This window comes from Polyodon spathula, chromosome 21, assembly GCF_017654505.1.
Source record: "Polyodon spathula isolate WHYD16114869_AA chromosome 21, ASM1765450v1, whole genome shotgun sequence".
NCBI lineage: Eukaryota > Metazoa > Chordata > Actinopteri > Acipenseriformes > Polyodontidae > Polyodon > Polyodon spathula.
The window spans coordinates 9191338-9263426 of NC_054554.1; the positions used below are offsets into that span (position 1 = coordinate 9191338).

General features: G+C 36.0%; 6 protein-coding genes across 17 annotated transcripts in view; 4 read left to right on the plus strand and 2 right to left on the minus strand.

The window, feature by feature from the left end:
• gse1 (Gse1 coiled-coil protein) overlaps positions 1-2240 on the plus strand; it is a 243310-nt gene extending 241070 nt beyond the window's left edge. For all 9 annotated transcript variants that reach the window (XM_041222058.1, XM_041222060.1, XM_041222056.1 and 6 more), the window contains 3 exons: positions 96-371; positions 1053-1156; positions 1471-2240. In XM_041222058.1, coding sequence (XP_041077992.1) covers positions 96-371; positions 1053-1156; positions 1471-1608 — 518 coding nt within the window. In that variant the 3' untranslated portion in view covers positions 1609-2240. The remainder of the gene's footprint in view (positions 1-95; positions 372-1052; positions 1157-1470) is intronic.
• A 9265-nt stretch (positions 2241-11505) lies between these two features.
• Positions 11506-14063, minus strand: gins2 (GINS complex subunit 2). The gene is made up of 5 exons (XM_041222271.1): positions 13894-14063; positions 13478-13592; positions 13049-13148; positions 12326-12452; positions 11506-12124 (listed from the first exon to the last, which is right to left on the minus strand). Exons 1-5 carry the CDS (start codon positions 13981-13983, stop codon positions 11996-11998), a joined length of 561 nt encoding a protein of 186 aa, XP_041078205.1. The 5' UTR covers positions 13984-14063; the 3' UTR covers positions 11506-11995.
• Positions 14064-18248: 4185 nt separating this feature from the next.
• On the minus strand, positions 18249-23000 carry emc8 (ER membrane protein complex subunit 8). The gene is made up of 5 exons (XM_041221913.1): positions 22218-23000; positions 21204-21280; positions 21021-21090; positions 20558-20652; positions 18249-19546 (listed from the first exon to the last, which is right to left on the minus strand). Exons 1-5 carry the CDS (start codon positions 22419-22421, stop codon positions 19387-19389), a joined length of 606 nt encoding a protein of 201 aa, XP_041077847.1. The 5' UTR covers positions 22422-23000; the 3' UTR covers positions 18249-19386.
• A 319-nt stretch (positions 23001-23319) lies between these two features.
• LOC121296400 lies at positions 23320-27537 on the plus strand. The gene is made up of 5 exons (XM_041221915.1): positions 23320-23414; positions 24334-24407; positions 24972-25136; positions 26220-26351; positions 27236-27537. Exons 2-5 carry the CDS (start codon positions 24335-24337, stop codon positions 27370-27372), a joined length of 507 nt encoding a protein of 168 aa, XP_041077849.1. The 5' UTR covers positions 23320-23414; position 24334; the 3' UTR covers positions 27373-27537.
• Positions 27538-29241: 1704 nt separating this feature from the next.
• On the plus strand, positions 29242-54940 carry dusp22a (dual specificity phosphatase 22a). 2 transcript variants are annotated; one of them, XM_041221487.1, is made up of 7 exons: positions 29242-29584; positions 30835-30868; positions 33508-33590; positions 34780-34829; positions 43903-43977; positions 45011-45182; positions 52518-54940. In XM_041221487.1, the coding sequence occupies exons 1-7, from the start codon at positions 29564-29566 to the stop codon at positions 52722-52724; spliced, it is 642 nt and encodes a 213-aa protein (XP_041077421.1). In that variant the 5' UTR covers positions 29242-29563; the 3' UTR covers positions 52725-54940. The 2 variants fall into 2 exon arrangements, with proteins under 2 accessions (XP_041077421.1, XP_041077422.1); XM_041221488.1 differs by lacking the exon at positions 43903-43977 and having other exon boundaries at positions 29243-29584.
• A 5557-nt stretch (positions 54941-60497) lies between these two features.
• irf8 (interferon regulatory factor 8) overlaps positions 60498-72089 on the plus strand; it is an 18210-nt gene continuing 6618 nt past the window's right edge. Inside the window, exons 1-10 of one of the 3 annotated variants that reach the window (XR_005947038.1) lie at positions 60498-60620; positions 61069-61246; positions 62321-62504; positions 63005-63093; positions 63776-63884; positions 64420-64467; positions 65052-65438; positions 65804-65922; positions 67083-67190; positions 67724-67916. Coding sequence is in view for 2 of the 3 variants with exons in the window: in XM_041221485.1 (XP_041077419.1) it covers positions 61070-61246; positions 62321-62504; positions 63005-63093; positions 63776-63884; positions 64420-64467; positions 65052-65438; positions 65804-65922; positions 67083-67271 (1302 nt within the window). In the remaining variant the exon portion in view is untranslated. Of the gene's footprint in view, positions 60621-61068; positions 61247-62320; positions 62505-63004; positions 63094-63775; positions 63885-64419; positions 64468-65051; positions 65439-65803; positions 65923-67082; positions 67683-67723; positions 68478-72089 lie in introns of those variants that run through there. The other 2 variants (XM_041221486.1, XM_041221485.1) reach the window with 2 other exon arrangements.

The window sequence follows — 72089 nt, forward strand, 5'->3', positions numbered from 1 at the left end:
TAAGTGGCCTGTACAGAACCACAGCACACATTCAGCTGAACCAGAACCCAACACCTTTTTCTTATCAAGTTTTTTCTTATTTTGTTTTTATGTAGGATCCGCAGCAGGGCAGGTAGCCGAGCCAAATCACAAGCTGGACTCTTTGGTCCATTACAACATTCCTGAGCTGCAGTCTTCTGTCAGGGCACCCCATCCGCAGCACAACGGACAGCACAATACCACTGCGGCACGGAATGTGGTGCGGGAGGAAGAGTCCGAGGAGGAAGAGGAGACGGAAGAGGAGGAGGAGGAGGAGGAAGAGGACGAAGCTCCTCGACCAAAATGGCAGGGAATCGAAGCCATCTTCGAGGCTTACCAGGAATACATTGATGGTAAGCTGTAATAAATTGGAGTTCAGATATATTGTGATAAGGAATTAAAATACTGTACTATCCTCAAAAATGAATGTTTTACATCGGGTTGATTTATTATTATTGTTTTAATACTTTTTGCAGTTGAAAGCCTAGTTGCCAATTACTGAGCTTGAAGACTTTCTCTGCATGTTGCAAAACAAAAAAATTCCACAGCAAGCCTCAAGTGGCGGTCACACACAACCACTCAATAACTGAAATTGTATAAATGATGTAGCCAACGGCATCTTTGGTTTGGATGCACCTCTGCGCTTCATTGCTACCAGACAATACATACACATTTATTGCTACAAGCTGTTGTCTGTAGATTTTTGGGGACTCTGAGTGTAAACCAATTTCATACAAACAGGACTAGCTGATGTGGGTTGGACAAAAAAAAAAAAAGACGACTGCAATATATAGCACATACTTCTGGTAAAATGGGTTTCTAGAAATGCAGACATTAAGTAACAGCTTCACTTTCTGTTTAAAACTGAAGAAAAACAGTTCTTGGATGGCTAATCTGCCCTGCTGCTGAAATCCATGTCTGGACTCAGGACTGCCTGTGGTGCTGCAGACATCTCTGCTGATGATGTTAATGAGCGAGGGTGGTTTCCACAGGCTCACAGGCTGTCATTGTCTTGTGTTTCTTCACTTTCACAGAGCACAGTATCGAGCGGCAGGTGCTGCAGACCCAGTGCAGGAGGCTGGAGGCTCATCACTACAATCTCAGTCTAACTGCAGAGCAGCTCTCACACAGCATGGGGGTGAGTTCACTGGCCGCCTCAACAGCACTCCTGCAAACGAAGCAGCCCCAACACTGATTCCATCGCAGGGCAAGACGATAATTAGGATCTCACCTAAATCCAACATGAGAGCACAGCTGTCTCCTACACACGCTCAGTATTGAGGATAGTGAAGTGGTATTTACTTCAGTATCATGTGTTCTGCTCACATTTTGTGAAAGATTATACAGTGATAATGCTTGTGTGTTTGACATTACAATTGGTAAATGTATGTCTTAATGAGTGTGTTTTCTAACCTCTTTTATTTTAAATATTTTTGCCTCATTGATTACCAGGAGCTCATGTCCCAGAAACAAAAGCTGGCCTCTGAAAGGGAGAAGCTTCAGGCTGAACTGGACCACTTACGAAAGTGCCTTGCACAACCACAGATGCACTGGTCAAGGGGATACTTCAAGGGATACCCCCCCAGGTGACATCCCTCCTACCCTGGGACCCCAGAGTAGCAAAAGAGAATCTATTTTATTACCTGGATTATTTAAAGAACATTTCCACAGCGAAGGACTGAAGCTACAAGAACTCGTGAATGTGCCATGCATGAGAAAGACACTCCACAACTGAGTATTAACCAGCAGATCTGAACACACCTTTAGTAACAGGAAATACTACAGTTAAGAAAAATCTAATCTCTATGTGAAACTACCTTCTCAAAATGCTTGCATCCAAATGTGTCAACATTCGCCCTGTGTCACATGACATTGAGCCTATTGGATACAAGTATGTCCTGCTTTTTTTTGTTGCCATAGTAGCCCAGTAGAAAGAGGCCTAGATGGATTTGGTTCTAGAGGATTAAAACTTGGTACAATGCAACAAAGTAAAAGAAATGGATATATTTGAAAACACTTGAAGACAACCACCCCTAGCTTCTCTCTGGTAAATTAATATAATACTATAATACTTGAGACTTTCATATTCTCCAAATGGGCTTTCCACTGGAAATGCACTAAAGAAACAACTGAAGAATACAATTGAGTTACTGTGTTACAAGCAACATCTTTTGAAGGAATACGTGTGCATTTTGGAAAGATTAAAAAAAACAAAAAAAACAGGCAATGTTTTATTACAAATCGGCATTTTGGAAGTAAAAGAAGAAAAAAAGAGGTGCTTCAGCCTTGTAATGTACATAAAATTAAAATAATTTTGTATGTTTTTATTACTTTAATTATTGATATTTAAAAAAAAAAAAAAAAAAAAGCCTGCCATTTAATATGTTAATGCTTTTTGGCAAAAAAAAAAAAATGCTTTTAGTGTTTGTACTGCTGCTGGTCAGGATAAAAAAAAAATTGTGAAGTGTTTTAAACAGAAAACAAAATCCTTTTTTTTTTTTTTGTGGTGCATGAGCTGTCTCACCTCTGTCTGTATTGCACAGGTCAAAGGTTATTGTTAAAGACATGTATTACGACCTTCCTTCCTTCCTCTTGCCATTTAATACATTTGAAGAAGTAAACCAAACAAGCCCTTTGTTCGATTCAACAAATCCAGAAGAGCTGACATCTCTACAAATACCTTGCTTCCACAAAACCATGCAAAGTAAGAGAATGTTAGGATAGCATGAGTCTGTTCCCATCTAAACCAAAGCGCTAAAGCATGTGAACTGTACCAGTACTGGGAAACGGCTTTGCTGTCTTGTGCTGCGTTGTCACACCAGCACTGCAGAGGCGCAAATACAGTTAACTCTTTCAACACCCCAGACCTTTATACATATCTCAAAACAGCAACTATTTAATTAGTTAACCTAATAGTTATCTTTCTCTCCAGTTAATGCTGAAAGAGTTAATTAATATACTGATGAAACAATCACTTCCATTGAAAACCAACAACAGTAGCACAACATCTTAAACCTGTCATTACCAGTACAGTTCTTACATAGTCAAGATGTGGAAACCAGACTTCACTAAACCCCAGCATCCGAACTAAAAAGGGCAAGGTTTTTTTTTTTTTGTTGTTGTTTTTTTTTTTTTAATTGTTACAAACTGCTGCTTGCCTGTATACCAAAATGTTTCAAATGCATGTTCTGGTTAAATACAGTGACAATTTCAAAAGAGCTGATGAGGTAACCAGGTTAGTTCAGGGGTCGCCTGCTTTTGAAAGCTGATATTTATTAGGCATGCTGCCTGCTGCATGGACTGCTCAGTGACCTTACAGGCACTTAATATTCCATTGGTGAGAAGGGCCCAGACTACACACTGTGCTTAGGACAGATGTGTAGGAACTGGGTGCCTATTAAGGTTTGCTTACATATTTCAAAAAGTGTACAACGTTTCTATGAAACCACAGTAAACAAATCCTCAGCTACCACCTGATTTTCACATTTTCTAACAAAAAGCTGATCAGTTCCAAAAACTGTAATCAATTTCTAACATTTTTTTTTTAAATCGGTGTTGAATAGGTGAGCAAACAATTCTACAGCACTTGAAACAGTGGATTATTTTTACACACTTTGTTGCAGTTCTGTTAAGAAGCCACCAGGAGCCATAGTAAACATTTGCACTCTTAAAACAGCACTCCTTCTTTTGAGTGGTACCATTATTGGTTATTTTTTTAAATCATTCCAGGCAGTTCAACAATGTTGTAAGACTGCCCGTAAGTTGTCAGTGTAGGTCATGTCTAAACAAAGGATTAGATCCCCCCCACATACTGGAAGCAAAAAAAAAACAAACAAGCAATCAATATCCAACCAACACTTTATTAATATTTAATTCGTGGCCTTTCAAACATGTGAATCATGCCCCATGACCTCTCATCTCCAATTGGGGGCCCAAAACCACCAACATATTGTGTTATGTGATGGATATAAATGATCTGTGCTGTAACAAGATAGAGCGACCATCAGATTCAGAGTGTTGTGGTTAAAATTAGCCTTTAATAAACAGATTGGCCATATGTTCAAACCTATGGGGTGCTAATGCATTTTGATAATGCTGTGTCTTTTTGGTCCAGTTCAATAAGCAGCTCAGTAACCCCCAGTGGTAAATGTCTGGCTAAACTCATGCCCATGCACTTTTCAAAATCGACAGACTAAAAAAAAAAAAAAAAAAAAAAAAAAAAAAGAGACGACTTAAGTCTTAATTTACAGCTTGGGGGGGGGGGGGGGGGGGGGGGGGGGGGGGGGGGGGTTTTTTTTTATTTTTTTTTTTTTTTTTTTTTTTTTTTAATTTTTTTTTTTTTTTTTTTTTTTTTTTTTTTATTTTTTTTTTTTTTTTATGGGGGGTGGGGGGGGGTGTGTGCCAAATAACCACTGGGCACATTCAGCAGGTTCCTGTGCTTACTCCAGGCAAGGCCTAGGATTTTCTCCTTTTAGTATCATTTTTTAACAAGGCAGCTCCACACTCGCTGACTGCAGGCTTTCAATGTTAAAAACCTGTACAGAATGATAATGTGTGGTCAGAGCACGTGCAGCTGACACCTACTCAGAAACCACCTTCGGAGTGCTTGTGTGTTTTAACACAGGATCTCTCTCCGGGCACATACTTCAACACCATAAGCCCAATACTGTTTGCGCTATTTGTTATTTAAATAGAAAATTGCCCTTTTGTGTGCAAATGCTGTTTCTAATTGGAGAAAGTGCAGAAGATATTTATTATTCATAGCTTAGCAGGGTTTATACAATTCCAAATGAAAGTTAAGGGATATTTCAGTTTTGGGGTATGTGGATATTTAATGTTTCTTTGCTGCTGTTCTTGGCATTTCACATTCATTTGTTGTAAATAGTTTTTTTTTTTTTTTAAAGTGGTTCTAAATGGTTAGTTTTAAGGATGCAATGCCTGTACTACAAGAACATGAAAGATTACTATTTCTAGGGTGTGTCCACTGGTGAGCTCCTTAACCAACTGTCAATCCTGTACAAGAAATATGTTTTGGATGACAACCAATACATGCAAAAAGATGAGTTTATTCATTTTTACTACTAATTGAACCTTTTAGGACCGAACTAGCCTACAGTCACCATCAGTTGGACAGTGTGGGAGAGGAAAGCTAATGCACACTCAGATGAAGGCTTTGCCTTTAAAAGGAATTCCGAAGCATTGTAGAGAATCTGTATGGCAAGTTGTAGTTAAAAAAAAAAAAAAACAATTGTAAAAATGGCGACCCTACTGACTAACTGCAAAATAGCTCCCCCTCTCCACACCTTCCCCAGTTGACTGTAGACTGAAGTATAGGAACATCTCATTCATTTCAAAAATGTATTATTCCCATGGGTTTTAATTTATGGAATGCTCCTGATTGGCAACCATGCTGGGTTAATGTTGAGTGCATTCTAAAAACATGCCTCCGAAACAATTTTGCACCCCATGCTTCCATTATGTGACAGTAAATGCAGTGCTTGACAGCAGCCCCATTGCATTTTCTTTTGTATTCCAAGCCTAATTGACAGAACAATTTAAAGTGTAATCACGGCTTTCTGTAAAGACTTGAGAGTCTGTCATCGCAGTCAATCACATGGTATGTTAAAAGCAATTTCTCTTAATATATAGAAATGCACAACGAAATATGTTTGAAAATCAAAGTTTGATTTGTCTATATTAGAGGTAGTTTTTCTTGTTATGCCAATTACTCTCCCACCCCCTTATGTGAGGAAGAAGGAAGGTCCCCCCCCCCACCCCCCCCCCCCCCCCCCCCCCCCCCCCCCCCCCCGCAAAAAAAAAAAAAAAAAAAAAAAACACACACACATACATTTAAAGGGCCAGTTTAGACGCTGTGAAAAAAAAAACAAAAAAACATGTTTTTAAGTGTACTGGTTTGAATTAAATTGTAATGTAATATATTCTTTGTTGAATGTAGTGTTTAGGTATTTATGAATATATTGCTGTAATTTCAGACAAAAAAATACAACAATAAAAATCTTGCAAAATGTCAAACCAATGTCTGAGTGTGTTTGATTTTATAGACGTTTGAGGCATGTATCTTCCACCAATGGAACATAAAGCACTGGACACATTCATGCAAATAGTTTCTGAACATGTAACATTATTGATAGACCAGGTACCTAGATATGCATTTTGTATTTTATAATCTACTTTACGAAGGAATTATATTTGTGTCGAACTGACTGGGTTTGGAGGACACTGCAGCTATATTCGATATGCCAGACAGAATTTTTTTTTATTTTTTTTTTAATTACTAGTGGAACCAAAATGATTTAATCAGCTACCCTAAATTTCAATATCCATAGTTTTTATATTATACTCATTTCAATTATGTAAAAAAAAAAAAAAACTCCTTGAGTATTATAACCTATTGCCTTCTTGTCTCACTATTTTCACCAGTGTAGAATTTTGTGTCTACAGGATTAAGTTTCTTTAGTTGTATTACAATTGTAATGCAATGATGTTAGTGCAGATAACACTGGATAGGTTCTGGATGTTTGAAATCTATTAAATAGCCACTGAAGTGGAGCCTAGGCATGTTTAAAAGACTGTGATGAAGATGTGAAAATGCCAATTGCTTAAACTGAGGATAAAAACATAAACACTTCAAGCGTCTTGCAAGTCCCTGCTCTATATACAGATGAAAAGTAAATACAGAGCCACAATGCACAGCAACAGCTTTCATTTCAAGTTGGACCGAATTTCATCTCAGTAGTGCTTGGCCAGACTGTGAACTATCCACTCTGAGCTTACAAGATTCCTTAATGGACTAAGGCACTCACTAAATCATTCATGTGAAATAAAAATGTAATATTAAATAACATGTACATATAAATGCTGTAAAAAATATAAAAGTGTAAAAAAATAATCAAATACACTTGCAAAAGTCTGTTTTTTCTGCAGATTTAATAAAGATTTTTTTCTGCTGCTATGTATTCTTCTATTACTGTTGTATGGCTGTTTCAATTGCAGTACGTGTTATTTGTTACATTGCTTTACCCACCAATCAGAATTAGGCAGGGCCAGGTCAGGCCTTAAGCCAGTTCACATAAACTTGTCAAGCCAGTGGTAACAGGCCTTTCAAAGAGCCAAAACAATAGAAGTGCAGAAAACTCCCTGCGGCGCTAGGTCTTGCAGAGCAGTGAGCAGGTAAGCTGTTAGACCTCACCTGACCTCTACACTCTCCTGTGAGTGTTGTGCTAAGCTAGACAGGAAGTGACCAAAGACAGGAAAAAGTGTTACCCACAGTATAAATGGCTTACTGGCTTGTTTGAGAAGAGTGGTATGATAAAGAAAAGCAAATCCCTGGCACCTTTTAAGCCCATAGGTGCCTAGCCAGCATTATCAGTGTTTTGGAGCCCTGTTTCAGGTTATAGGCTGTCGGATAAATCCTCCTCTAGCCCATTTGTTTGAGAGGGATGGAAAGCAGGCCCTCCATGACAGAACACTCCACCACAGCTACGGGGCAGTCCCAACTCAAGACATCTCTTTAAGCTGTGAACCATTACCCGATTTTTTTTAAATTTTTTATCACCAGTCATTTCTCACAGTGACAGTTCTAACACAGACATGTTTCAGCTGTGAACTGTAAACTTCACAAGTCCCAAAGGAAGGCTGTTTTTTAAGATACAGAACAGTGTGGCTTCTAATGCTTTTCAATTGTGGCTCATCTCAGAGAAATATAGCGAGGGCATGAACTTCATGACTGCTGCCCTTCAATTTATCCCACTTACTACCTAGCGAATATATACAGTGGCTTGCGAAAGTATTGAAAGTATTTCCTATTTTGTTGCCTTACAACCTGGAATTAAAATGGATTTTTTGGGGGTTTGTATCATTTGATTTACACAACATGCCTACCGCTTTGAAGATGCAAAATATTTTTTATTGTGAAACAAACAAGAAATAAGACAAAAAAACAGAAAACTTGAGCGTGCATAAGTATTCACCCCCCCCAAAGTCAATACTTTGTAGAGCCACCTTTTGCAACAATTACAGCTGCAAGTCTCTTGGGGTATGTATCTATAAGCTTGGCACATCTAGCCACTGGGATTTTTGTCCATTCTTCAAGGCAAAACTGCTCCAGCTCCTTCAAGTTGGATGGGTTCCGCTGGTGTACAGCAATCTTTAAGTCATACCACAGATTCTCAATTGGATTGAGGTCTGGGCTTTGACTAGGCCATTCCAAGACATTTAAATGTTTCCCCTTAACCACTCGAGTGTTGCTTTAGCAGTACGCTTAGGGTCATTGTCCTGCTGGAAGGTGAACCTCCGTCCCAGTCTCATATCTCTGGAAGACTGAAACAGGTTTCCCTCAAGAATTTCCCTGTATTTAGCACCATCCATCATTCCTTCAATTCTGACCAGTTTCCCAGTCCCTGCTGATGAAAAACATCCCCACAGCATGATGCTGCCACCACCATGCTTCACTGTGGGGATGGTGTTCTCGGGGTGATGAGAGGTGTTGGGTTTGTGCCAGACATAGCGTTTTCCTTGATGGCCAAAAAGCTCAATTTTAGTCTCATCTGACCAGAGTACCTTCTTCCATATGTTTGGGGAGTCTCCCACATGCCTTTTGGCGAACACCAAATGTGTTTGCTTATTTTTTTCTTTAAGCAATGGCTTTTTTCTGGCCACTCTTCCGTAAAGCCCAGCTCTGTGGAGTGTACGGCTTAAAGTGGTCCTATGGACAGATACTCCAATCTCCGCTGTGGAGCTTTGCAGCTCCTTTAGGGTTATCTTTGGTCTCTTTGTTGCCTCTCTGATTAATGCCCTCCTTGCCTGGTCCGTGAGTTTTGGTGGGCGGCCCTCTCTTGCCAGGTTTGTTGTGGTGCCATATTCTTTCTATTTTTTAATAATGGCTTTAATGGTGCTCCGTGGGATGTTCAAAGTTTCAGATATTTTTTTTATAACCCAACCCTGATCTGTACTTCTCCATAACTTTGTCCCTGACCTGTTTGGAGAGCTCCTTGGTCTTCATGGTGCCGCTTGCTTGGTGGTGCCCCTTGCTTAGTGGTGTTGCAGACTCTGGGGCCTTTCAGAACAGGTGTATATATACTGAGATCATGTGACACTTAGATTGCACACAGGTGGACTTTATTTAACTAATTATGTGACTTCTGAAGGTAATTGGTTGCACCAGATCTTATTTAGAGGCTTAATAGCAAAGGGGGTGAATACATATGCACGCACCACTTTTCCGTTATTTATTTTTTAGAATTTTTTTAAACAAGTTATTTTTTTCATTTCACTTCACCAATTTGGACTATTTTGTGTATGTCCATTACATGAAATCCAAATAAAAATCAATTTTAATTCCAGGTTGTAAGGCAACAAAATAGGAAAAATGCCAAGGGGGGGGGGGGGGGGGGTCAATACTTTCGCAAGCCACTGTATATATATATATATAAAAAAAAAAGTTCCTGCAAAAAAAAAATTATTATTAATGTAATGGTAAAAAAATACATAATTAAAGGTTCTCTGTTGTTTGTACTTAATATTGGTTTCAATTACTTCTTCAAGTTAAATCTTGGTTTTTCAAAAGGAGTTTATGATTTTGACCCTTGATGTCTTGTCCTGTTTTAAGCCATACTTTATGTTCACTCAACTGCCCTGAGAATGCTTTAATGACCAGTCTCCACATTGAGACCTGGATGAACCAGCTTTTTTTATTTGAAGTGGTGTGAGCTGATTAGGGACTTGAAGTTGTCATCTAGCTTTTGCTTGTGGATGATTATTTGCTCAATAGGGACATATTCTTCCCCACCCATGGAGTAAAGTGCATAAAAAATATATACAGAGTATATACTGATGCACAATGAAAACGCAACAGACTTAAATTTTACATCAATAGCTCATTGGGCACATAGATAATGTTGTTTACATTTTAAATAGTGAGCAGGTTTATTGATTGTTTGAGTAGTATTGATCCTTGGGATAACAAAATACTGAGCTCAAGGCATGTGATTTCATAAAAACACAAGGTGCTCATTGTTTGGTATTTGAGTTGAGTTAAAATTGCCAAAATGAGTTAAGAATCTGTAGAAATAGCCCTTCGAGAAAATATGATTTTAATTAATGCCCCGCTTGAGTAATGAAGATGGCATGGTTTTTATAGGCACGATTGAAGGCAGCCTGTCTGTGAGTGAAGTTGTCCAGAAAATGAAATGTTCTTCTTCAACAACAACAATCAGCAGACTAGTCCAGAGAAACCAGGAAACTGGCTCTGTGAGAGACAGGCCACGTCCTGGAAGGCAGAGGGTCACCACAATGACCCAGGACCATCACATCCAACTGATCCATCTGCATAATAAAATAGCTAAAGATTGATCAAACTGCGTATCAGCAGAATGACTGTAGCTCAACATCAGGAGGAATCTCCTTTAACACAAGAAAAACTTTGGTGCAGATTGAGGGCAACCTTATTGCTTAGCGGTACATTCACAAAGTCCTGGAGGCAACAGCTTTTCCACCCCTGCAGGCCAATCCAGAAGTGTCAATTTTCCAGTAGGAGAATGCAAGACCTCACAGTGCTAGGATTACAATTGCACAACTTCAAAGAAACAATGTCAAGGTCTTGCCAGTGGCCAGCTTTTTCTCCTGACCTGAGTCCAATATAACATCTGTGGGGCCAAATAGCCAGTGCCATCCAGAGGAGACAACCTTCACCAGCTGGCTGCAGCTGCTCAGGAAGAGCGGTCTATCCAGACGCTGCCAGGATTGTGTTAATGCTCAGGGAGGTCATACCCGATACTAACTTTGTAACATTTTCATTTTGACAATGCATCACGTTTCACATGGAACACTTAGGATTACCAAGGGCAGCCAAAATGCCACTCAGGTTCTGAAAAAGCATACAAATTGTTTTATGAGCACAGCAATACTGAAATCTTCATGTAATTTTTTTTTGTTCACTCCACTCAACTTATTTTGTGACTCTTTAAATCCCTGGTCATCACCAGTATGGCTCTTTTTAGTCAAAGTCAATGTGCATTTTTTTTTTTTTTTTAAAGAAAACCCTATTTTGCACCTTCTGTCCTTAGGAAATAGTGACAAACACTGATTTTATTGTATTCTATAACTGCTATTATCTTTAATGTGATACTTTGCAATGACTGTAAGGATAAGGGCGTCTAAGAAATTAATAATTCTTATAATATGACAATATCTGAGCGCCCTCTGCTGGCGAAATAAGGCACAGAATACTTTTAAGTCAAACCAATCTCAACTTCTGGTGTGATTTCATTTACTTCAATTAAACCAATTAATATCCTGTAGTTCTGTTGCTTTTTATTAGTGATGGCACTGACAATAATAAGGCTATATGATTTGCACTTAAATAATGTTTACTTACCAACCTTATTGAGGAAATTATCAATCAAAAACAAACTCCAATGAATGAGTTTTTATTTTTATATAGAAAATCCTTTAAGACTAAAACATAGCATACATTATATACAACTCTATTTAATCTACTTTACCAATTTTACATTTAAATTTCTATCAAATCATGCTTTAAAAGGGGTGTAGAGTAATATTCTTAAATCAGACAGTACTGCATAATTGTATTATTCATTTTACATTATCTTGGATTTAGGTTTTTACTAAATCCTGAGGCATGCTTAGACAGGTTCAAATTTCAAAAAGGAAGTCAAATGTTTGCACAGGTAAAGGGCACCTTATATACAAAAATATATAGTTTACGATGAAGTGGACAGCCTTGTACAAAAAACTGCTGTTTTCACAGCAGATGTCATTGCTTTTATAACAATGATTTAATACATTTCTGTGCCTGCTTAAGGTCAGTCACTGCCTTAAACAGAATCAATGTTTGGCTTCTGAAATGATCTTCAGGTTGCTATGTTCTTAAAGTCCAATGCTGTTCTGTCAAGTCTTGATGATCCCGTTCCTCTAATCACCAGTAGGGGGCGGTGTTCTAGAAGTCCTGGGACTTGCCAGCCTCCTTGCCAGGCTGCAGGTTGGTGCGCAGTTTGTACATGTGGTTCAAGGAGTCTGTGAGGAAGGTCCCGATTGTGTTAATTTCCATCAGGGTGAGATTATCCAGCTAGAAATAAAACACATTATTTAAATGTGTAATAATAACCCACAATAATGCCCGAGTGGTTCTTATTGCATGTGCTCGTATATTTCATTTTGTTTTTTGAGAAGTGTATGTTACAGTGCTGTGACAAGGCACTCGGAATCTTCTCTTCAGTCACAGCTGCCTGTCACAGCCATGTGTAACACAGGAGGGCAGTTTCCTTACCCTGGCATGTGCTTCCTGCTGACTGACGAAGCTGTCTGCAGACAGGCGCAGCTTGGCGATGCGAGTGTCCCACGTATCCTTCACCAGGGTTCTGATCTCATCAGCTTTTGGAATATTATCGGAGGCGCTGGGAAGGGAGGGCCACATTTACGTTAACATTTAGTAATCTTGTGTGAACAAAAACAAAACCTAACCAGCAGTGGCCAGTCACAGGAGGGAATGGCGCCTCCGACAGAATGGTTTTGTAAAAAGATAACATATATGTTTTATGTATTTATGAGACATAACACAATACTAGTTTTATTCAGCCCGTTTCTAAAATAAGAGCAGTAGTAATTGTTAGATGAGGTCCCTATACTTGCTGCATGATAAATTAACATTTTACATGATGGTTTAGCCATTTTCAGTTGATTACTGCATTTGCTTCTGACCAACTGAGTAACTGAGTGACTGAGTGGGGTGGGTATTCAAGAAAACGCACATGGGTTGGATGAAAAACACATCTAAGCTGATCAGATGCAACACATTGAAAAGTTATACCACAGCCACTTCAATAGGTTGCACAATTATATATATATTATAACAGAATCGGTTTCTCAGAAAATGTGAGCACTCCATTTTTCGTGTGCACGACTTAAAACCCTGCAATCTTGTCAAATCCCAATTGCAACGGAAAAAGAAAAAGTTCTCCCAGTCACACCACTGGAAAGCTGCTTCACTTACTGGTTTAGCAATAACTTGGTCAGCTCCATGTAGTACGGATTGGGGATGGGAGTAAACGCTTCTTCCTTCCTCTCCTGCTCTCTGATCTCTTCAAGTTTTTCTAGAGATTATTACAGTAAACATGAAGACAAGTCCTGTTGAAAATGCTGTATTTGATCGTGGCTGATTTTTAAGTGATGCATGCTGTGAAAATGTGGCAGAAATGTTGGCTGTAAATCCAGAAATACAAGTCCAACATACACTTCCACACATTCGCCATTATGATAAGCTCTGTAACTTGTGTGAAGAATGTCCTTAACAAACGTAATCGCAAATGGATGAGTCTCCAGATCTGTAAAAACATCCCCGTCTATCCGCATTAGGGTTCTCTTGATATTTTCACTTTGAAATCAACTGAAATGACAATGGACAACAGAGGTCTGTTCTTACCAACATCCATCCATTCGGGGGGGATGATTCTGCACTTCTGCCTCTGCTTTAGATTGATCGCCAGCCAGACCGGCACAGCCACAGGCAGCCCTGGGTTGAAGGGGCCAAGGTCTCCCTGTCAAGTAACACAGAACTGATATCATGATATCGTTAGACTGAAAAAAACTAGCAACTTGAACATTTACTGGTTTCTTACTTTTTGCTACAGTCCCACAGCACATGCTTATAAATCAATGACAATAGTTACTTTCCTCTAGAACCAGTATTTACTGTCTGTTGCACACCATTCTGTCTTGTAGAAAATCAGCAAAAGCCAACAAAATATGTGAGTGCAAGTAAATAATTGATATTCAGTAAACTGCTAAATGCGTGCGTACGAGAAATTGATTACGTGCAGATTCAAGCACTCCACTCACCCCAATTAAATATATTTTATCGAGACTGAAATTCGGAACGATGGTCACCATCTCCTTTTCCGCCAGGAACTCTACCTCTGAGGGATCCATCTCACGATTATATTTATAAAACAGCAGTCCGGACAGTGCATAAATATCTGATCATCAGGAACTACTGCTGTAAAGTTCCCGCGTCGCCGTTCATAGTAACCTGGAAGTGAATGACGAATGGCATGTGATGATGCAGTTCAGCTCCTCCTATCATCTCGTTTTTTTTAAAGCAGCTCTAATGATAGTGCTTTATTATTAATGCATTTTCTGCCTTACCCTCTTTTGGAGTTAAAACACTAGATGCTTTAGTGCATTTTACCTCTAGAGTCAGGTCATGTTACATGTTTGAATGTACATTTGCAGTACTCTACAATATTATTTGTGCGAAGCTGGGGTTCTGTTGTTAGCAGACTGCACCTCCTTGTGGCGTAAACCTGAACTGTAGTCTGAGATGCCATTATAATCATATACCACAGTACTGCATTATACTGTCACTGTATTACAAGTGCCCAACATGCTCTATTATACACCAATATTAATTATACTGCAGCATATATTATAAATCCAAGTACTGATATCATATCATCTATCTGAACTGAGTATTGCACTAGATTCATATTATTCAATACAAGAAAAAAAGTGTCAGTACTCTCTACTGGACTTTATGTTTAGTTTCCCCAACTCTCTATTACTATTTTTCTGAATCGTCTTTGTCGAAGAGTTATTAGGTTGTGCAGATGACATATGTGGGTCCTGGTGCCCATATTAGTGATGTCGCAAATAACGTTGAATCAGCTAGGCTGGTCAGTAAAACATTGAATCCTTTTGTATGGCTCATGGTTCATCAGCTGATTCAGATTCAGTTGTATTGAGTTTGCCCACTAATGATGATAAACAAACTACAAGTTAGGTGCCTGCTGATATGAAAAACAGTAAGTTTTGGCCCCCTACTGTATTCTGGATGAATGGCATCCCTTCTAAAGTGACCTTGTGTGAGCAGAAAGAAGTGTATAGCAACAATGTGTACAGATCCAGAACTATTGTACATGGTGCAGAAGTAACCCTGACACATAAATTAAAACACAATCCTCTTGTTAATTGTGCATGTAATATGTGCCAAAGCAAGTCATCAGTAACTGGGCTCAGACTTTGTCCGGCATGCAGTCATTTGGCTAAACACTGTAGAATCAGTAGAAGCTGGTATAGTTTGATACAAGTGGACAGTTTTTAGGCAGTTTCTTATCAAGGTGGGCTTGATTCCCAGAATTGAATGCAAGTTTCTGCAACACCCTTTTTAGACTAAGAAAATGTTGTTAAATGTTGAAATAAGGTTTGATATGCTTGCTTTTTACTATAAACTATTTATGAGTGTAAGACCATATGCTTAACACTGCCTGTTATAATAATATACATGAAATTGTTTCTCATCAAGATAGGTTCGCATTTAAAATAGTTAGTAATCGTGTTCTATAGGGAGTAAACTGTCTAGTTTGACTCTGAGTTAAAAGATGATGCAACATAAAGAGATGTTGTTTGGAATATAAAATAAGAAGCTTAAAAAGTAATTTTAAGAAAAAGAATAGAAGATGGGTTTTAAGAAAGTAAAAACTTTATAACTTGCTGTGAGCCTGTCTTGAAGTCGTGCCAGAAAGTGGAGGGATAGTTGGCATGAAGAGCAAAGTTCTCTTATCTAACAGCGTCAAGGTTAGAGTGTCTTCTCGCCATAGAAAAATTGGAAAAAACTTTGATTATCGCTGGAAATTGGAAAGCTAAGCGCACAACTAGAAAACTGGTTTTAGCTGGTTTTTGTGCAGCTGAAAAAAATAGGAGGTCGTCCGCAGTTCAGCTGAATTCGTGCTGTTAGGAAACTCATAGGACAGAGACATTACAATCTTACACTTAAATAAAAAACAAATAGATTATCCATGGAGAGAAACTCTATATTGGGAAAAACATAAGATGGAAGTTCCCTATAATATCTGTTAAGCACACGCCTGTAGAGAGAGAAGGAAAACTAATTTGAAGAATAGAATGGCATGAGGGAATATATTATTAGACATTAATGCATATAATCAGTATAATCATAACTAATAGTGTTGTATATATTTCAGACAACACTCATATATTCAAAATAATATTATTTTCTTTGTTTCACCTAGCTTTTTAGATAGAGGAGGGGTCGAGAAATGAGCGGGTGAGATCATGATTGGATGTGTAGACCAGGTGTTATATTTTTATTAATTGTTGGCACAAGGCTCTAAATTTTTAGGCTTTTGTGTGCCAAAGAGATAAGAGTTAGACTTGATAAAGATTCTCCATGTATTCCTATGGAGATGAATCCTATAAAAACTCACACTTTTCGCAAAAGGGTACCACATTCAAGACCTTTGCTTGACAGGGTGAAGTGGTCCATCACTTGCAGATCTCCACCAGACTGATTCCTTTGTTCACGCTACTTTTCCTTATAATAGGAGGTAAGCATATTACTAACATTATTATATCTTACATGTATTGGTTGCATTGCTATAAGGTTTTGAAACTATGTTTTGGTTTTAAGAGAGTGTTATATTGAATGAAACTGAAATATAGAAGTGGGTGCTTGTAGACTGCATGTGTTGGAATTTGGAAGTCTGATCAACCTACCTTTTTCCAAATATGAAAAGCATTTTAATAAACCGAAGGAACATTGCTCTGATTCGTAAAACTTAAAATGAATGAGTCTTGAGTGTCTTTCTTGCCGATTAAATAAAGGTTATATGGACTTACTTACAGCTCGTCCAGTGCTCGAACATAAACCACTAGGGGAGTTTATAACATCTCTGTCCTCCTAACGTCTCCCCTGAGTTAAGAGAGCGTGCAGAGTAAACAGAAAATAAATAAGACCGAATAAAAAGAGTACGTGAAAATCTGCAAAACGCAGCAGACGTGACAGTGGGTTTCAATTGATCCATGACAACTTAAATATTACTCATATTGCCTCCTGTATTGGTATGATCATATCATTCTCAGTTCAGCTGGCAGCAAGCAGAAGCATAGCCTAAACCACGTGTGTGTTGAAGTATTCATTTGTTTTACCTACAGATAACCAGTGGGTTAGTGAGTCTACACTGCTTAGAAGTCCCTAAATACTGCATGACCCCAACTTGTAACTGTAATCTGTTTTTAATAAATATGCTACACAATATTCTATTACCACATCATCAGTCAGGGTTGCTCTAGTTGGCCGTGTAGTGCAGGGTTTAGAATTAGCAGGTAAACACACCCCAAACATGAACTACTTTAGATGTGTAATGACTGCAGTATAGGATACTAACGTTAGGGTCGTTGTAGGGAGAGGATTATTTATTGTTTAATTAACAACAATATGATAACCAGTCAGAGTGCTGTGTCCTGACAGGAGAATTTGGTGGTACCTTTGTAAGGACAGCTCAGACATTAGCTCCATTCACTTTTAAAACATGGTTACATTAACACATCATAGCATACAGGACTGAAACTCCAGACAGCAGCAGTATAATCACCATAAACTTTATTGCATAACAAAGTTAGTTTTTTTTTTTCAAATCGGTCTTTCATATATAAAAGGAAAACGCAGCACATGACACACAATCATTCTGAAATGCACTCATCTCAATGATAATCATATCACAGCCTAACATCTTCATTAACCCTAACCCTAGCGTTTCATTATAAAGAAATCTGGCAATTTTTCCTATTGCGCCGTGCTATTCTAGAACTAACCACACAGTGCAACACACATGAATTGTTCAGCCGAAACCACACTTTAGGATAAGCAATAAGGTAGACATTATTTTAAAACAGCTTTTAAGTTTCAAAAAGGTATGTGCCATGGGTTTGAATTAATTAAATGAAATCCAATACCTAGATTATAGAGATAATGATGACTAGAATACATGTCATTATATTAGAACATTTTAATCAAATGCTGTGATTACTAACATCTTGATGGTTGAATCCTGGTGTATAATAATACATTATTATAATTAATGGTAATACTAAAAGACAGTAAATGGATTCAATGACACACATTTCGACTAAAAGCCTTCACCTGAGGTCCTGGATGCGATGACTGAAAAAAATAACGAATAGTACGACTGGTACTTGGGAGTAAAAGGCTTTGTTAATTCCTCAGTGATCCTCATGCAAGTGGATTAGACACAGGCTACCATGGAGGGAAAACACTTTAACCAGTTTATGGCAGATCTAGAATTAGCTTGATTACTCAAATGGGTGGATTATTTGAGTAAGAAATATGAAGGAAAAAAAAGACCTGGCAGTGCAAGCACAGAAGTTTTCTGAAATGCTAATGTCAAGAAAAAAGGATTTTATTAAACACAGGACATAAAAGAAAACTTATTTATTCCTAATGGGAACTTTTCACTCATTCATTAACACAGTCTTCACTAGAATGCATGTCATGTGTATGGACTGCAGTATGATTTAACATCTAATTACAATTCAAGAAGTAGTGCTCCAGAATTCCACTGGCATTCTCCCAGTTAAAGTGACTACACCTAATATGAATATGAATGTAATTTCATTACAAACTACAAGACAAAAAACAAAAGAAATGAATGAACCCTGCGAAAGTATAGGATTTTTCATACCATCTACATTTTCATAATATTTGATTTAAGTGACCTCCATTATAATCTATGATCTCAGCTGTGATCATTGTTTTCCACGCTTACAAACTATTCAGGCCAAAAAACTCCCTTTTCAAACATTTCTGAAAGCTGAATAAAGAAAAAACGATTTTTGGGGTGTGCGACTGTAAAGTCTGTCCCCTCTGCACTGTTAGTAAATAGAAAATCTATCCAAAAACCAGTTGCAGAAAAGGAAGAAATTCCAGCTGCATGCAATTAGTAATTCTTTAACCCTCCTTACATTAATAGGTAGTAAGCATGGTAAATAATGTTCAAAGCAGACACAAGGAGATAATGATATGTAACACACAAAGACATATTAAACAAGTAAGAAATAATACTCTGAAAATATACATGGTATAAAAAGCACCTATTTGATTTTTAGTTTGCTGGCTTTTACATCCGAAAAGAGTATGTTGGATTTAAAGATAATGGCTTAAACAAGGATTGCTTTAGAAGTACATCAGTGGTTATAACACTCTTAGCTTATAGTTTAATGTATGTAGTAAAGTGAAAATACATTACGAATCCCTGGCCAGCAACAAATCAGTGACATTACTAATTGTAGGCTGAATGCTTGAAAGCATTTCTAAAAATGCCCAATTTTTAGATACGTAATTAACTGATTATAGAAACTTTACGTAGAATCACTCACATGGTTTGCAAAGGTATCTGGTAAATTCACTGTCAACGTACAACTTCACACTGTATTCTTTTATGAAGAAAAAAGTTCACTGGAAAAATATTGAGTCCCGTTTTGGCAGAAATCACAACAGCTAGTCTACTGAAGAAGTGCTCAACACAAGTGCAGGATGGATTTGTTGATCTCAGGGTTTGTCCAGTCATTCCGCAGGTCATCCAGGTGATTATCAAAGTCGATCAGGTTGTCGTAAGACCTGCCTTCCAGAAGTGCAGACATGATATTCTGGGCTTCAGACCAGTCCTCACAGCAGTCACTAGGCATGGGGGACATTGGATGATATGTACTTAATGGCAACCAGAAAACAATGTAGTTACTTACCTGTGGTTAGTACGTTTCTTTCTATATTGTCTCTCTAACGGAAGACCTAAAGCTAGATTTCCACCAATGTTCTTTTTGAGCGTGGTGCTGCGGAGCTTAGTAATTGTTTCCACAGACAGTACAGCTAAAACTTGTTAATCACAAACCCATAATGAGAATGAGAAGTTACATAGGTGAAAAGTGAATAGATTTAATTCAAATTATTTTCATATTATAATGATTGCATTTACTTAAAAGATATTAAAAAAACAAAAAAAAAACAATTTGTCTTTTTTGGAGTGCATTGTGAGGTTTCGGTTTAGAATACAAAACACCACATATTTATTTATAGCAGGCTTGTGATATTATAGCAAGCTATTAATTCACTGGCTCAGTTATGACTTTTACAGTACCCCATTTCAAAAATCAAAATTGACCAAACATCATAGCGAAAATTGCTTGCATTACAAAAATAAACCTATATGATTCTATCATTCTAGTCACAATCCATGCAGACTAAATGGGGAAGTACAGCAAAATCTGAATACAGAAGATAATTTCATTTTATATTCAACTTTAGTTGTTATATAGATCCACATTAATTAATACGCATTTGTAATAAAAAAAGGTTGAAAACATCCATTTTCTCATTAGATATCATATTTGCATTAACACTTTTAGCATACGCTGTATTATTAACTTGAGTTTCTGGAACTCAGAAATGTTCTAATAAATGCTACTGGGACTCCTTGCAAGTCCTCTAGTTTTATTGCTTCATCAAGTTTTCATCACAGGGTTTGACTTGTATATAAACAAGCATATTCCACTTATTAAGAAGTGCATTTATTCACTTAAATGCAGATCATGAACACAGAAGCCAAGAGGAGAATGGGAAACAAAGCCCTCCAACAGAGGTTTCACACCAATGTGTTCATACACAACAGCATGGAAGGAGGTAAAGACTTACATGCTAGCGTCTCTGCATTTCCATTTGTTGTCATGATGCTCGAAGACAGAAATTGCAGGGTCATAACAATTCATGGAAATCTTACTGTTGTCCACCTGAAAACATAATATATTTTAGTATGCAAGTATGGCAGGATTTTACTGTATTTTATGGTTTTTTATTGTTTTTTTTTTTTATTTATTAAATAACTGACAGCAGATCTTTGTAAGGCTATATATTGGTAACCACTTGTCTGATGGAATTATTCTGACCTACAAAAGAACTGGAGTAAAGGATTCACTGAATGTAGCTGTGTAAAACATAAAGGCCCGCCTCATTCAATTAAAATCATGTTACAGTGTGGCCTTTCAACTGCAAGCCCCACCTACTTAACAGTAGCAGAATTGAAAAGGGCAAATTGTCCAACAATGAGGAATGCTGTGTAGTCCCACTGAAAATGACAGCAAATAACATCCAAATATACCATAATCAATGCTGCCTGACTGAAGTTTTCTGCAATCCTTGCTGCTACTTTTTCTGCAAATTGATTGGGTCTGAAAAAGGGTATAAAAAAAAAGGCAAGATATACTCAGTTTATCAGGCGCAGCAGCATAATAACTGTGAGAAACTGAATCACTTCAATACATTCAAGTTTGAAAAGGCACACCTCGTTTCCTTGATTCGTTCATTGGCCTGGTAATACCCAGCTATCACGTACTTATTTTCCTTACACCAGGTGTCAATCTGAAAAGTTGAAACTTACAATTACTGCAGTGAACAAGACAAGGGGTCAAGATACATTGAGAGCAGTTCATGTTTTAAATTACAGTAGCGAGACAATTATCTGATCTTCGATCAACGGTACTGTCTAATCAACTGAACACATCTGTAATCATGTGATGAATTCGGTAGGTGTGGTAGGTTACGCTAAAATGGCTACGAGATTTAACTGCCAAAAAAGGACCAGCAGATTAAAGCAAAGGAAGGTTACAGAATTACTCAGACCACCAAAACCTTACATGGAGCAATGTGTGCTTTAAATGCAGTTAAGCAAATGAAAATGAGTCACCTCATTCTTTATTCTTCTTCTATTTCATCATTAAGGGCTGTCTGTTATTGAGCAGCTAAGAACTTTTACTTTATTAATTTCAATTGCACTTTATTACGATGCCTTAACAGCAAGTATCAAAGAACAGAAACATTTTACAGAATTTTTGAAGTTTAATGATTCCTAAGTTCTGTAATGTGTCAAAGTTGTACTGAATTGTATTCTTTGATGAGTTTGGTATATGGTACGTTTAATTACATTACTTCATTACCTTAACTATTGGTGTTAAAGTTTTAATGAACTGCATTAATTTAATGATTTGTAAAGCTTTGTAATTTTGTACGCTTAATGTGATAGAACAGGTTACTATATCATCAGTAGGCACTTGTGTATGTTAAGTTTATTCTATGTATTATTAAAAGGTACAATGTTCGATTATCAATGCAAATCGATTATGCGACCTAGTACTGGTCCCAATTAGTTCGGATAATTAACTCTCCATTGTATATAGTTATAATACTAATACCTGCACATCTCACTTAATGTATATTTTCCATTGTGAACCTCAGACACGTGGAATTACAATCAGAATGAAGAAAACTGCATTGATTACAATCTAGTGTACTGCCTTACCAGAGTCAAAGCAATTTCCATCATTGGTGCCAGCGCTAGGGTACCATGGAACAGAGGCACACAGTCCACACACAAAACAGGCTGGCCGTCTTTTCGCTTCTGATTTTCGGCCACCAACAGACCATTCACCGCGAGGTGGGGATACTTCGCAGCGTGCAATAACATTTTACAATATGCCTGAGTGGTTAACTTAATTACAGTCATCTTGAATTCACTATTATTCGTTGAGGGACGAGCAAAAATAAATCTTAATAAGGAGAAAAAAAAAAAAAACCTTAAAATTTCAATGGCATCAGCCTTACAAATATGCGCCTCTCCAAACTTAGACAATAAGAGATGTTGTATTTAAATCGAGCACATGTTGTAGAACTCGAGCACAAAAAGCAAGTTTATTACAAAAAAGTGTATCTCTCTCTTTCCGGATAGAACTGTCGTGTTTGAGCTTTTCAGCAACTTGCAGTTATCCGAACTGAAAATTAAAATGCACGAAACGAACTAAACAACACGCAACACTGTCGAGCTGAGTGTAAAAACCCGTTATTAATACGACATAAATAAGTAATTACATCAGATCGTACTTTACATATAATCGTTTCTCAATAAAACCATTCCTGCCCTTGATCGGTGAAACTGTACATTTATACAGAAGACACGCGTTAATAAAACTAGAAATCGGTTCAACAATAGCTAATACAATATTAAATCTTCACAACAGTCAAATATTATAACCATCTATCAGCGTTCATGCCGACTGCTATCACCGGTACCGTAAAGCAGATAGGTCTTAAGTTAACTATAATAATTAATTATTTATTGGCTGTAATGAAACTGATGCCATTTTGGTGCTACTAAGGAAGCAACGTTCAATAATAACCGTAGTGCAAACTGCGCCAACATGGCAAACCAACGCTGTAGTTTAAAAACACTTTACGATATCGTCGCTAAACTATCGCAAAACCAACATCAAAAACAATCCAAACAGCTTATTTTTTCGTACAGGTAATATACTACATGTTATTTACTACCAAGATTGTTAAATACATGATTGAAAATTTAAAATATCCCATCTGAATTTAAGTAGATATAGTTCCTCCCCTTGATTTTTTTGTGTTCCTTTTTGTACTCCCCCAGTATCCCACAATTCTTCAGTGTTCCTTCTGTGGGTTTTTTTTGCGCTGTCTGGAGCTGCTGCGGCAGGTAACAAGTTACTGTTTTAATTGGGCCAGTGTACTTTTTTTTTTTTTTTTTTTTTTTTTTTTAGTAAAGCACGTTTGTTAGGAAATCTTGTAGGGACGGCTTTTTGTCTTTTAATGTAACGTTCCCTACGCAACATTTTCAGATTAGTAGGTTTCTATGGACTCTGTTCAATTTGACATTGAGTCACGGCAGAGGAGGAAGAGGTAGTTCGCCTCACAAAGCAGGCCTGATATTTTACACGGTGTTAATAAAAATACAAGTTAAATCGTATTCTGTTGAAAGTAAGATAGTTTTATATTTACGTACTAGCAAAATGGTTCGCTATTTATACATTTTACACTAAAGTGATGCGTGACTCCGGTCATGTTGACCTTGTGCTACATTGAAGGAATTGAGTGAGGTTGATGACTTCTTACCGGTAATATATTGACAGGATATTGCTTGAGCTAAATTAAGGGACTCGGCGTTGATCAGATTCGCGATCACATTTCTTTAACATATTGATTGGTAAATTACGTGTGAAATAAATTGTCCGATAGAATAACAGAAAATAATATATTGGTTATTTATTTTTATGAAATTGATTTTGAAGTAGTGTCAAAACCCAATTTAAATGTTGTTGTTGTTATTGTTGTTGTTGTTGTTATTATTATTATTAGGCAGTAGGATCGTTGATGCAGCACATAAGATCTGTCAGAATAACTACCGTTGGAGCTTCCAACTTTTTTTTTTCGTTTTCCCTACTATAAAAATCAAACGTGATTACTACTGCACTACGTGGAAATAAAAAATTACAGTATGTGCCCTCAGGTGGCAGCTCTGTGACCGTGGAAACTAATTTATAATAGTAATTTTTCTGAGTTGTATGCCGTTGTATAATTTAACTAGCAACTGTAATGTGAAATGGCATCTTTTTCAGAATGATTGCATCTAGAGCACTTAGTCTTGTGGGCAGGAGAGCCATTTCTGCCTCCGTTTGCTTGCGTGGTCATGGTAAGTACCTCTTGACGTCATCACACTTTTGTACATATTGCTAATTGTGTGTTTTTTTTTTAATGCAGTGGTATTAAGTAATATAACATAGCTACAATGTGTGTTGTACTATTTATTACTATACAACAAGAAAAGCAAAATACAGAGATCCTGAATGTACAGTACTTGTTTGCAGTAGTTGTATGTGTTAATGGTTTTTTTGACCTTGCAGTCTAATCTGTCTTGACTTGATTTTAGTGTGAAGGGCAAAATATTAGCATCCAAGATACAGGCACATTTCACTGAACTTCTAAAACACTTCTGCTAACCCATTATTTTAAATGGTCACTATGAGAAAATGGGAAGGACTTGAATGATAATTGCCTAAGTAGGAATGTAATGTAACATTACTGCACCCACCAGATCTGTCATTCAAGGGCAATTTATCCTGGGTAAAAAAAACTTTTACTACAGTTGGTGGCAGATTGTACATAATCTTTGGAATGACCCTTGTGCTAAGCTGTGAGGTGCAGGTCCCCTCTAATGATAGATTCTGTTTTTGTTTATTTTTGTTGCTATAAACAGGGGTTGCAAAAGTGGAGGACTATGCGCTTCCAGCTTACTTTGATCGCCGTGAGTCTCCACTGCCTGATGCAACTTTTGTGAAGCACCTGAGTTCTGAGCAGTTGGCTCTGAAGGAAAAGGAGAAGGGATCATGGGCCCAGATGACAGAGGAAGAGAAACTTGCTCGTATGTATATAAAGTGAAATGATCAATCTGTAGATCAGTAGACTTTAGCCTAGAACTTGATTGAATGTATGTAGACATTTTACCTCAGTTGTAAAGATGAAGACCATCAGCTCTGCAGGTGTTTTTGTAATTTTAAAGCCTTTTTAAAAATATCTGAATGTGCTTCCTGTATTTTAAAAGAACATGATTGCGGGACACTGGCGTTTAATTAAGGCCCTGTTCACACTATGCCTTTAAACCGTCTTAAAGTGCTAAATCCGGTTAACGTTTACGCTATGCAGCGTTTTAATACCACACTTGAGAACCGGACTCGAGATCACCTCGGGGGTAGTCTCAAGTCTGGTTCTAAATTAGATTGCATCAGGTAATGCGGTTTGTCAGAAGTGTGGACGCTGTAATACCCAACTGCATTTTTTGTGCATCCTCCAATTTCCCAAAATGCTTTCTGATATGTTTTGGTGTGTGGACATTACAAATACAGTGCTCAGAACAGGCGCCTGAAGGAGCTGAGAATGAGTGTCAATATTGCTGTACTGTATACAATTTCTGAGGCTTGTAAAATGGTGAATCATAGAGCAACGTGATCAGATGCCAAAATCGAGGCACATTGATAGAAAAGCTTCAAAGTTCAAAATGAAATGCACACATTATGATAAAATGCACCTTGTGTTTTTAAGAAACAAAGCCGTAACGTTCATGCTGAGAAACGCTATGTCTTCCATGGGCACAGGCTTCATATTTGCAAGGTTGTAAACAGGCAGTGTGCTGGTAGAAGCTGTAACCAAACTGTTTTAATAGTGTTTGTATGCATTCAGTCTGACTAAACATGAAACAGTACTTTAGTGTGGGTGCTTTAAACAGGATTAATTAAAACATTTTTGAGTATGGTTCTCGAGATCAGTTATGTAGTGTGGACAGGGCCTTAGAACGCATTAACCTTCATTTCAATATGTATCTGCTACCACTATCAGGATTATATATTTTTACTCAAGGGTTTTATGTAATAGATCGTAATGACCTGAATTTAGGTACGGTAAATCTTAAATCAACATACCTGTTTCCTGTGCCTTGTCTCCCCAATAGTGTACCGCATCAGCTTCAACAAAAGCTTTGCTGAAATGAACAAGGGAACACAAGAATGGAAATCAGTTGTTGCTGGAGTGTTCTTTTTCATTGGGTTGACTGGTTTTGTGGTCATGTGGCAGAGAAAATTTGGTGAGTAAAAAAAATAAATATTGAAACAATAATAAAGCCTGTGTATTGTAAAATTGTTTTCAGTAAAGAAACTGTTTAAGGACACAATACGGCTATAAAGTTAAATGCTCTGTTATATGGGATTGATCTTGGGATGTATGAATACAAAGTTATACAATGTAGAAAAAAATATAATAGTTAGATACAGCTACAACATATAAAGACTTTTAAGGAAGCATGCAGCATTTTAAAGCTATGAGTATCTTAAACAATAACATTAGTCATCTAAATGTATATACTGGTGGCAGCTTACCTTTTTGTCTTATAGATCAATCTGTACATTGCACAGGCAAACATTTAGACTCAAATACTTTTTGATATAAAAACAATAAATAACTTGCAAATTGCTCCACTGTAAAATATATATAATGTGTTGAGCTATCCAACTATCCTCAGTCCACAATAAACAAACACTACATCAATAAATATGGAATACTTCAAGTGGCAACTCCTGGTTACCAAGGAAGTATTTGCACATGGCCAGCATGAGTAGACATGGCTTGTCAAGTGTAATCATTACCAAGTGATGCTGCTGAAGTATTTTATTTATGTAACACTTTTTATATTGGTGTGCGGTTGTTTTTGTCTGTGTGGTTTGGATGTTGAGTTAAGCAGCAGCAGCAGCTGGTCCAGCGCAGGTACTGAGGGTAAAGGAGGCGGTTCCAGGTATGGAACTGTGGTTATAATTACACACTTGCAGTACTGTATAACGTAGCATCTATTTTCATGGTTTGAATTTGTGCTTTTGCTGTGTAATAAAATAATTGTTCCCTGTGTTCTGATTGGCTAAAACAACCTTGATCATTGTCTAACCCCTTTCTACTATTTATACTTTAATTTTACAGTGTATGGTGATGTGCCACCAACATTTACTGAAGAATGGATAGCTGCCCAGACCCAGAGAATGCTGGACATGAGGATGAACCCAGTGGAAGGCTTCTCAAACAAATGGGACTACGAAAATAAACAGTGGAAGAAATGAACCAACTTCCAGACCACTTAACAACATACACACAACTTGCTTGAATTTTAATTCCATACATTTTCTTGTTGCAATGTTACCTCAGTAGATACATTCTGGAAGTACACTTCCTCTTAAGGTTATTCTGTAAATGTTGAATATAATAAAACTCATGTGTTTTACTCAGATATTGTATTTTTTATTTAAATTTTTTATATGTAATAGGATTCTGAGATTTAGCTGTTCCTTTTTGAGTTTTTATTTTATACATTTTAATCTGTTTTGAATGTGTGAATTTTTTTCCCATCTGTGTCCATTTGATTCCTCAGGTTTAATTAATGTGTTGGCCCAAAAATATGCTGATATGGCCCTCTAAGGAAATTCTTTCACTGTCCACATTCTGCATCTTCCCAACCATCATTTAGCTGTAATGCATTTTAAAATAGATTTATTACGTTAACTAAAAACAATGATACGTGATCTGATTTTTGCAAGTTACAGCAAGAAAATGTACATTGTGTATGCTGAAACATGTATACATGGTTATGAAACAGTTGTTAACATGCAATATTACTTTGATATATATATATATATATATATATATATATATATATATATATATATATATATATATATAATATATCAATATCACATACACACACACACACACACATATAGTTTGGTATTAGGACAGAACGTATTACAGTTCTAAAGTGATGCACAGTTGTTGCTACGACCCGTAAAAGTTTTAAATTCAGAATAACAATTTAAGTTTTAATTAATGATAACAGTATGTAAGCAGACATACCGGCTTGAGAAACAGGCTATTCACAGTTAAAAGTCTATCTATTCTGCCAGTGCCCGGAACTGTGCTATTACAGTGCAGGTTGCAGCTATTAACTGGTGTTATGAAATTCTGCTTCCTATGAAAATAATATATTTTGTATAATTATTTAAAACCAGATTTTTTAATCTTTAATGTGGCAACAACAACTGCAGCAACTTAAGGTGAAAGTGAGTTTTATGAGTTCCACATGTGCTTGGAGCCATCGACTGCACGGCACATACGTACGTATTCCTGCACCTTCGGAGACTGAAGACATTTACTGTAATAGAAAGTGTTTCCACTCCATGAACATGCGCATCAGACTTTATTATTTGAAAATAAATGGTACAACACAGCTGAAATGTATACCGAATGCCACTTGGAATTTTCACACTTGATTCCAAATGAATGAACATATCTATAATACACACATGCTTGGATTTGATTTCTAATGTCAAATTGTTATTTTTTTGTTAGTTTATGTAACTAAAATCCCTGTTTCTATAAGCACGTACTCGGGGTAATCAGTATGATAATAACAGGACATCCCAATGTCAGTTCTGTGAAGAGCAGGGTTATTGTTTTGCAGCTTTACAAACTTCATTTTTTTTTATTCATGAGGCTTGTTTTGAAAAACAAGCCTCATGGGTCACGATTAGCTGATCTCTGAGTAAAATGTTACTTTTGTGTACAGTAGCACTCTTTCCAGACTAATGACATACGGCGTTTAAATATAATGTTTCCATAAAGGATTTGAGTATATGTTTAAAGGAGCTGCTTATCATTTTAACCTTTTCTCATTTTCGTTACATTAGCTTTTTTCATTTATTTTAGTATAAACAAATGTTTGTGTGGTTGTAATAGTAAATTACAGTCATATCCATCTGGTCTGACATGTGCATACACTGGATATCCTGGATGTGATCCGGCAGGTGATCTTTATTTACTGTTAAAATCTAAATGGCCTGGATTCCCAGGTCAGATTTTGATACAGTAACTGAGGAGTTAACATGAACACCATGTACTGTTGCCTGCCTAGAGACGCGGGTTGTGTTTACTGAAACTGAATCCGGAAGAGAAATCTGACTCACGATTAAATACTGGCTGCTAATCCAGCCTTCATTGCAAATCCTCGTATGCGACCTTTATATCTGACACGGTTTCTTAGTGCTAATGTCTCCGTGTGATGATGCGAGTTATTAATATATAGAGCTCTCCAGCAACACAACACTGTGTTGCGAGAGCAGCATAGGCAGCGTGTTATTACTTTGAACTTCTCCTTGTACTGCGCGCTCTCCTTTATTATTATTATTATTATTATTATTATTATTATTATTATTATTATTATTATTATCAGATAATAAACTGTATTCGTCTTTTGCAACCATGGGGAACGGAATGAATAAGGTGTGGTTCTTGTTTGTTTTTGTTTTTTTCTACCTTTGTTGCTATGTGGAAATACGTCACATTGATCTAATTCTTTGTGCGTTACTTTTAGTTTTTAGCAGGAAATGTTGTCAATGTAAAAAAAAGAAATATACTACTTGATGGTAGTAACATAAACAACAAACTTTAAGTGTCAATTACAGATTTTTTATTTATTTATTTTTTATAATGCTGTTTATTTTCTTACTTGTGTTCTGTTAAGATTAGGCCCTACATGCAAGTATAGGTTCGCACGATACTGTTTATTGATACTTCTTTGAGGCAAATTTGTAGTGTAAAGCTTTGGCTGACGGCCAAAGAGCTAGGTGTAGCATGGATATTGGATTATGTACCAGTCCTTTCCCATACAAACTTTGTTGCTTAGTGACACTGGTTATATCACTAAAAGTTTGTTGGTCTGACCTATGGCATGACGGATCGCTAATGTACTGTGTAGTATATTATCTTAATCATTTTGTTGTTGTTTTAATCGGTTTCTGTTGAAGACATTTTCTGCACGTTTTTTGTAAAGTGTTTAATTTTCATTTTTCACCATGGCTAATGTTGGAAGCAAGTACCTGACTGAATATTTAAACGCAGATGGGATATGGGATCAGATACACAACCCAAAACTCAACCCCATCCCTTTTCAGTGACCTCCACACTGATGGAACATGACCAGCATAAATTGTTAGGCTCATGACATGTGGGGTCTAAATATACTGTGATTAGTAACAGACGGTCTTTAACCTTATGCTTGCACTTTTACATGTCAATTTTTATGAGTTTCATCCTACATCTGTTTGCATTTACAACGTTTTTTTTTTTTTAAATTGTTTAAAAAGTTCGGCCAAAATACTGAGAGAGGGTTGTTTGTTTTTATTGTACAGTTTATATTTACCCTCAAATTATACAAAACTCCTAAGGCTGTTAAGTTGTCACCTGCTGTGTTGACCTTCCCTAACTAAGGCTGAGAACCTTTGCCCCCACACAATTTTCTAATTTAATATTCACTTAACCTTATTGAGACTAATAGTTTTATAGCCTGACTTTTCTGTGTTAAAATCTGAGGACATATCCTCTAAGCTGTGTACTTTCTAGCCTGCGTTTTTCTTCTGAGGAAAAAAAAAAAAAAAAAACTACTTTGAGATTAGGTACTTTATATCCCATGCATATTGCTTGTATAAATGCATGCCTTATTTTAATTCTTTGTTTTAATGTTTATTTATTAGGTTCTAGATGGTCTGTACCTAGGGAACATAAGAGGTATGTGTATTTGTTTATTTACTTTGCGGAACATTGCAAGCAATTGTGTATATTTAAGGGTAATATTGTGAAAAAGCTGGAAAAATATATAACTTACCATCTGATTTAAAAAAAAAAAAAAAAAAAAAAAAAAAAAAAAAAAGGTACTAAAATTGTTTATTGGGTTTAGGAAAATATTCGCCTATTGGAATAACCATTGTCAAAACCAAGCATATATGTGCAGTTATTGTAAAGAATGAAACACTGTTTTACAAAACCTTAAGGCAAAAGCATTTAGGTTGTATATGTTGTCAGTGGAACTAAGTCCTATATACAATGTTGTATATATTTATTTGTGTTGTGTGTATGCAACTAAATTCAATTACATTTTTTTTAGTTACTACATTTCTAGTGGAAATTCATTCTAATGAAAAAAAAAACTTTTATAAAAGGACAACTGTGCAAAAGACAACCTTTCCACTAAACATAGTGTTCAGGTATCCACTAAATAGCCATCCCACAGTAGCATCATATTGTGTATAAAGGTGCACAAGGAAACTATACACGATAGTATAATAAAACAAATACTACATTTAAAAAGTCTTGTCTTTCATTATCAATGCATTATACTACTATAGCTGCCTTTTTTTCCCAGGTATTGTACACTTAATCTAATTGTAAAGTTGTATTATTTTCTGTATTCAAATTTCATGATAAATATACAGTATGTGATACACAACATAATAATGTAAATGACCACAAGGGGGCAGTCAAAGAAGTATCTACCAAGCCCACTTTATAGTTGGATAATTTCATGGTAATGATTTATACTTTCGACTAACTGAGTGAAATTGAGGAAGTTTATTTGGTGTGTATGCAAATTGAGAAGACAGGACTTGCATTGTACTATAGCAACACATCTAAAAAATGTGCTGGCTTTAAAAATAGTAAGATACAGTACACAGATGAAAGAAACTGTAATTTCTTAGAAGTTTTACCTAATAATAGTAAAAGCAACTTCTGGTAACATAATTTCTGTATGCATTTCCCAACAGCAGGATTGGTCACAGCCCTAGACTGACTGTCTCGGTTAGAATGAGAGGATTATAATGTAACACTAATAACTGTAAATACAAACAAAGTATCTCCAGTGTCGCATCAAAGTGTTTCATGGAGCACACTTGTAGGTTTTACAAAACCATTGGCTTGCAATCATTGGTAACTTGTTAGGAGTATGAAGTATCAGAGTTTATTTAACTAATGTATTCTTGTTGACTTGGTATAATTTTCTGTTGTATATACAGTATGAAATCATATATATATATATAATATAATATATACATATATATATATAGATACATATTAGATATATTATATCAGTATAATAATAGATATAGATATACACCACACACACACACACCACACACACACACACACAGTACTGTGCAAAAGTTTTAGGCAGGTGTGAAAAAATGCTGTAAAGTAAGAATGCTTTCAAAAATAGACGTTAATAGTTTATATTTATCAATTAACAAAATGCAAAGTGAGTGAACAGAAGAAAAATCTACATCAAATCAATATTTGGTGTGACCACCCTTTGCCTTCAAAACAGCATTAATTCTTCTAGGTATACTTGTACAAAGTTTTTGAAGGAACTCGGCAGGTAGGTTGGCCCAAACATCTTGGAGAACTAACCACAGTTCTTCTGTGGATTTAGGCAGCCTCAGTTGCTTCCCTCTCTTCATGTAATCCCAGACAGACTTGATGATGTTGAGATCAGGTCCTCAACGTTGCCCATTTCTTTGTGCTTCTTCAAAAGAGCTTGGACAGCACATCGGGAAACCCCTGTCTACATTGAAATTTCTGCCTGGGAGAGACCTTGCCGATGCAGTATAACTACCTTGTGTCTTGTTGCTGTGCTCAGTCTTGCCATGGTGTATGACTTTTGACAGTAAACTGTCTTCAGCAACCTCACCTTGTTAGCTGAGATTGGCTGTTCCTCACCCAGTTTTATTCCTCCTACACAGCTGTTTCTGTTTCAGTTGATGATTGTGTTTCAACCTACATATTGAATTGATGATCATTAGCACCTGTTGGTATAATTGTTTAATCATACACCTGACTATATGCCTACAAAATCCCTGACTTTGTGCAAGTGTACCTAGAAGAATTGATGCAAAGGGTGGTCACACCAAATATGGATTTGATTTAGATTTTTCTTCTGTTCACTCACTTTGCATTTAGTTAATTGATAAATATAATCTATTAACATGTCTATTTTTGAAAGCATTCTTACTTTACAGCATTTTTTCACACCTGCCTAAAACTTTTGCACAGTACTGTATGTGTATATGTATATATATATATTATATATATATATATATATATATATATATATATATATATATATATATATATATATATATGTCGTGTGCTGTGTATATATATATATATATATATATATATATATATATATAATATATATATATATATAAATATGGTGTTATCTAGTGAAAAAAAAAGCCTAGATTATATTGCACTCAATCACTTCTGCTAAAGGATAGCCATTGACAGTTGGAAGAGCAAGTTATTCATTTCCATTAATTTTACTTAGAATATTCTAGGAAATAACCTTTTGTTTGGATTCTTTATATTTACAGATTCTGAGGACAAAGACAGTTTGGCGAAAAATGGAGTCACACACATTCTGTCTGTGTACAATAATGCCAAACCAGTACTCCAGGTAAGTGAGGAAAATCGACACAAAAATGCCTGTTCCATTTCTCATTTAGGACAAACACATGTTAAAATTTGGTACTTACAATCGTACCAAAGTTCAATAGGGGTTCTGTATTTCTGTTTGTTTATTAAGTGCTCATGAAAGGTGACACTAGCTACAATATAGGCAACCATTGTGTCAGTAGGTGCCATGAGAGTTTCCCCGCACAGCTCTTCAAGCGCGCAGAGAGCACTGTTTGCTGAAATATGCCAAATTGTGTGGTGGTTTTGAGATGTGAAAAAGGCCACTGGTAGCTGGGTTGAGACTACTAGGGAGCCATATTCTGCTGCAGCACCATTACCTCCCCATGCTAAATTGGAAGCATCCATATATTTTTTGCAGCATGTGATCAATTTACTTACTGTTAGTGAAATAACTAACAATGATAGTTCCGGAAATTCTTTTCTTTGTTTTTACAACCAGGAGACATGTCCGATTGCCGTGGACTGTAACTCTCCTGACTGGTATTGGTGTTTTTACTGACATTGATTGCACAACTGAAAATTGCAATAGAAAACATGTCTGCCAGGAATTACACTGCAATTCCAGGGATGTTTTTTTTTGTTATCTTTCTTTGCCACTTCCCTCAGTACTGCGGTACCATTTTGTAATATCAAGAATGAGAAGAAAAATATAACAAATTATGTGTTTTTTTACTTACTGCATTTGCTTCCAATGTATTTGGGCAATCAGACTGATACACCTGGTCGATCCACCATAAGTTTAAAAAACCTATTGACTTAAATATTAAGGCAGTTTATTTCTTTCTTTATTTATTCATTCATTCGTTCATTGGCTTATTTATTTATTTTTTGCTGTGCAATTACAGACCAAGTAATACCACACTGGTGCTAGCCACTAGAATGCAGTGTTTCCACACACTAAAATGTTGCTTGGGTTCAACTGAAAAGCGAGGAAGCTGTACTGCAGTAAAACCTTCATTATCTGAACTTTAATTATCCAAACAAATCCCTATTGATAACCTGTTTTATTGTGTGCAGGGCTCTTGCGTATTGTGTGCAGGGCTCTTGCGCTTTGTTGTCACACAGATGTGCTTTTCAGCCCTCAATCTCTGGTCTTTACAGAATAGTGCATTATAATAACCAAGTACTCCCTGAGCCCAATTGGTTTAGATTTTTTTTTATGTTCACAGGACATGACATACCTTTGTATACAAGCATCTGATTCTTCCCAGCAAAACCTGTGAGTATCGATTTTGCTTTAAAATAGTTACTGTGAACTCAGTGTTTTTATGTGTGATCATGAAATGCCCACGTTATTTGAGACAGACTTATAAAGTCTGCAAACATCTTCAATTATCTTCTCTGTCAGAGTTCTGGAAATATTGAAATGAGACGCCTAACCTTCAGCATGAAATACCTAAAAAAGTAGAAAAGTGAGTCCTTGAGCTTATACCCTGATACAATAAAACAAATCTAGTGCTGGGTAAAATACTCAAATATTAAAACCTGTGTTCGTAATGAAATTTCATTATCGCTGCCCTGCAGGGAGGAATGAACAAAATGGCAGACTTTAGTAAAGAGCATTTTTCTCCTTTTATTATTTATTCTAAACCTTACGGATAGCCTTCCATGTAAAGGATTAGGTGTTGGACATTAACGCTTAAACAATTCAGTGAAATACATTGTTTAACTGTACATGGCTTTTTCGTCTATCGAATTAGTGTTTTATACATAAGTTATATTAGATATCAAACTAAAAACAAACATATAACCAATATCCTAATATAATAATAATTGTCCCATTACTAATTTTTTTTTTTTAAGTAAGTTTTATTTCTTAAATGTTTAAATGATTTACTGTTTTACTGTGTCTGACAAGAAGCAAACACTGCCATTCACATTATTTGCTGTAGTGGCTGTCGTAGCAAGGAAACCAAGACTGTTTATCATATTTATGATATTGCTATCCTTACACCAAATAACAAAACAGTCAAACACTGTGGTTAATAAAATCCATGTGTAAAGAAATTTGAGCAATAGTAACGATTGCTTTTGTCTTTATTGCAGTGTTTGGTATTTTGTGCCTCTTTAAATCTGCATTAACAACAGCAGAACCAGAATTGCAATTGGGTGTCTCTATTAAAACCCTCCCTTGCTGATGGTCCCTCAATGGTTTGTATTTGTATCACACCAGAAAATGTTTGTTGGGGGGGGGATTCTAAAGAAATTCAAAAGTAGTGAGATCCATCTGTTTCATTGAAATCAACTCATGCAGTTTAGCCCAGTATTCCTGGGAATGAGCCAGGAAGCACTGTGTATCTATATAAATTGCTAATGTCTAACAACTAACCCATGCTGGGGGTGGCAGAGTTGTGGACTCACACTGCATAATATAGTTAGCAGGTGGTCCATACTGATTCCACCTACCTACATAGCACATTTGTCCAACTGTTTTAACATATAGGTATCCACATGGATTAGTGCTACAGAACACCATAAGTGTTTACAAGAAACTCATTATTTTGCATTTGCTTCACTATCTTTAATGGTAAGAGTCATGGGAATACTTTTTTTCACTTCAGACTTTTGCTGTTGTGCACAGGATGTACACATATTAAGATGTATTGGAATTTTACCTAATTCATAACTGTTTTGTTTGTTTCGTGATTTACAATACGGAATGAATAAACTGTGAGTAAAAAAAAAAAAAAAAAAAAAAAAAAAAAAAAAAACAGCTGGTGGTGAAAAGCAGGATTTTTTTTAGTATATATGCTAACACTGTGAAGTCATATGTTAACAATGTGATGCTGACATGACCCTTGTGGTTGAAGGTTACTGCAATAGGTGAAGTCCCATTGAAATGGCAGATACTGTATTGAGGAAATCAGTTTCTGAGCTTCCCTTGCCAACTGTCTGTAATACTGAGTGGGCAGAGTGCTGCTGCCTCCGAAGTCAGGATTTTCAGTAGACCGTAGAGAACTCCAGCCTGTTGACTCTGCAGGATTGAGCTCTTCCTACAAGGGACTTTTGTGAACATTTCTAACAGTGTGGTGTGTTCAAACTTCCCTGAGTGACACTGTGTTAACTGTTCTTGCATTTAGGCTGTTAAACTGCAACAATCCACACCTACAATTCTCTGGTTGAAGCATCAAAGGGCAGGGGTGTGGTGCTGTTCAGCTATTGTACACCAACAGCTTCTAAATTGGATTAGCTGCTGACCAAAACATTTTACAATGTGTAGGATTTCTCATTTTTTTTCCCAAATCAGTTACACTGTTTATTACATTGGAAATAGATGCAAATAAAGAGGTTTATGTCATGCTTACAGTTCAATAGGTATGATCACATGGCTGAGTACTTTAGAAAACTACGGACTGACAGATGGATAGGTGTTGGATTTATTCAACTTCCAGAATGACAGGTGGTTATGTCAGAACCATGTGGAGGCCTCCGAATTTAATCTAGCGGCCCGGAGAGTTGGTATGTAAGTTGACTCATCATCTGGTTCTACAGTTAATGTGAAACAAATCACAGTCGAACCCTGACCCATCTTGAGAGGAAAACCTGGAGTGTCTTGACTGTTTCCATGCCTGTACTATCTGGGCACATGTACTGTCCACACTTTTGTTATTTTATCATCTGTTATACTGGTGGACTTGCTTATCCTCCACCAATTATCAATGAAAACACTCATTCGGGCAGACGTGCCATTTGCCAGCTCTTACCAGTAAAATATTTAAAAGAGAAATAAAAGAACACGCAAAGCCCTTAAATATAAAAACAAGCAAGATATTGTAGCAAACAGTATTTTCTTTTCATAAGCAAACAGTATACAATACAATGTACCACGTCGATCTCATCCTCAGCAATGCAACTTCCAGTCAGCTTGTTATATCAGCAGGGTTTGATAGCTGGATACTGTTATCCCAGGCCGAATACCATTTCACTCAATTACATAAAACACAATGGAACTGAAGTCAAGATGTGTGCAATACACCCACATGTCATTGGCCACCATTTTGCTTGTTTATGCCCAAGGACTTGGCTACAGTAACGTTTGTTCGGGGTCCTTAAAAAAAAGTGCTGTCCAGTAAGTACTATCTAGCTTGGATTGGAGAATATAGGTGACTGTAGACAATCGTTCATATTTAAAAACAGTTAGCTATACAGCTGTGTACCAATGTCAATACTAAAGATATTAATAGGTTGCACACTATGAATTAAAACAGATGCTTCAGACACAAACTTATTCCCTTGCCCTATTTTATATATATATTTTTTTGTGGTGATATTCAGAATCAAATGTAGACATGCAGACAGAGAAGAGCTGTAAACGAGGGACAGCATATTAGCAACCATTGTCTATTTAAAACTGGTATCACAATGGATTTAAAAATAAAGCTAATGGCCAGTGTGCTTGTTTCATCAGATTTCTAATAATGTAAGAAACCTGTGCCCCCGCTGAAATATTCCTGGTTTCTACAGGTGTCTGGAGCATGTCTTAGTCCTGCCCTTGATTCCAAATAGAGCCTCTTATAAACACAGTGGTAGGTGCACAACTGAATGTAGTTTACAACTTGAAAAAAACCAATGACCTGGATTTTCAAATTTATAATGGTGTACAGGGACCATATACTTTACTATTTCCTGAGCACTGTCAGTGTTGCACTGTTGCTCATAACACTGATACTGATACTGAACTTGCTGTAGCTTAACGGATAGAGAATGTGCATTTGATCTCTGAACTACTAGGATCGACTCCAGATTTCTTTTTGATGGAGTACAGTACTGATATTAGGCCTTTATTAACATAGTCTATTGGTATGTAGATGTACATTTCTTAATAGACTATTATTATTCTTTAAGACGTCTCTGTTCATATTAAGCATAACATTGACACTGGTGAGTGTATCAGCTAGTTGGCTAAAACCAAGGCTACCAGAGTGTGGATCAATCCTGACAGGCAGCATCCTCAGATAACACAATAGTGACTATCGATGAGTGAGCCAGGCAAAGGGCTCAATTTCCATGGAAATTGTAATTATTTTCCATTAAATCACATCTTTGTAAGCAGTTATTCAGGGTACTAATACAATAATGTAAATAGTTCAGTCTTGCAATGTACAATCTTTTTTTAATGTAATTTGTATCCAGCTACTGCAATAGACTGGATTCCTTGAAAATGTGCTAAGTTCACCAATACCACCAATCTTGGCAGAATCAGTTAAGGTACTAAATTATACTGCAATATATTAAAACTGCTACTGGCTAAGTAGCAAGACTACAACAACGGATGTTTGATCCTGCATGTTTCCATAGATATACTTTGTGAATATGCATTCCTTCACCAGTTTCCTTCCCCTTTTTTGCAATTGTATTAAATGTGCTTGCCTTGCATCTCTTTTTATTGCGACATGATAGAGTAGTAGTCAAATCTAAATGTTATGCTGTGTTGTACATACCACAGCATAACTAGGCTAATCTAATATGGATATTATCTAATATGGATATTATACTGACAAGCTTTCTGACCAACAGGTCATTTCATGGGTGCATTCAACAAATACTGCAAACCAAAATGAAACTAGACATTATGCCCTGATTGTGTAATTTAAGGGGATAGCCACCTTTTAGACTAAAGCTCTGTCAACCTGAAATAAAATGGATAGGTGGAACGCTGAAGTACAGAGGAGTAAATGGAGAGAAATGTATAGAAAATGGTTTGTTATTTCTGGAAGATAACCGTAATCAAAATCATATACACGTGTGTAAAACAAAAAAATAATAATCCTTCCTCTACCCTCACCAGAGTGTAGATGTGTGTTTGTTTAGGGTGTATTACTTAGATTAAGGTCTTAGAAATGGTTTTAAGTTTTGTTTTTCTCAGTGACAAAGCACAGTGTAGACCACTGTATAGTAATCATTTAAATACTACAACCCTTGACATTATTTAAAGAGGACATTTTGTACATAAGACACTATCTTGAAAATGCTGGAAATAAATAGCAAGCAACACAGTGTTACGTGATATTTCTCACACTGCTATAATAAGTAACACCTGCTATATCATTTAAGAAACAAGTAAATTAACTATTTTAGTTTTATGTAACTACAGAACAACTGCCCTAGTATAACTAATTATATTTTTTAAATGTCTTACTAAATAAGTACATACAATTGGTTAAAGATATTGCATTAGTTTGCTGGTGTGCTGTTATGAATTATCTTTCCTATACTGTAGTTCTGAGCGGATGTTTCTAGACCTGCTTGCAGCTCTGCAGTGTTGAGAGAGTTAAAATACAAAAAAACAAAAATGTAACATTTATCCAAGATGTTGTGAATCCAAAAACCATTTTAAGTAGATAATTTGAAGATGTGTGCGATTGATTAAAAAAAAAAAAAAGTATTAGAAATATTTAGCAAGTGGTTATTAAGTAATTCTAAACTAAGTACTTGACGAGTACAGTATCATGACATAATAAAGACACTGCCGTAGATTCATTGTAAGTAGGAATTTTGAATATTGTGCCCTAATCTGTAATATTGAACCATCAGTATGTAATCATTTGACAGGGCATCACAGAAAACATTTACATGCATGCTAATAATCTTTAATGCAGACTATAGTTAATTGTGGACTATAACACACATCCTTTTCCAGATTCTAGGAGAGTGCTTGTTGCATACATATACTCAGTAGTATACTATGCTTTTGCTAATAGGTTAGTGTACAACAGAAGTGCGTTACACAGGAGTATATATACAAAAGCTGTAGATCTGACATGTGTATTATCTGTTTGCTTTACGTTTTAAAGAAAATCTGTTATTTTATTTTCTATGAAAATGTTATTTTTTATGTTTTTAGAACAGCATGTCAAAACCACAAATAATGACTACATATAGAATTTGTGCAGACTGTAACAAGATGGCCGGAAATTTCAGGGTAAATAAGAGGAAAAAAAGTGCTGAAAGAGCATCTTTTTTTTTCTGTTTGGATCCCAGAAAAAAAAAGACGTGCGCTATTCTATTTTGATACCAGTCTGGTGTCAAATGCTTGAGCAATAACAACCCTTTGAGTGCAGCTAACTTGTAAGCAAGGTTTACATCGTTTTGCAATTTATTTTAAGGATTTCCCAATGGTACGTGAACGTTTTGGGGCAGGCAGAGAGTCACAGTTTAAAAAGATAAATTATTTCTCACATAGCTCTTTACAGTACTTTTGATAACTAAGAATTACCAGCATTATGAACCGGTTTGACAACATAGACTAAACTCATACTACTGGTAATTCCCTCAGCTGCTAATAATACTTGTACCCGGCCCATCCTAAAACTGCCTCTGTAACCCAGTTAAACCTGTTTTAAGAAATCCAAAGCTATTGTCCACTTTCAATGGGCACATGGTTAATTTCTGTCGATGGAAGTTGGGTTTGTACTAGGAGCCCCAGTTAGAATTGGTCAATCCAAATTCCATTAAATGTAGGAAGTGATATACATAATATACATCACAGGCATCTAAAAACAAATTGTTGACAGAAATAAGCAATATATACACTGTCCGACTATACATAATATCTGATGGGCCACCCTTTGCCAAAACCTTGATATGATGTGTCAGAGGAGTGTGATGACGAAGTGTGATGTTTAAGTTCATCCCAAACATGCTCAATTGGATTGAGATCCAGGGATTCTGGTGGCCATGGAAGATGCCTCTGTCATGCTTCTCAAACTATCTGGACACAATTCTGGCATGCTGGATGGTTGCATTATCTATTTAAAGTGGTCATGCAATTTATACATATATACATGCATTTTAATTTAGGAAATTCTTGTGATACATACAGTATAGTTGTAGATGCCCTTTATTGGTTTGTAGACTGCAGATAGTAGAAGCTACTCCATAGCACACCAAACCTTCAGGGAATCCCACAGTAGGGTTGATTTAAATAAAATGTGTCTGTACATACAGAATATAGGCAACTGAAACTTCCTAAATTTAAACAAGAGAACAAAATAATAATAATAAAATCCCTGACTTTTTTTTACCCTAGTTAGAAATCCAAGTTGAAAGAGTGATTTGTTCCAGTGTCGACCGTGGAAAGGAGCTCCCTGGGGGCAGCGCACAATTGGCCGAGCACCACCCGGGGGTTCACCGCGCACCAGCGACCCCTATAGACTAGCCCAGAGCTGTGTTGAGACTGCGACATGTAGCTCTGGATGCGACTGGCTCAGTACGCGCACTGATGGCCACATGCTCTACGGAGGTACGCATGTGTTCATCTTCGTACACAAGAGAAGCGGTGAGGACTCAGTCGTACCCCCACCAAGAGCCCCCCGGTCTGAGCCTCGGATATACAATTGTTAACCCAGCTTTCAAATTGGGAGAAAAAAAGGGTACAAAAATGTAATTTGTGACTACTAAATAAAAAATTAAAAAAAGAAAGAATGATTTGAATCAGGATTAAACAGTTTTTCTAATAGGAAAGAGTGATTTTTAGGATACAAACAGCCCAATGTGTCCTTTGTTGGAGCTATGTGGAAGTGTATTATTGAAGGAATTAAGGAGCAGTTTACTTGAGGTCATGAAATAAAAACTATTTAACAAATCCTCCTTGTAGAAATAGCAGTGAAAACAGCAGCTGCTTTTTCTCCAAGTTTAGTGGGATTATGTGCTGTTTTACGGTAAGGGAAAAAATAATTAGTTCCTTTGTTTTGGTCAGTTGAAGTTTGTTTATATTAATAGTTGATATTTAGAGGGGTATCTTATTCTCAGACACTGGATCTATTTAAAAAAAAAAAAACATAAAGACAAATCCTTTTGTCCCTATTAAGTGACTGCTATTATATTTTCAGTGTTATGAACATTTTACCTGTTGTCGGTGAGAGAAACCTGACATCATGTTTTTTAAACAACCTCTACATTTAGCAGTTAATGGCTCCCCTGTGTGTAATGTAGCTGTAAATGGAAGTATTCAGTCTCTTTGTGGCATATTTCCAAGGGTTTTCCATTATGTGGGGTAGTTTCGTTACAACCTTACCATGCACTGTAGATTGCATAAGCAATTTATTTATCTTTTCCTGAAAATATTCTGGATATGTACTGGAATAACAAAATACAGTTTTACAAGCTGTTTTCTATGCTATATGGGATTAGCAGATTGAGAAAGCCTCCAAGGTAGCTGACTGCCAGAACTGCCCAGGGTAGTTTATCTCTTAACCCCATCTACTACCTTTTACCTTCCATCCCAACACATCTTTATCATCAGCCACCGAGAAACTAGAATTTGTAGCCTTGAGATTAGTTAACTCTGGTCCCAAATGCGGTCAGTTAGCGTGTATGGTGTTTTAACCATTCTGATAGGTTTCAATATTAAAGATAATGTAAAAAAGCAATTAAAATTACTTTTGAAGCTAAATGCTCTTATTGCACAGTTGTATAATTTGTATAACTACCCAATGTAGCTGAAAAAGACCCCTTTGACCTGAGATTACCTTTGAGCTGACCACATGGGCTCGATGGAAATACTTCAAAGTATTTGCAGGCAGACACCTGATTCAGGATCAATTTAGATGTCAAAACATTCATTTTTCCAAGCTAATAGTTAATTGAATTTGGCCATTGAAATCTTGCAAAATAGAATGATTGATTTTTTAAACAGTCAGACTGAAAGTGGTGCTCATAAGAGTCAGAGATTTGTTTTGTTTTATGCTAGCAGACAAAAACAAATCTGCAATAATCCCTGACTAGTTTGATCTTATTATCTGATTTCCTACGATACATCTTCATTACTTCTGCCAATTAATTCTGCACTTGTTTTTTGACAGTCCACACCTGCAGGAGCAGAAAGATACTATACATAAATAAATGTCTAACATCACCTAATATTCCACATTGAACTTTGATAATAAATTAAAGTTTTACTAGCAATATCAAGAGGTGTGGGGCAATGATAATTATATAAACAGGCAAGTGAACTTAGCAATATTTAAGAATTGCAGCTGCTTGATTTACCATGTGAAGTCTTGTCTTGGAACAGACCTTGATCAGACGTGTGCTAAACAGATCCTGGAACATGACAAGCAGTTTATTACAGTTTCAGGTTATAGGTACAATCTTAACTGGTTGTTCATTAAACGGAGTATGATAAAGTTTATTTGCCACAATTGCTGATAAGGTGTATAGAACACATTAAATAGAACACTTTGCTTCTGTGACAGGGGGTCGAAGAGAACCCTGTACAGCATTATTCCCATACTCCCCAAATTTCATAACTAAAATAACAATATATTCACAGGGTTTTTATTTGATTTCAGGGTACAGCATTTCAAGGAATGTGTTAGTTTCATCCATGAGTCTCGACTTAGTGGTGGGGCCTGCCTGGTTCACTGGTGCGTATTTTGCTAAACTACTATACTTTTCAATATATTTATTTTATTTATGTATTTATTTGACAGGGACAACGTACAATTTCTTTACATTCATGACATGTCATAAGATGTATTGCACCCAAATTTAGCTATTAGCTAATTTTCATTGGCAGTCCTTGGACAAACACAAAAACAGAAAACGAAAATAATACTAATAAAGTAACATTTACAGAAGGGAATATGACCGAGCATCAGATAAATAACCCAAGACAGCAGCAACCTCATATCCCCAAAAACAACATCACTCCAAAAGACAATCTCATCACACACCCAATCTGGGATCAGAAACATCCACACCTCAACAATTCTAAAATGACTACAAAAAATATATATTTAGATCAAATTAAAGAAATTTTCTCACAGTTATCTCTCTCTCTCTCTGTCTCTCTCTCTCTCTCTCTCTCTCTCTCTCTCTCTCTCTCTCTCTCTCTCTCTCTCTCTCTCTCTCTCTCTCTCTCTCTCTATATATATATATATATATATATATATATATATATATATATATATATATATATTAACTTAAATTAAACTAACATTCACATGCACACATTGCTACTATGAAGGTCATTGTAGAAGAAGAAAGAAAAATAAGGATACAGGGAGAAATGGCAGATGTTTATTTTGACAACCTCTGTTATACGAACAGCCCTCCCCCTGTAAGCTTTCATTCTGAGTGCAATGTTGCCCAGTCATCATGGAGAAAGTGTACTAACCACCATAACTATAATGTCCTTTTTCATTCTTCTTTGAATATTCAATAAGGTACATTCTTTACCAAGGCCATGTAGCATGAGTACAGAATCTCTTTTGCATCTCAGATGCTCATCAGTGATTACGTATGTAGTAGGGGGAACAAGAACACACCAAAGTGTCCTAAATGATGTAATAATGCAGTTGTTTACTACCCTAATTAAGGGATTACCTGCTGATCAATGCCTTTGTAAATGCTCTTGTTAAACGCATACGTTTTCTCTTGCTCCATCGTGATTGACAGCCTGGCTGGAGTTTCCCGCAGTACCACATTGGTTGTGGCTTACCTCATGACAGTGACAAACTTCAGCTGGGAAGAGTGCCTGTCTGCAGTGAAGGCTGTCCGCTCTTTCGTGGGGCCCAACTTTGGCTTTCAGCAGCAGCTGCAAGAATTTCAGATGACGCTGGTTTCAGAGGTAACTGAATTATAGGGAGGGGATCCCTTGTAAACATTCCCCATGGTAAAAGCATAGCAAAGTGTAATAAAGCATAGTGAAAGCACAGTTAAAACCCAGAGAAGTAAAGTATTACAAAGCATGGCAAATCCTGGTTCTCTATGACAAACTATGCTAAATGCATAGAGTGGTTAGTGTATGGAGTGGGCTTGGATCCTGTAAGACCCGTCTGAGGTCAGTCAGCTACTAGGAACCAGATGCGCTTAGATGGGCCAAGTGGCTTCTTGTTTGTAAACGTTATGTTCTTGTGTGCTTTGAGTATAACCATGGGAAAAGCATGGGGAAACTGCAAAAATACTGTGCAAATTTGCCTTGGTAATTTTTTAGGATTACTCATGACCGGAATGGAATATACTTCTGAACGTGGCATCGGTTGATGTTCTTGGCTTGAGGTTTGTTGGTCTCTGAAATATTCCCCAAATTACATCTTTTTGTTCATTTTATTTTCATTAAACAATATGGGCACTGCTGTCACCGTCATTTTAGCTGCTGGAGAAACAATAGTAACTTTGCCACAAACTGTAATGCTTGTTATCAGGCCAAAAACAAACCCCATTACACCAATTAAGAAGAAGGGACTTGAGCTTTTGAAATAATCTGGCAGGTATGAATTAAAAGTGAAAGTGTCTACCTCCTACTGGTGTTGTATTGTGATTTGTATAGATAATTCAGTTTTAGGGGAAATTATTTTGGTTGTGGTATTTTTTGAAAAAATTGCAGCAATTCTCTTAAAAATGTGTTATTGTGTCAATAGTATATGTGAGGTCTCATCTGGTATTTTTACCAATATTTTTATAGGTCACCACTATTTCTGTCCATAAGGGGATTTGTAATGATAGGAATTATTTGGGTTTTCAGGTTATCTCCAAACAACAAAGAACAAAACAGTTTTTTGTTTCTTAAATCCCTGTACAAATAAGTTTGAAAACTTACAAAAACAAATCTTCTGTGCTTTTCCTTTGTTTTTCTCTGATATCATTGGTTAGTACCGGCATGAGATTGTTTACCTAAAATTGTGTTTAATTTCTTTAGGGCCGCAACACTGTAGGCTTAGGGTTCTTGTAAACTAAAAGTAATACATTTGACTATTTATATGTGTTATATTCATCTTATGTATGAATTTTTAAAAGTTGAGCCATTTTAAAAACATTTAACATGGCAACTGCTGTTGCTATAATAACTGTCATTCTAATAATCTATTTGTGATTTGATGTATGCGTCTACACTGGCTTTAATGTTGACTATTGGACCCTTCTTAGCAAATGGTGCAATAACATTTATACTTGTCAGATGCTTCTCCACAGCAGCATAACAGATTGACCAACGGTCCCATCTCGCTTTCACTGTATATGGAGTGCTGGTCCGGAACTGGGGATTAACATGATCATGAGTCATACAACTGTAATTAAGTCAATTATAAACCTGGTTTAAAGTTTGTGCACCAACTGTTTTTATATGACACTCTGCTTCACCCGTCTCAAGTAGCACAACCGTCTGTTTTTTTGCTACGTAGTGTACTGCAATAGCTATAGCTTTATATTGTCTTGGCCCATGCTATACTGTGTTCCTTTATCATAAGAGTCCAGAGGGAAGTATTTCTGCCTGCAGTGACTGTGTATTTTTACAGTAATTAGGAAAACCTTGGTCTGCTGTTATAAAGCAGGCACGCGACACACTCTAATTGCAATGCAGAACTCTGGTTTGTCACATGGCTATCATTACTGACAGAAGCTTGCAACATGATCTGTCAGGAAGGACTGATGATCTTTTGGATGTTCTGAAAGCTATTGTCTGATTTGAATGGCAAGTAAACAAAGTATTTCTTCAAAGTAAATCTTCACTGTGTGACAATTTGTAAGTCACTTGACTTGCTTCAGTCACTCTCTAGATGTAAAACTAGGCTAAAGTCTTCACTGGACTCTCTCCCAAGCAGCAGTGTCCTTTTTGCTATGCAGGGATCAAAACTGAAGTCCGGTCTTACTGTTCAAGTTAGATACCACCCATTAGGTAATAGTGTTTGAATTTGTATATTCTGTGACCGACCCATGACACTTTACTTACATTAAACTTAATTTCTGCCCAGTTCAGCCAGGATTGACTTTTATTTCTATTTATTTATTTATTTATTTATTTATTTAATCCACGTTAGCTGTCTCTCATATATAATCTGTTACTTTAGGAATAATTTTATTTTAGAAAGATCAGACACAGCTTTCTTGGCTTGTGAACTACAGCTTGATTGTGATAAATTGGCTATAGTCAGTTCTGCAGTTTAAAGGTGGGTTTCTTTGGCATAAACTCTTGGCTAACCTTACTTTGTTATATTGAGTGTTTGCCAAGTGCCGTGGGTGTGATGTGTGGGCTGAATGCTGATACTACCTGCTGCGTGGGAGCGAGAACTTGAAAAAACAATAACTTGTACACAATTACAGCTTCCTTGTGCACTACAAAAAATAAGGCATAGACAGTACATTGCTACTAGTGACCACAAAGACACTGCCTAAGTGAAATACAGTGAAACAGACTGCTCCAAAGTACAGCCTGCAAACCTGATAACTTTCTTTTAACAAGTACAAGATATCCATTTTTTTAAATGAAAATGTGTGTTTTCTTTCAAAACTGTACATAGGTCCACTGTAAACATTATGTGGAAGAGCTTGACAGGTAAAATTGACATTTTTCAAATGTTTGCGTAATGGGACTTGCACCGAATACAACTGATCATACAAAATTCAAGCAGTTTTAACATATAGCGCACAAACAGTGAAGTGTCATAAACAGTACATTCACAAATAGAGCACCAGACATTTAAAACAATATTAATAAATCATTATTTGATAAAGTGGTGTCTAGTCTACCTGGTCAACTTTTTTTACTCCAGCTATTCGACTCAAGTTAGTAGTTGTACTACCCCTAGCTCATAACACCTCAAATCCAGGTCCTCTCTCAAGCTACTGACCTGAGCTAGAATACAGGCTTCTGCACCACCGAGTACTTTTCGTTTAGTTGACAATACAATTGTCAAGCCAAGTTCAATACAAGTGTCATTTTACTTATGCTACCGAAAGGGTAATCAGTGATTAGTGTCTGGTAAGCTGTGGCTGTTATCATCTGTAGTTCTAACCTTCCAGTAAATGCTTTGTTGTATTTGTAAAACGATTTCTAAAATGAAATCTTGTAGATGCCTTTCTTTTATGGGAAAGTCTTGTGTAAGAGATTAAAATAGACCATTAACTTTCACAGGGATGTTTTTATTTCTCATTGCTCCACACTTAACCACAGCTGTGATTAATCACTTTTTAAATGTATCCACTCCAGCTCTCAATGTTCCAAGTGGTGTTCTAACTTCAACTGCATCCTATCTATATACAGTACTAACTCTGCAAGGGTATAATGGCAACCCAAGTGTAAGGGCTCCCTAATTCTGGGATGTTTAAAGCCCTGTATTGATTTGAAATGAAGTCAGAACCCTTTATTGGTTGACTTTACAGTAGTTTGTAGGAAATGTTTACTGTTTGCAATATATTAAGACATTTCTTTTGTGAACTATTTACTACCAGGGTATCCCAGAACATAGATGAGACAGTTTGATTAGGTTACCATTGTTTTTTGATGCCACATTTAACATATCATTATTTTGTCTAATAGACCATTCAAGAACACAAGAAAAAATGCTACTACATTACTGGAAGTAATCTTGTATGGTACTTTTATAGAATTTTAGACCACTGGTGGCTTCCTCAAACTATATGTTGTGCACAATATAATGAAGATGTAGTGTGAGAAAACCCACAGAGGGCTCTTTCTTAAATACAATATAAAAAATGCCACATTACCCTGGATCTCATGTTTCTAATTTTGAATACCTTATCATGTTTTACGACCCAAAAGTTGTTGCAGGTTTTAAAAGGTAGCAGATTGAAGGGATCGTAGCACAGTGGTTTAATCTGTGTTTGTGATCTCCCAGTTGTAAATAATCCTTATAAGAAATGCATGCCTATATCTTGCACAAAACAAAAGGTATACTGATACACTCCCATCAATAGCAAATATGTGGCAAACTGTGCCAAAAAAAATAAAAATATAAAAAAACAACAGAATGCATACTACAGAATAGGCTCATAATAGTGGTTTCCAGAGTCCAGAGTTGTATTTACTGACAAAGGTTTCAAGCTTCTATCCTAAATATGAGGCCTTTAGTGCATTTCAACATTTAAGGGTTACAGAACCTGCAATGTTTTGCTTTTGTGGATGAGGAAAAAAAAGTTGCAAGAAATAGATGTCTAGAATTATTTATTTCAGCAATTTTTTTTTATCCAAAATGGTAATTCAGAGGTATTTTTCCTAAAGATATTTCTTTGAGAAATTTCTAGAAGTTATTAATCTAGAAACATTTTAATTTCAATTAAAGATTGACAACATTTTACAACATTTTACAACATCTTTGTGATCACACATCAACGACATCTGATTAACAAGCGTTTATATTACAGACTGAAAAGAAATAAATACAAAAAGAAAGTGGTGTGTGAACACATTACCATGCAATCTGGCAAATAAAATGACCAGTTAGAAAATGTTGATTCATGTACTTAACCTCCCATTTAATCAAACTGCTGCCGCATCTTCCTTTGGCCTTAAAGCGCTTGCACAATCCACTTTTTCCCTGGTCTACTAATTCCCTATGACGCCAGTACTAACATCTACCATGTACTTACAAATTCTGGTCCTCCTCCTATTTTGGGATTATAGTTACAGTGTAGGGCTGTCCAGTGAAACAAATAAAATAAAACTCTACATCTGACTACAGGTTCTGATTTTCATATTTTCATATGTTTTGAAGCCCTCAGCAGATTTTCCATAGAAAGGTAATACAATGCTAACAGACCCATTCTCCTTCATCTGTGAGATCCTGATAATCTTTCACAGTAAACTTCCTGGTGTTTCAGCAGCCACTGCTATTGACAGATACACAGGGTGATTCATAATTTGCACAACATTGTCAGACCATTGTGAAAACTGGAGGATATGTGGCATAAATGATGATGTGCTTGGCCACCAGTGGGTTGTTCAATAAACATTTGACTAGAATTGAAAACAGTGTAAAACAACAATGTTGCCCAAAATATGATTTACCCAGTATATTGTGGTACGCAGTGAAGCATTAGAGATGGAACGTGAAATGGTAGGCACTGCTAGAAGTAACTTGAAGATTAAGGTCAAAGGAGTGTGATGTGCTAGCTGACACATCTTTATACTCTATATCCTGTGGTCACCAATTCCCATTGAAATTATTGCAAATGAAAAGTATGAAAGGCTAGTGAATGTGTCCACTGCGACACATAGGCCCCAAGTTTGCTCGACACTAGCATCATGGAATGTGTTTAGAATTTCACAAAACATAGTGTGGCTGTATTTTAATACAGTGTTAGTCTTAGAGGGTTTGGAAATAAAAATCCCAATTTTGTCCCTGTAATAAATCAGCACTGTATCACTTCAGGCAGAAACAGACCAACAGAAACAGACCAACCCCGCTATTAAGGGATGGGAGTTTGTATCGCAATGGCATTTTGAGATACCAGCCCTGTAGAATATTATGGGTCTCTTTACACTGCTGTCCTTGGAGCTAATGTTGTGATCTTTGGTTTCCATTGATTATGTCCTGGAGACATGCCCAGAGTACTTTCATTTTTGTTTTCTGAATAATGGACCTAATAAGTGTTATCTTCTGAACAATTCATCTGCATTTGATAAAACCTTGCATGGATATTTCACAGTATTCCATGTACTTTGAAAGTGGACATTTTTAATGTTTGACTGCAGATATACTGTTGAGATTTAAACTACAGCATGTAATATTTTGACAAAATTTGGTTTACCAACATTTATATTGAAAGCTTTGTTTAGTTTCTTAGTACTAATAATGTTATGTCTATATCATGGTTTGCTTTGAAGCTTGGAGTCTCCATTGAAACCACAGGAGGAGACGGGCCCTTTTAGTGCATCAAAGTCATATAGTTTATGATGGTACTAGGTGGTGCAGTGAGTTAATGCACTATACTGTGCTTTGTATTAAAACACAACTGTCTAGTTGATATCCTATTGGGGAGGAAAAAAACAGACTTCCCAGTAGTTACTGAAAGACAATTCCTGATGTTATTCTGAGAAGCATGATTTCATGAAAGTGTTTGGAGCTTTCAGCCAGTGCCATGGATTTCCCATAGGATGTTACTGATGTGGAATATGCCAGCAGTATTTCCTCCCATTTCAGTGATGAAATGATGGTGTTTAATAGCACCCTTTTCTTGCAGTCAAATGGTAGGAAGCCTCAATAAGTTTTCATTTTGTTTTTGTTATCAGAAGAGGGTACGGGTTGTGCGTTCTAGTCTTTACCTTTTAATTCTTCACCCCCCTCAAAAAAAAGAAAAAAGATCCTCATGATTTTTAAATAAGTCTATCCTGCTGCACAGCTGGCATCACTCAACGTGCTTGCCTGAGTTCCCGTGGGTCTAGCAAACAGCTGGGTCATAATAATTGTCTGAATTTGTTGCCAGTGATACACTGCTGCTTCAGTGTGATTTCGGAATAGTGAAGTGACAAAACTCCCTTTTGGAAACCCCCTGGATCAGAATGCTGGCTGCAATACCCCAGCCGCCCACTCCAGTGCTGATATAACCCTTGGTAGTGGGTGATCCATAGACTGTGAACAACGGATAACACAAAGGAGCAAACTCATTATAGACACTCATCGTGTCTGGCAAAGGAAAGCACTGTATATTTGAGTTGTTCAGCTGTCCATTGTTTTGTATGCAGCAATTACCTTGAAAGTAATAAAGTAACATTCTTGAAACACTTGAAACTCATTTGTAAATGTTTCCCGTAATGTGCTCATAAATGTAACTCTTTGTTTGCTGTCAGACGCTCTATAGGTATTTTAGCACAGCTCATTTAAGCAACACTCATTGTGAAAAATAACATAACCCCCGCAGCAGGGCTATAACTGGAGGCCCTTATACCTGACATGTGGTTATGATGAAACCTGGTATAGATGTTCTTTACCACAAACTGTTGAGGTTCCAGTGTTCTAGGCAGCATTACACCTTTGCAGTTTTAGAATGCCTTTGGGTGCTTCTTTCTTTAACAGGCTGTGATTGTTAGATGGCTTTCACTATTAAGCTTTATCTCTTGCCATGGTATGTGGCATTAAAATACCACAAGGGAATAGTCTATTTTTTGCAGATATTTAGTAAAGAGCTCATTACCCAGCTCCCTGAACCTGTGCTTTGTATCTTTCAGTTCCGCAGGTGGCTCAGGATGAAGTACAGCAACAACCCATTCAATGACCAGGAGGCGGTTTGCAAGCTGCTGAGACAGTTTGAGCAGCAACAGCAACAACAGCGTCTGAGAAATGGAGGGCAGAGCTGGACAAACCACACGACAACAGTCTACCCACTGCCGTACAATGCCTATGGGTCAGCCACCAGCAGCTGGGTTAGCAGATAGGAGCCCTCACCATCAGAGGAGCTCGCCAACGCAAGCCTTTAGACTCAGAGTGCAAGCCAAATAGACATGTTACAGAATGCTGTGTTCTTTATGGAATATACCCATGACAGTACTTAGTTTGGGCTCACTTTAGGTCTGATAGTAAAAGGCTACTGAATGAATGTAACAGATGCTATTGAATTATGTCTGGGTGGATTATTTATCATGACTGTGTACCACTACTTTAATTTTGTATGTTAGGGACTGGATATGAAATCAACACCTGTATGCATACATATCAATCGATGAACGCTGTATTTTAAAAGCCAAGTACAGTTTATTAATGAGTTCATTGCAATGAGCAAGGGGCAGTAGGGAGCACAAAAATTTCACATGTCCAATATATAAAAGATCATGAATGCCCAAGATGTTGACATTCATACCAGTGCCACATTACATAGCATGCAACTGTTTGTTTGTACTAGCTTGCAAATCCACTTTTAAAGATCTCTTGTGAGGTAAGTGACTCATTTTAATAAAGCAGATTGCCGGTGCAGAAGTTCCATTTTTCGAATTGTCCTGTTTTATGAGGTCTACAAGCATCTCTTTGGTTGAGGTCTGTAGAAGATAGACCCTCTAAACCTAGACCAACAATTGACATGTCGTGCTAGTGCTTAAGAATTTTTTTGGGTGCGCAATGTTAACTTCACTAGAAATCTGAACTCTCTTGTTGAAGCTTTTTCATTTTTTTGTATTTATAGTAAACCCCCAAGTATGAGCAAGCCCTTTAAAAAAAATAAAAAATAAATCATATGCTGAATACACAATCAGTGTTACTTCCATGTAACCAAATTTTAGTAATGGGTGTGCCACTGGGTGGTGTGGTGGGTGTTGGTTCCTGATAAGGCAGTTATCACATGATGGTTTTCTCTAATTGACAAAAAATATTGTATGCAGAGTTGACAGTCAGAAAATTACAATGGGCAGCTTATGTAAAACTATATATGTGCCAGGTACAATTTGTTATTTGCATGTGAGCTTTTCATTCAATATCTTGTGTAAAATATGACTGGAATACAGCAATTGCTCAAATAGGCCAAAAGAGAAAATAATATGTGACCAGCAAGAATTGCAATTCACTGTGTTCGCTATTACCCTTTCAGAGCATGACAGTTGTGAATTATTTAGGTAGTGTGAAATGCACAAATTGAGTAAAGTGAATGTTTGTATCTGAAGTAAATTAGTATGTCCATGCACAGTCTATGTCTGGATCACACAAAGTTCAATAGCGAGGGCAGGATTTTTGATTAACAAGGAAAGCCACTGCAGATTAGAGACCCAGAGCAGGCTATAATGAGTGGCTACAGTCAGGCACATAGCAGACATGCTCTGCAGGGGAACGTGCCCACCAAGTTTGCCATTTAATTATATTCCAAGACATCTTCAATGGAAATTCTGGAATAAATTAGATGTGCTGTATATTTTTCCTCTGGTTTAAGGTTTGGCTCATAACCAAATGACTGCGTTACTGTAGTTCTCAGGAAGATGAAGACACATGCTTTCTGTGCTGTCTTCTTTTTTACATTGATATGTGAAGAGCTAACACTTTGGACCTCATTCAGAAATGGTGCCCTGTAGTGACTCTTCTTTTAGCATGGGTCACTACTACTTTGTATTGAGTCATTTTAAAAATAACTATGTAATCACTGTGGTATATAAAAGCAGACTATTTAAATCTGCCTTCTGAAGTGCGGTAGATCTAAATACCGCCCTTGTTTAAATCATGAATAGAAAGGGGCATTATGAAATACAACATCTCTCAGTGTTTGTGAGTGTCTTTGTTTTATGTCTTTACAATGATGCAAAATGGCACTTCTGGTCCTAATTTAATCCTTAAACGGCAACTTCCTTAATAGGTATCAAAGTTTAGCTCAATTTAAAAACATGTTAAATATGAATAAAAAAGATTAATGCATTTTTGCTTTCAAAACTGCACAAAACAGATCTACAAATAAAAGGACAGAACAGGTATGATACCACTTTATATGGGGGTTAAACATTGCTTTAATTTGTCGACTTCCTTTAGGGACGACGCTGCCGTCAACAGTTTTGTAAATCTCCTTGCATGTAGGCTATTTGCCTATTCTCTACTGCAAAAGCTTGATCTGTTTGTAAATTACTTGGAAATGCTTTGTTGCATGAAAATGTGTCAGAAAAAATAAAACTTTAAATTATCATTGTTTTTATAATCAACTCTTGTAAGCCGTGATGGCACATTTCTTATGCTTTTTGTTACATACACACTTTGTTGGTTCTTTGGTTTCAGCTGCAGAAGATGCAGTGGAACTGAAGTCTCACGCTGTTTTGTCATTGAGTTATCTGACTAAGACAAGAATATTGAAAAAAACTATTAACATAACATTGAAAATAAGAAGTCTGCATCGCAAGCAGTTAATGAAATATGAACAGTTGAATAAGCATCAACAAGAATACTGCTATTCTTATTACTGCATTCTACATACAGCATTCTGAATGGAATACTTATTCAAGGGGAACAAAATGAATAATTATTTACGAGCACACATTGGTGTGATTCGGTGTGGTAGTCCAATAATACTGGAATGTTATCTGGCATGCAAACTAAGTGGTTAATAAGACAGGTATAACAATGACCAAATGTTTTACATTACATTATCAAAGAAACTACAAAATGATATTGCGGGTTTCATTCAACTTTATGAAGCAAAATTTGTCAATTCTATAAGGCGGTGCAATACTTTTGGCCATAGCTGTAGTTATTTTTTAGACTGGGATTTATCTGAAATTGTGGGGATGGAAATAGTTAATGTTTAGTCCCACACATTTCAAGCCTGGGCAACAAAAATATCCTGTAATTGTTTGACAGACATCATTCAGAAACTTTAAAAAGAGGATGCAGTACAGGTACGGTGAGATAACAGGAATGCATTTTTAGGGATGTGAGCAGAGTCTGTGGTTTAAAGCCCCTCAACAAACATGTACCCCAAGCCGAATACCCCTATTAGGGAAGTTGGCAGTCATAGCTTAACTATGCAAAAAAAAAAGGATATTTTTTTAACATGCAATGCCGCATGTACAATATTTATGTAAGCAGAATATGCAACAGAATTGACACCTAGAATATATGGTTCAGCTGTTATATATGCTAATATCCTGAGTCTGTGCTTCCCAATTCCTGTATAGATCCTGGTAGGGTAAAAAGAAATATTTTTGGAAGACTTAATGTGTAGCAGATATATAAACAAAAAATCTGGTAAAATTAAGAGTTAAAGAAATACGTGCTTGCATACTTTACAAGTAGTCATTTCACATTTTGTCATTTTACCTGGAGAATGAAATTGTTCCTACCTCTTCAACACCCTCTTTCCTGTCAGATGCGCCTAGCTGAGAACAGTCATTCACCAACATATTTCCTCACCGTAGGCGTGTGAACTACAGCTCATTACTGGAAGGCTATTTAGCCTTTTATGACTCAAATGCCAACATTGCTCTGCATTGCATTGCATTTATAGCATTACAAAGTCAACAGAGAGTTCTAAGAAGTGAAGGTAGTTCTTTTAAACCAGCCTTTAATTCATTTAAGCAAAATGGTTCAACAAAATCTGTTCAAAATCCCTAAAACAACTTCAATATTTGCAACTAAAGTTATAGGGATGTAGTAAATTGAACTTAATAATTACATTTTTTTTTTCATTTCTTTACCTCAGTTGACTGGAATACTTTATTCAGCTGGACAGCTGTTGTTTAATGCTCAAGACTTAAGAAATAAAAACAGAAAACAAGATTAATGGCATTTGCCATTCTATCTCAAAATAAGGTGCTACTTCTGGAAACAAACTTATTTATTAACATAGTGCCTGGTCAGGTGTGTATGTTGAAGACAGGTGTAACTGAGATGCAGGTTGGAAGGTGAGTTAGAGAGGTAAGTTTTAAATCTACCTGGCTTGATTGGATCTGACAGGAACAGGGGCTGAGGGAAGAGATCAGCCTGGCTCAATGCCTGAAACTTTTCATTACATTTCTGGCAGAACTATAAAAAAAAAACTATTGTCATTTAACCTTAAAATCTACAGTGGTCCAACCAGTATACTACTACAGGGGTTAAACACCTGCCAAAATACTGTCACTACTGTGTAAGTCTACTGTGTGCAGCCAGGACAGAACTGAGTGGACATGACAAGTCCTAAAGGTATTTAACCTGTTCTAAAGGGATATGCAGTCATTCCAAATTCCTTCAGTGAATTTAGCCGTTTCTCAGGCATTATCCATAATATGGATACATAAGCAACTGCCAACTGCACACTGAATGCTACTTTCAAAAGCATAATGCATAATTCAATGGCAAAATTGTGTGTGAATAGTTTGAGGTGCATGACAGTTACCTCATGCATTTTCCACAGACAATATAAACCCTGGATGTCAATCCAACTGATCATTGGGATGAACTTGGATGACACGTTCGTCATCACAATCCTCTGCCTACCTCTCTGCACCAATTGAGTGACTCAATGGGTCCCTCACGACACCATTCAGCACCTTGTGGACTCAATAACAAGTTGTCGAGGCTGTAATCAGGGCGCCTAACTTTAGGTATATGTCCTAATAAAGTGGACTGTAGGACAATACTAAATTTGCTTAACAAACTCTAAGGGACAGTACACTTAAATCAGAAACACATGTGATATAAAGCTCCTAGAGGTTTAGGGTACACAGCCCGGGGCAATCTGTATCAGAGTGAATAAAAGAAAAAAACAAACAAACAAAACAGTTAAACCACTGCAAAAAGTTAAATGTGACGCAATCTGTAATCGGATTACTTCCATATTTGTTTTGGCAACGGTAAATGAGATACTGAAATTTCCATGGTGGAATTCAGCATCCAGACGTGAAATACAATGATGATGATTAAAACAAGTAAAACAGCCGTTAGAAAGCACCAGCTTAACACACTAAACTGCTGCACACTATTAAGTAACGTAAGCGAAGGAAGTATTTATGAAAATCATGACTAGGAAAGGAGAAGAGAGTGGCTTGATGGTATTTACAGGAAGTAATAGGAGGTAAATGAAGTGAGATTACATCTATTGTAAACTATTATTTAACACCACAGATTAAACTTTGTGTAACCACCATTCCATTTAGTTTCACTTAAAAGCACATGTAAATATGAAAGTGTTGTTTGTTTTTATCTTTGCCAGTGGTTTAAATGTAGCCAGGAGACCTATACTTGTTTTTATTGGAACATAAGTTTTACACTGGATACAAAGTCAGATTGTCTAATAATATGTACCTGAATTTTAATCCTGCTCTTACCATTTACATGTCGTCCTATGCTGGCTCAATTTCAGACATCAATTTTGAGGCTTTGGGTTAGATCTGTATTTCCCCAGTGCAAAGTTTGCTACCCTGTATATGGGGGTTGCAAGTGAGTGTATATATATATATATATATATATATATATATATATATATATATATATATATATATATATATATATATATATATATATATATATACATACACACACACACACACACACACACACACACACACACACACACACACACATTCTAAAAAAAAGGCATAATACCACAGTAGTGACGTCAAAAAGTGATAATTCCTCTAGAGGAAAATATATTTGAACTTTGACCCATTCGACTCATGGAGACCACCACTTTCAATTCAAACATAAAATGCCTCATTTTCAATCACTCGATAACCCCCACAGTTCAGAAATGTTTGTCAATGATCAACAAAATGAGAATAAAAAAAAAAAGACGGTATATTCGTAATCAGAGAAACTGGAGAAATGGATAACGGCATAAAAACCGAACTGTACTGCTGAACCTCGTCTTCTTTAATATTAGCATCACAAGGGTATTATAAAAAAAATAAAAATAAAATAGATGGGCCTCTTCAGTGAGTTACTAGAAACAATTCCATCTCGGGTTTCTGTGACAGTTTATAACGGTCTCGTAGTTTGTGACGTCACACGCTAGATGAAATTATTTTTCTGTAACTCACTGCAGCCCATCTATTATTCTATATTTAAGCCATGTTATTATAGTGGCAGTATTGCTTTTCACACATCTAGAGAGTAATTGTAGTGAACTTTTTTATGCACCCTCATCATAATACTGGGCTGTTTATCAGTAAGGCTATTTATGGAATATTTTACACTTTGGTATAAAACAGTAAAAAAAAACTGTCCCTTATTTTTTAAGCTTTATATTTTAAATCCCAAATCATATTTTACATTAATGAGGATTGTAAGGGGGTATTTTATAAGGGGATAGTATGCATTTTAATTATATTATAAAAATAAAATTAAATACGTGATAAATAACAGCCAGGATATTTTCCCTAATGAATAGTTTTGTTATGTATCCTTGCTGTAACTCTTATTCAGTAAAATAGGTATTTAATTATAATTGCATTGGTCGCTGCATTGTAATTGTTCTTTAGTATTTTTGAATATATATATTTTTTGGTTACAGAATTGGCTAAATGAAAAGTATTGAAAACTCAGCTGTACTGAACTGATATAATATACTATAAATTAATCCCTGCAAGAAAACACATTTTTTTGGGTTCATTACAATGTTCTTCATCAAGATACCCGGCACCCTATGCAAGAAAAACATTGCCGATTCTAATATATAAACTACTGGTACTGATGAGAAGTGGCTCTTAATACCACCATCTTACATATCACAAGCAGGTGATGTTCGTACGCACATGATGTTTATTTATTTATTTATTTATTTATATAGCGCCTTTCATACCGAAGTATCACAAGGCATTGTACATGAATACATAAAAATAAGAGCCCAGACATTTTCAGTCTATAAAATATACAAATAATAATAAATAATAATAATAATAATAAATATATAATAAATAATAATAATAATAATAATTAAAAGCTAGCAATTATGTTGCATTAAAACCACTAAGATAAAAATGCCATTTTATAAAAATGTGTTTTTAGACTTAAAAATACCCACAGACCTAGTTTCCCTAACAAATGGAGGTACAACAGTTTAGGGGCTCTAAAAAAAAAAAAAAAGCTGTACCTCCCGTATTGATTTTATTGATTCTGGGATCAACGAGCACCCCGTTTCCCGTGTCAACTTTATAGTTTTGCATATACCCCAAAAAACCACTAGAGAAACTTACTAAAAACATTATTTAGCACATGTAGCCCTAGTGACATTTCAAGCTATATGAATGATGGCAAAATAAGGGCTTTACAGTTTTATTACAATCAATCAATCAACTGCACTACGTACAAGTACTATAGGACTTGCCAGTGTAGTATATGGTCTACTACTACTATAGATTATGCTTATATTTATTATCTGTACATATCCAATAGTAATGAAACCGTTAAAAGGACAAAGAATAACACTAAGGTTCACCAATTCAGACATAACGCAAAATACTGGATGACAACAACATAAATGCAAAATAAACAGAATAACATGGATTTCGTTAAAAATGGAAAGCTGCTATTTACATATAAATAATATACAAGCCTCGCTCTTTTTAAGAAAGTGGGTTGGTGGATGCCTTCCTTACCATTTGATTTCTCGGAAAAGTTTTAAGTTAAAAGAACAGATCCAGTCCCTTCTCCGCTGATTGGACAAGGACAACTTCCTTCTTCAGCGTGACTGGATATTAATCATACCCCTGTGTCCAATAATTTTTACCGACACAAATGTTTACTATTGAATGGTGTCAGCTAGTTTATAAATGAATGTGAACGCTTTTTGTTATCAGTACAGTTAAAGAGCAACCCCTGATACAACAGAAACTGACAAGCTACACTAAACGAAGGACACACTGTGCATTTTGAGCGCGGCTAGAGTGAATCAGGTAAACATTTTCCTCATTTACAGAAGTCCATACACATTACTGTATTTATATATTTTTGTCAGGTTTAATTATTAGTTCATTATTCACCAAAGGAATATATTTTACGATTCGCTTTTATTATTATTATTATTATTATTATTATTATTATTATTATTATTATTATTATTATTGAAATGGTGTGTATATATATATATATATATATATATATATATATATATATATATATATATATATATATATATAATATAGTTACCGAGGTTACATTCTGTTAGTATAATAGGTGTAAAAAGCAGAAACAGTTTACTCCAGTTATTTATTAAATCCAGAATATAAGGGAAGCTAATTTTTATAACTAAAATTGCCGCTGTCTAGGTTACATATTAACTTTTTTGAAGATCCAGTAAAGGATGTAACTGTAGTTTAACAATTTTGTTCAATTTGAAATCAGAATGACAGACAGAAACCCTGGTGGAAGACGTCTTAGGCAGTGGCTGATTGAGCAGATTCAAAGCAATTTGTACGCAGGACTTTTGTGGGAAAATGAAGAGAAAACCATGTTCCGAATTCCTTGGAAACACGCCGGAAAACAGGACTACAACCAAGAAATCGACGCTTCCATCTTTAAAGTAAGTAAAGTGAAAATACTTAAACTGCGTGTGGTAGTTTGAAGATTTAAGTTGTGTGAGGATGCAATGGGTACTGCACCGCTTTACACTTCATACATCTATACTCTAAGTCTATTTCGTGCGCATTAAAATACAGTAAGTTAGACAAACAGTGGTGCCAACAGTATTGAAACCCTTCTATCTTGGCAAGTCAAATTTTCACTAAAACGCTATAGTTTGTTTTCGTTGCTTATATTACCACTTGGAAAACGTGAATGGAAATTATTCTAAACACTGTCAGTTTTCCACTCTGCTAACTATATTGTATAACATCTGAAATTTCAATTATGAACAGAAATATCAATGTTAAAAAATAAATAAATAAATAAATAAATTCTTGCCAAATTGTATTTAGATATGAAGAACTTTATTAAACAATAACGATGCTCCAAACTGAAAGGAATTTATTTTATTTACTTTTTCACAATAATTTCATAATAGTCAGCATAACTAAAAACTAATAATACCAACAAGATTTGTAAACTGGAGTAGCATAATACAAATGTAATATCAATCAATCAATCAATCAATCTTTATTTTATATAGCACTGTTCACAATAAATTGTCACAAGATGCTTCACAGGTTCAACATAGAAGTAATTATTGATATTATACAAGAAATAGCAAATATTAAAACATTTAATACAAAAATGCAATGCAATACAATACAGGGTAAAAACATTACTACTTAATATTAAGATGTGAACAATCGATTATAAAAGTGTATAAAAGTAATTGTCCTGCTTTCAAATATGGTGTCACATTTCTATAGCTATGGTCATTTACTGAAATACCGTGACACTAAGGAAATACACCACATTGTGTTTTTTGTAGCTTATGATTTCATGGCAGAATGGAAAAAGTTGGTCAGACTTGAAAAGAAACAACACTGATGCAATATGTTGCACTTACTTCACTTATACTATCACGGTAGCCATTCTTGAGGTATAGTGAACAGGCATCAAAGTCCATTTTGTTTGATTGAACTGCTAAGAAAGCCAATACAATGATTTATAATATGCACTTTTTTTTCAGGCCTGGGCCATCTTTAAAGGCAAATTTAAGGAGGGAGATAAAGCTGAGCCTGCAACGTGGAAGACGAGGCTTCGCTGCGCTTTAAACAAGAGCCCCGACTTTGAAGAAGTCTCGGAGAGGTCACAGCTGGACATATCCGAGCCTTACAAGGTGTACAGGATCGTCCCGGAGGAAGAGCAGAAATGTAAGGATTTGATCATTGTTTCTCAAAATACTCCCAGCGCCAGGAATATTTAGTAATTAAAGCATCTTATTAAAAACGTGTGCATCTGCCAATATCATTAGTGCTACCAGCTGCACCTCTGCAATCTGATGGAATGTTTAAGTATATCCAGTTTCGTTGTTACTGGTTAACATATTTAATCAAAACAAAAGCCAAGCTTAAACAAACCAAACATTGGCTGATGTGCAGCCATGATTACTTAAAATACATTGTTTAATTAATTCAGAAAATAAGATCCAGCAGCAGTTTTACTTTTAAAATGGTAAAATCCAACAACCAATATTTCCAGCTGCTTCTCAACTGTTGTAAATATGTTTGTATGTCAGTGTGTTAGTAATTGATGGTAACAAATCTAAGTTATTGCAATTTATCATCTTCCTATGCTTCAATTACATTAAATGAATGGCATCTACGATATTGAGGTAGTTATCAATAGTTAAGACATTGTTCTTTTTAAACAGGTAAAGCTGCAGCCATGAATGGGAGCAGCTGCAGTGATGTCACAGACATGGAGTGCAGCCCATCGGAACTGGATGAGCTCATAAAAGAGGTAACTACTCTGCATACTGTATATCTATGTGGATTGTGTTTATCCAATGAAAGTCTATACCTTTGCATTTGGAGAGCTGTGGATGACTGCTTTTTCCTCCCAAGTATCATAATCTTAAACAGCACAAGCTTGAACTAGCTTGAAATTTAAGTTTCCAGCAACCGATGATTTAAAAAAAATAGCAAACATAATTGCTTTCACAAAGTATGCTGACAAAAACTTTGTTTTTTTCGTGCTTTAGTGGCCTCTAATGCAAATTCACCCATAGACTTTCCCGTTCTTTTATTTTTTAAATAATCAAACATTTCTATGACACCACGCTTTTGATCTTACTGGTATACCATTAAAATTTGTCAAAGGAACACCTTTCAATGAATCTACAGTAGCCAATTCCAACTCATTGCAAGTGTGCTAACTCAAAGGCAATTACAAAGGTGCAGTAACTTTTTTTTTTAATTGTTGTAAATGATACACAACCATTTTGAATGAGTTTCAATAGAATTCAAATAGTTTTAAGCACAAACTAAAGCTGTTCTTGTGCCTAACAGCCCGCAAGATACTGGATCCCCCCCTAATTTTCACTGTTTATGTCATAGGTACAAAAGCATGTTTTAGGTAGCCCCACTGTTCCATTTTTTAACAAAGCTTTTTTTTTTTTTTTTTTTTTTTTTTTTCTTAACAGTCATCAGTCGATGAGTACCTTGGCATAATCAAGAGGAGTCACTCCCCTCCACAGGAGACCTGCCGTAGTCAACCACAGCAAGAGTGGTGGCCACAGCCAAACATGAGCCGTACGTGAGCTCCCATTGACATTAACACATGTAGAAGAAAGTGTAGATTCCCTTTTTACATTGCCTGTTATATTGAATATTTAGTAATATCATGATGTACCTGTGCTAGCCCTGCAACTAGCTAACTAAACTAACCATACTGATAATGTGATAAATTTTCTTTGTAAAAAAAAAAAAAAAAAAAAAAAACTTGGAATACACACACACACACACACACACACACACACACACACACACACACACACACACACACACATATATATATATATATATATATATATATATATATATATATATATATATATATATATATTATTTACTATTCTGTTTGAAATAAAATTAAAGGATCATTTGCTTCAATGTCTTCATTTACTGTAATTAACAGCATGGATGTAAAATGGTTCCTTACATGGGGAAGGAATAAAAACCCACTTATTCATCTTAAAATGTAAGATACTATAAACGATTAGGTAAAATATATATGTCTGCTGTGTAAAAGGGAACGTATTTCTTTATCTTTTGTTTGTTTTCACAGCACTGCCAGTGATGCAAGAACATCCAGCATCTGGGAATTTCAATGCAGGTATGAATTGTCTTTTACTGTAAGTGCACGGCTATACATTGCCAAAGTACGTGGTTCACATAAAGTATAGCATCTGTTGAGGCATCTGTAATTATTCACAAATATAATAAGAGGAGCAATTCCAAGACACTGATTACAATGGCTATAAAGAGCAAACATGTCATTGACTCATTATTCATTATGTAACAGGCAGAGGAGCCGGGCTCTTTTGAATTGTTGTTAAGATGTTTGCCTGTGTTGGGTTGCCAGTTTGCACCCAGCCTCTGCACTGTTACAACCGCAAGAAACTGCTACACTTATCTCAGTGGAAATTGCCTCAGTTATGTATGTGCACAGATCTAACAAATTTCTTCTGAGTATGAATTATAAACTAAAATCCAAACATCAATTTAAATGGATACAAGGGCTGTGGATGATATTCCACTGCAACATGTGACTCTTGCAACCTACTGTTCCTCAACCTATCTCTGGTATATATTTTGTGAAACTAGCAAGCCTTGTTATAAAATGACTCCAATAGGTCACCAGTTTATATAATTTGCAGCACTTTGGGTGTATGTTAAAGGCTTCTTTTGTTCTTACAGCCTTTTCACAGATGGTGATTACCTTCTACTATGGAGGAAAGATAGTGGGCAGCACCCCCGTCACTCACAGCGACGGCTGCCGTATCTCTCCATTCCAGCCGGCCGTCACCAATGAGGTCCTGTACGGGTCGGACAGCCTGCAGAATGTGAAGTTCCCCCCCGCGGAGATCATTGAGAACGAGCGCCAGCGCCACATCACCAGGAAGCTCTTCAGCCACCTGGAGCGGGGGGTGCTGGTGCGCAGTAACCGCGAGGGCATCTTCATCAAGCGGCTGTGCCAGAGCAGGGTGTTCTGGAGCGGCCTGTGCTCTCCCTACAGTGACAGCCCCAACAAGCTGGAGAGAGACGCAGTGGTCAAGATCTTCGACACCAGCAGGTTTTTGACAGGTAGTGTGCTTTTTTGTTTTGCTGTTGACCGCTTCCAACAATGTGTTACATCTTTTAAGTACTTGCCTTAGCACATTCTGCAAAATTGGGCTCAGGTTTTTTCTAGTTGACTGTAATAGTTTTATATGGTGTGAACTTGTGTGCCATTTGCTGCACACACACAGGGAATACATTACCACTAGTTGACAGGGAAGTTAACTTGACAAGGGTCAATGGCATTTGGCTTTTTTTTTTCTTTTTGGACAAAAATGTTATTATGTTGGTTTGTTCATCTTTTTTTTGTCTGTGAATGATTTTCAAGCCATGATGGAATAGTTGTCACAGGACTAAAAACACTGAAATTACATCTTTTTTTTTCCTTCCAGTTTTGCAGCTGTACCAGGAAGATCGATGCCCAGCTCCTGATCCCACAGTAACCCTGTGCTTCGGAGAGGAATTCCCTGACGCTCACCATATGAAATACCAAAAGCTACTCATTGTGCAGGTAAAAAAAAAATAAAATAAATAAATCCTAGCACTTCTTTTATTTTGAGACAGAACTGTGCATTACAAAAAGCATTAAAAAAGGAAGGACTTAAAAACAAGATGGTCCTGTCTTTAATTCATTTGATTCAGTAGCCTTTTCACTCCCCTTTTTATAATTGTTTAGTTCAACTTTATTTCGAAAAAAGTTCTTCCCTGGAAACATATCTTATAGATCTGCATGTTGGTCTGCAGTTCCCCAATACTCTGTACTGTACAAAATGTCTCTTACATTGGAAAAGCTCATTCACCTGTTCCCCCAGAAAGGGCCGCTTAAAAGGTACAGACAAATATTGAGGATTTGCTTTTTATCTTTTGAGACTTCAAAATTAAGGTCAGTTAAATAATGATAAGTAAACCATGAAATTGGTACTGAACATAGTAAAGGACTGGGGAATGGATTGCAAAAGAGACTACACCCTTTTAGTACTCCACTGTATTAATACATTAAAATGCATTTTCTGTGCACATGTGTTTCCTGTACCATGCAAATTATACCTGAGCTGCAAGTTAGTGATCCTGAGGCAGTCAGGCTTGTCTGTGATCTTGAACAAATAGCAACAAAACAATGCAGACATTTGGATAGGAATTGTAGTGCTTGTAATATGTAATGTCAGTAAAATACATAACTACATTTATTAAGCTGCTCAAAAACCTGTAATGTGGTCTTTTTACCTTTAAATCTGGGGCAAGTTATACCTGTGCAGAATTTGGCTGAGCTTTTCTGATTACAATAAAATCAAGGCCCATGTTGGGGATCAATTGTGGCATACAATGCATGTTTGAGGGCGATAAATGAATCTTTAACTAAAATGATCTGTTATTGATTACCGTTATTTTATTTTTATTGTAAACAATTATTTTGATATTTTACAAATGAACAAATATACAGATACAAATTCAAATCAAAATTCAATACAGTAAGAAAAAAGAAAATAATATATAATTACAGTAATGTAAAAGTAACATTTTGATTACCTTTATGTACATGTAACTAAAATGGCAGGACAGTTTAGACAGGTCGAGCAGTTAGAAATATTTACCTGCGAGTCATTTTATGTGAAATAAACGCTGGAAATTACCTGGAAATTCAACCATATTCATTCTTTTCACATTTTGTAGATCACACAAATGAACTGCCAGCAGCTCTTGGATGCTGTGAATGTACAGAGGCATAGCTACAGCAGTGGGAGCCTGGAGATTTCTGATGAGAACCAGAACGACCAAATGGCACGTATCTTTCAAGACCTCTGTAGTTATAGCGGGCCACCCAGACAAAGCTTTCGTGAAATTCAGCAGATTACCGTATAAAATGGGAGCATGTGGGGGGCTCAGTTTAACTTGCTTTAATATACTAATCCAAAAAATAAGTGCATATTCAGAGATTAGCTTTTTAGTTGAATTTCTGGAGTATGTTTTTTACTGTTTACCCAGTAGAAATTAGATAGGTTTAACTATCTGTTCTGTCGAATTATGTGTACATACCAGAAGTTAGGAGTCCAGAATACTCAATAGAAAAACAATGTACCTTAATTCGAATTGATTCAAATGCTTTTTTAAAAAAATATATTTTTCATGTCAGGATTTAGCTGTATGTAATATAATGTAAATAAAAATGTATTTTGTTATATTTTTAGTTTTTATATTTTAAGGTTTGTGCTTTACAAAATGTGACTATTTTGCATCTGAAAAACAAATAAATAAATACATTTCTAAAACATACTCTCAATACTTTCTTTTTTTTTTTTAAACTTTGAAAACAGGTCTCCACAAAACACACAAACCAACAGCTAGCAGAACCTCAAATGTCCAAAAATCACATCTCAATTTGTTTTTAGACATTGGGGTGAAGTAAATATCTTTACAAACGCATAATACCACATAATTACTGAAGCCAGTACTTTCCTTCATCCATGGCCAAGACTGCAAATATCCCGGTGAAGCTAAAAGTGCAGGGTATGTACAGACATGTGAAGGTTAGTACTTTAGACACCCTGTTGGTTAAAACTGAACACAGCATTCAATTTAAGTCTGCTGAATGAAACCAGTTTAACTGGAACATTGCAATTGACCCTTTCTTATCTGTAGCACAAACAAAAAAAATTTAACAAAATCAGCAGTACAAGGAAACATTTGTCTGATCTTCTTCCTGTTTTTACTAGATGATTCGCCCTAAAAGAAACACAATAGCTGGATGAGTTGGTGTGGGTCCTGATTATTAATTATTAAAAGTATTATTAAAAGCTATGATGAGTGGTCATGATCATTTCAGAGAAATACTCTCACTTTCCCAGTAGCTACAAATTGTATTAAAATGAAATGGAAACAACACTTAAAGTCCCATAGATACTATTTCAAGAAGAGCTAATACTGCAAGTGGTAAGAAAATAAAGAAATGCCTACTATACTCAGTTTTTTAAGTTAGCAGTATCCTGCTATAAAACCAGACAGACTGGGTAAAAACAAAACATTTGTATATTGACTGTTCACACATATCATACATTTTAGAAAACTCGAAACACACAGCTAAATAAAATAATTCAAGGTTGCTTCAACAACCACGTTGTTTGTCTATCATTTTATAAGATTAACACAGATTTTATTTTTTAAATATGTGCCTTTGCTTCACACAGTTAAAGTTATTGGTTGTTTTCAAAGACCAAATCAATAGCTTGTTGCTTTACCATGATCTTCACCACGACATGATGTCATCACCAGTCTTACTCATCTCAGACTAATAAAACTGGTGGTGCAGTTGTAACATTTTGCACACCTTTAGCACTCATTTTTACCACTTGAGACTAAACTGATTCTGTATTTCATACCAGCTTTGATAGAAACAAAATCCCAGTCATGGGTCTGTACAGCACAAGAGCTAAGCTAAATATCTTCAGAATTTCAATTAAAACATAGAAACAAACCTGAAATGTTATAACAATACTGTAAGGAGCCTCATATACACACGGCCAGAGTGTTTAGATCCCCAATTGTAGTTTTTGAATATGCAGGGCTTAGAACGTACCACAAACCTTAAGAGACGCCATTGATTGTAAAGATTTGCACGTTTCTTATAGATATACGCCATATATTCCTATATATATATATATATATTATATATATATATATATATATATATATATATATATATATATATATATATATATATATATATATAAAAAATTGTGTAGAAAGTACTGTGAGAAAGGTTTTGGAGCATTCTGGGCTGGGATTGAAGTGTGTTATCCATATTGGATTGACATGTAAACAATACAATGTGAGTAGTCCACTTGTGTTCCAGTATCAACAAATTCAGAACAATACAAAATTCACAACAATGCTGGCCACATGTCACTGCTATATAAAATGGTAACACTTCAAATAAAAATGAAACTAGTTATAAAACAGTGTGTACGCTATCCAGCTCGGAGTGTAACTGAACCACCCGCAAGGCAGTTTAACAGCAAATTGGCAAAAAAAAAAAAAAAAAAAAAAAGTGAGTATCGGATTTAACACAAAGTAAGACAAATAATGTAATAAACAGTTTCTTGGCAGGCTTTAAAATTCCTTTCTTATGCAGACCGCAGCAGGTGTTACTGGAAACTGAAATGACTGATGGAGTTTATTTTTATCCATTATGAACATGAGCAGAGCTACAGCCTGTGCTGCACCTTCTGCATTTTGTTTGACTGTTTTTAAAGGGTACATAAGGACCTTTTCATTTTATTGTGTTGCATGTTCTCATGTGTTACTGCAACTGTTTTGGGGTTTTTTTGACCACTTTTTAAAATTTTTAAATTGCATTCCCTGCCTCAAGATGGCTTCACATGTACCCGCATGAACCTCTCAGAACTACATTTCCCATCATCCTCACATATGTAAATGAAATTGATTTACCTGTGAGCAGGAGGATGATGGAAAATCAGATAAAGAACCTGGATCAACTCATATTACCTCACCTTTAAAAAGAGCTATGATTGTCACTCAAACCATATTGTCTTAATCGCCCAGTTAGGGAAAGAGTTTCTGTCTGCCTAAACTTGTTCTCCACACAAGCATCAAGCAAAAGTGTTTAAAAACAAAATAGGATAGTTGAGTAAGGTGTAGTACTGTATCAACATTTTTTATTCAAGGGTGGTGGCAAAATCAGACTATGGTGAACATTCTCCAATTTTATGAAAAATTAAATATAAAAAAATAAATACATAAATAAAACACTGTCCACATTCAAAACAGACTTCATTACAGCTTACAATGACAATGTTTCCACATTTGGTCAATAGCTATGTCTTTGTTGATCAACCAGAAGTGAGAATGCATTACAGGCTGAGGAAACTAACATATGATAGTTTAAAGGCACTTGCAAAAAGATGACATGTGGACAGAACATTGCAATTCTCGAATGGCAAGTTACACATTAAAGCCCTGCATTGTCCCCAATACCCACTTTCAGTAACTCCTGGTATTTGCTTCCCTAAACCTAATGTCACAATCTTGTAATTAATGTTTCTTTATTTTTTTTTTCAACCCATACATTTCACAAGAGCCATCCCACTCTTCTGGTCACATTTGAAATAAGAGTATAATATGATATAGGCCTGTCATTTTTATACTGTTTTACTGCCACTTTTGAGTGTAATTACACCGTGTAACAAATTATTATTATTTTTTTGTTCCCGGGTAGTAAGTGTTATTTCCTAATTGCTTATGCCTCAAAAGTATAGAAAATGACTATTATTCCCCACAAACTCTGCAAAAATGACTACAAAAGATTTAGAAGTGAGTAGTTTATTCGAGATTTACGATTAGAACTACTCACTTCTAAATCTTTTGTAGTCATTTTTGTATTACTTTATTATAATACATGTTAATTTGGATTCATATGTTGTTTTTTTCTGACTTTATGTGAACAAAAAGACACACATTTGCCTGTTTTCCCACTGGAAATAGTGATATTTTGAAATATCACTGTCCTGGTCACAAAAGCAAAGTTTGTGGGGAATAATAGCCATTTTCTATACTTTTGAGGCATAAGCAATTAGGAAATAACACTTACTACCCAGGAACAAAAATTGTGTTACATAGTGTTATTCATGTTTAAATTAATTAAGAAATAATTTCTGATAATATAAAAATGACAAATTTATAACTGACTGACTTTAAGATAACAACTTAATAAACAATTCACACATGCATACTGAAAATATTTCTAACTATACTTCATCACACCTTACCTCACTACATACATTTGCATTCATGGGGGTTTCTAATTGTATCTGGCAAGTAGTTGTAGATCAGATGATACAATTAAAGCAATGCCGGATGAGTGAATTGAGATCTACACCTGTCTTGCAAAAGTTTTATATTTGTAATTCAGTAAAAAAAAAAAAAAAAAAAACTATGAGCAATGCTATTTTTTGACTTGAAATGTTCCATCGACCAAAAAAAAAAAAAAGTTCTGATCAGGCTGCTTGCTGTTTCCGATGAACACTCCAACCTATAAACTGAAATATATTTTTCCGTGGAAACTGTAAACAAGAAGAAACCAGTTTTTTTTCAGTTCCTTACTGGGTCACTGAAATGTCACTATCATGATTGTGGTGGGTTTTTTTTTGTAACCAAATTGTTGATGTAAGTAATTCCATACTGTAAAAACAAGAAGGTGGAGTGTGATTATACTTTTACATTTAAAATGTTTACTGAAGTAAATACATCAAATTGTGTATGATGAAACAACAAGCCTGTGAAAAGAAGCTAGCAAAGTAACTTGCTATACAAAGTGGAAAATAATTCTGTGGAATTTACCATACTCCAGTGTATCTTCACTGCCTCTTTCCCAGCCCTTGCTCAACTTGGGCAGGCTTTGTCTCCCACTTTGCTCTGCTAATGCATTCTGTGTTGTGCGGAGGGAATTACTGAAGGGTGCCATTGTCCATCACAGCACTGCTGCTTTCAAAATCATCACCCTGTACCCAGCATTCATTCACTATTACTCAGATTCTACATTTTTAATTAGATTTGAATATATATATATATATATATATATATATATATATATATATATATATATATATATATATATATATATATATATATATATATATATACACTTTGTTTTGACCTGAATGCAAT

What these genes read in the sequence shown, in the direction of transcription:
- dusp22a (XM_041221487.1), top strand. Translation starts at nt 29,564, where the DNA reads ATGGGGAACGGAATGAATAAG. An exon ending in GTACCTAGGGAACATAAGAG is followed by an intron (nt 30,869 to 33,507) that starts GTATGTGTATTT and finishes TTATATTTACAG; the next exon opens with ATTCTGAGGACAAAGACAGT. An exon ending in AGATGACGCTGGTTTCAGAG is followed by an intron (nt 45,183 to 52,517) that starts GTAACTGAATTA and finishes TGTATCTTTCAG; the next exon opens with TTCCGCAGGTGGCTCAGGAT.
- emc8 (XM_041221913.1), bottom strand. Translation starts at nt 22,421, where the DNA reads ATGACTGTAATTAAGTTAACCACTCAGGCATATTGTAAAATGTTATTG. An exon ending in GAACGAATCAAGGAAACGAG is followed by an intron (nt 21,091 to 21,203) that starts GTGTGCCTTTTC and finishes ACCCTTTTTCAG; the next exon opens with ACCCAATCAATTTGCAGAAA. An exon ending in GTCAGGCAGCATTGATTATG is followed by an intron (nt 20,653 to 21,020) that starts GTATATTTGGAT and finishes TTATGTTTTCAG; the next exon opens with GTGGACAACAGTAAGATTTC.
- LOC121296400 (XM_041221915.1), top strand. Translation starts at nt 24,335, where the DNA reads ATGATTGCATCTAGAGCACTTAGTCTTGTGGGCAGGAGAGCCATTTCT. An exon ending in AGAGGAAGAGAAACTTGCTC is followed by an intron (nt 25,137 to 26,219) that starts GTATGTATATAA and finishes TCTCCCCAATAG; the next exon opens with TGTACCGCATCAGCTTCAAC. An exon ending in CATGTGGCAGAGAAAATTTG is followed by an intron (nt 26,352 to 27,235) that starts GTGAGTAAAAAA and finishes TTAATTTTACAG; the next exon opens with TGTATGGTGATGTGCCACCA.
- gins2 (XM_041222271.1), bottom strand. Translation starts at nt 13,983, where the DNA reads ATGGATCCCTCAGAGGTAGAGTTCCTGGCGGAAAAGGAGATGGTGACC. An exon ending in CCCCGAATGGATGGATGTTG is followed by an intron (nt 13,149 to 13,477) that starts GTAAGAACAGAC and finishes AATAATCTCTAG; the next exon opens with AAAAACTTGAAGAGATCAGA. An exon ending in ACCAAGTTATTGCTAAACCA is followed by an intron (nt 12,453 to 13,048) that starts GTAAGTGAAGCA and finishes CTCCCTTCCCAG; the next exon opens with CGCCTCCGATAATATTCCAA.